This window comes from Hordeum vulgare, chromosome 1H, assembly GCF_904849725.1.
Source record: "Hordeum vulgare subsp. vulgare chromosome 1H, MorexV3_pseudomolecules_assembly, whole genome shotgun sequence".
NCBI classification, from domain to species: Eukaryota; Viridiplantae; Streptophyta; class Magnoliopsida; order Poales; family Poaceae; genus Hordeum; species Hordeum vulgare.
The window spans coordinates 420,050,940-420,123,028 of record NC_058518.1 but is presented as its reverse complement, the minus strand read 5'-3'; the positions used below and the strand labels follow the sequence as shown (position 1 = coordinate 420,123,028).

General features: G+C 44.8%; 2 protein-coding genes across 2 annotated transcripts; both read right to left on the bottom strand.

Moving 5' to 3' along the window:
* Window positions 1-39,010: 39,010 nt before the first annotated feature.
* On the bottom strand, window positions 39,011-56,413 carry LOC123441916 (ARM REPEAT PROTEIN INTERACTING WITH ABF2). The gene is made up of 19 exons (XM_045118088.1): window positions 55,966-56,413; window positions 55,700-55,866; window positions 55,162-55,334; window positions 54,956-55,076; window positions 54,746-54,820; window positions 48,478-48,572; window positions 47,951-48,026; window positions 47,398-47,505; window positions 45,154-45,282; window positions 44,940-45,008; window positions 44,799-44,858; window positions 44,590-44,713; window positions 44,373-44,512; window positions 40,551-40,614; window positions 40,372-40,451; window positions 40,199-40,263; window positions 39,951-40,068; window positions 39,742-39,866; window positions 39,011-39,643 (listed from the first exon to the last, which is right to left on the bottom strand). The coding sequence occupies exons 1-19, from the start codon at window positions 56,312-56,314 to the stop codon at window positions 39,553-39,555; spliced, it is 2,229 nt and encodes a 742-aa protein (XP_044974023.1). The 5' UTR covers window positions 56,315-56,413; the 3' UTR covers window positions 39,011-39,552.
* A 1,189-nt stretch (window positions 56,414-57,602) lies between these two features.
* Window positions 57,603-58,169, bottom strand: LOC123399969. Its single transcript, XM_045094362.1, has 2 exons — window positions 58,098-58,169; window positions 57,603-57,992 (listed from the first exon to the last, which is right to left on the bottom strand). The coding sequence occupies exons 1-2, from the start codon at window positions 58,167-58,169 to the stop codon at window positions 57,603-57,605; spliced, it is 462 nt and encodes a 153-aa protein (XP_044950297.1).
* Window positions 58,170-72,089: the final 13,920 nt, after the last annotated feature.

The following is a 72,089-nucleotide window of genomic DNA, read 5'->3' as shown; positions in this document are numbered from 1 at the left end:
TGTAAATTTTTGTTTTTCAGAAGTGGGGGAGAGGAAAATGAGAGGCAAAAAAGTAAATGCAAGAGATGAGTTTGTGACACTTACTTGGATGAGTTCTTGACTTCATCCTCCCCGGCAACGGCGCCAGAAATTCTTCTGCTACGGCAACAGACAACACCGCGAGAGATTGGCACGTTGACGGAGATTGGACTTGCGTTGGTTTTTCCCTTGAAGAGGAAAGGGTGATGCAACACAGGAGCAGTAAGTATTTCCCTCAGTTTGAGAACCAAGGTATCAATTCAGTAGGAGAATCTCGTCAAGTCCAGAGTACCTGCGCAAACACAAAAGAGCTTGCACCCAACGCTATAAAGGGGTTTTCAATCCCTTCAAGATTCATTGCAAAATGAGATCTGAAGGCGGAAAGTGCAACCAAGTAAAACAGTAAGGCTGAAAATATGGTGTGAAGTAGACCCGGGGGCCATAGTGTTCACTAGAGGCTTCTCTCAAAATAGCAAATATTACAGTGGGTGAACAAATTACTGTCGAGCAATTGATAGAACCCTGCAAAGTCATGACGATATCTAAGGCAATGATCATACATATAGGCATCACATTCGAGACAAGTAGACCGATACTTTCTGCATCTACTACTATTACGCCACACATTGACCGCTATCCAACATGCATCTAGTGTATTGAGTTCATGAGAGACAGAGTAACGCCTTAAGCACGATGACATGATGTAGAGGGATGATCTCAAACCAATGATGAAAACCCCATATTTTTACCCTTGATGGAACAACACGATGTGTGCCTCGCTACCCCTTTTGTCACTGGGTGAGGTCACCGCACGGTATGAACCCAAAACCAAGCACTTCTCCCATTGCAAGAGTCATAGATCAAGTTGGCCAAACAAAACCCAGAACTCGAAGAGAATTACAAGGATATGAAATCATGCATATAAGAGATCAGAAGAAACTCAAATAAGATTCATTGATAATCTGATCATAAATCCAAAATTCATTGGATCTCGACAAACACACCGCAAAAGAAGATTACATTGGATAGATCTCCATGAAGATCATGGAGAACTTTGTATTGAAGATCCAAGAGAGAGAATAAGCCATCTAGCTACTAGCTATGGACCCGTAGGTCTATGGTGAACTACTCACGCATCATCGGAGAGGTCATGGTGTTGATGAAGAAGCCCTCCGTATCCGAATCCACCCTCCGACAGGGCACCAGAACATGCCCCAGATGGGATCTTGCGGAGACAGAAGCTTGCGGAGGCGGAAAAAGTACTTTTGATGATCTCTTGATTTTTTCTGGAATTTTTGGGAATTTTTGATGATCTCTTGATCTCTTGATTTTTTCTGGAAAAAGCTTCTGGAATTATGACATGCTGTCCAAAAACAGATTATGTCTGCTTGATGGAAAAAATCACCAAAATTCACCAGATCATCTTTTTGATCTTACTTTTTTTGACAGCATGCTCTATATAATTGTCTTTCTGGAATATGTTCTGTTTTTTTATTTGAGTTGCACAAGTGCTCCGAATAAATTATTTACTACCTGTTGTTCTGTTTTTCACAGATTCTACCATGTTTTGTGTTTTCATTGTTTTCCGAATCCTAAGCTTGCTTTTTATTTGCAAACATATTTTGGCATTCATGAGAAGCAGCAGCCTTTAATGAGAATATTTATTTCCAGCAAGTATTGAATTATTTTATTAAGGGAACTAACTACTCTATTCAGCTTATGATGAGTTTTGTATGAAGGGACTTTTCAAGTATTGCGATGGGAGAGATGATGAAAGTGTTGGAAATATGCCCTAGAGGCAATAATAAATTAGTTATTATTATATTTCCTTGTTCATAATAATTGTTTATTATCCATGCTAGAATTGTATTGATTGGAAACTCAAATACATGTGTGGATACATAGACAACACACTGTCCCTAGTGAGCCCCTAGTTGACTAGTTCGTTGATCAAAGATGGTCAAGGTTTCCTGGCCATAGGCAATTGTTGTCACTTGATAATGGGATCACATCATTAGGAGAATCATGTGATGGACAAGACCCAAATTATATACGTAGCATATTGATCGTGTCATTTTATTGCTATTGTTTTCTGCGTGTCAAGTATTTATTCCTATGACCATGAGATCATATAACTCACTAGCACCAGAGGAATACCTTGTGTGTATCAAACGTCACAACGTAACTGGGTGACTATAAAGGTACTCTACAGGTATCTCCGAAGGTGTCCATTGAGTTAGTATGGATCAAGACTGGGATTTGTCACTCCGTGTGACAGAGAGGTATCTTCGGGCCCACTCGATAATACAACATCACACACAAGCCTTGCAAGCAATGTGACTAACTGTAAGTCACGGGATCTTGTATTACGGAACGAATAAAGAGACTTGCCGGTAACGAGATTGAAATAGGTATGCGGATACCGACGATCGAATCTCGGGCAAGTAACATACCGAAGGACAAAGGGAATGACATACGGGATTATATGAATCCTTGGCACTGAGGTTCAACCGATAAGATCTTCGGAGAATATGTAGGATCCAATATAGGCATCCATGTCCCGCTATTGGATATTGACCGAGGAGTACCTCGGGGCATGTCTACATAGTTCTCGAACCCGCAGGGTCTGCACACTTAAGGTTCGATGATGTTTTAGTATAGTTGAGTTAAATGTGTGGTTACCGAATGTTGTTCGGAGTCCCGGATGAGATCACAGACGTCACGAGGGTTTCCAGAATGGTCCGGAAACAAAGATTGATATATAGGATGGTTTCATTTGGTTACCGGAAGGTTTTCGGGCATTACCGGCATTGTACCGGGAGTGAAGAATGGGTTCCGAAAGTTCACTCGGAGGGGGGCAACCCACCCAGATGGATACCAATGGCTTTAGGGTGGCGCACCAGCCTTTAGTGGGCTGCTGGGACAGCCCAAGAAGGCCTTGGCGCGAAAAGAAGAAAAACCAAAGAGAAAAAAAAGGGGAGCTCGGAAGGAAGAGAAGGACTCCACTTTCCAATCCTAATTGGAGTAGGTTTCCTCCTCTCCTCCTAGCCGGCGCACCCTTGAGGGCTTGGCCCTCAAGGCAAGCCACCTCCCCCTCCCTCCTATATATAGTGATGATTTAGGGCTGATTTGAGACAACTTTTGCCACGTGCAACTCAACCCTAGACCACATAGTTCTACCTCTAGATCGGATTTCTGCGGAGCTCGGGCGGAGCCCTGCAGGAGTAGATCATCACCACCACTGGAGCGTCGTCACGCTGCCGGAGAACTCATCTACTTCTCCGTCTTGCTTGCTGGATCAAGAAGGCCAAGATCATCGTCGAGTTGTACGTGTGCTGAACGCGGAGGTGTCATCCATTCGGCACTAGATCGGAATGGATCGCGGGACGGTTCATGGGGCAGATCGAGGGATGTGAGGACGTTCCACTACATCTACCGCGTTTCTTAACGCTTCTTGTTGTGCGATCTACAAGGGTATGTAGATCCAAATCTCCTCTCATAGATGGGCATCACCATGATAGGTCTTCATGTGCGTAGGAATTTTTTTTGTTTCCCATGCAACGTTACCCAACAGAAAGAAGATAAAGGAGTGTCAAACGCTCAAGCTTGGGGATGCCCCCATGCATTCCAAGAAATATTCAAGGAGACGAAAGCATCTAAGCTTGGGGATGCCCCCATGCATCCCCTTCTCTATCAACAATCATCAGGTCGTCCATCTCCATGCTATATTTTTATCACTTCATATCATATGTGCTATGCTTGAAGCGTACCGCTATTTGCTTTTAAGTTTTTTTTAGTTTTGTTTGCTGGTCATAACAAGTCGGAACCTAGCCTACCTTATTTGGGAGAGAGACACGCTCCATTCCACTCTAGAACACAACATAGGTTTTCATGCTTATTCTTTTTGTGTGTTCTTCATCTTTTCGTAGCTACTTTCATGCTTAGCTCTTAGTTTTCATGCTTATATTTTTAAGAGATTTTATTTAGGTTGATTTTGGAACTCTCTTGAGTTATCTTGCTTATATTTTTTAGAGAGTTGGCTTCTTGCACTGAGTTGTGTGTCTTGCATAAGTAGGTAACTGAGGTTGCTATTTTAGTATAGTAGTAACTTGCAATAGTTTTGAGGTATTGATTTGAGTAATGTTTGGACTATTGGTGCCAAAAGCTTGAGCCTCTTAGTGATAGGTGTCATATTTTGGGAAATCTGTGTGTTTTTCAAAAATTAAAAAATTAGTTGAGAATTCTAGCTACTAAATTGATCGCTAACCTCCACAGGGGTTGGAATATATAGAGTACCCTCACGTTACCATGAGTCAAGGATGCGCAAGGATAACCAAACCCCCAAACATTCCTCCTAGGGTACTTGTCTCTTTGTGAATTTCCTAACTAGATAGAGAGTTACCAATAATAAGTGTATGAGTTCTTCGGACTAATGTGAGTATTTGATTATTGGCACTTCCATCATCCATATTTTGCTAGCCTCTACGGTACCGTGCATTACCCTTTCTCACATTGAGAGTTGATGCACACTCTGCCGGTGCATCCAAACCCATGACATGATACGCTCTGTCATACATAAGCCTCATTATATCTTTCCTCAAAATAGCCACCATACCTACCTATTAAGGCATTTCCATAGCCTTTCTGAGATACTTTTCCATGTAACATCCATCATCTCATGACTTGATCTTCATGTCATACATGCTTTTGCTTGATCATAGAGCCACATGCTAGTTGGGCCTTGCCCTCATTACTGCTACATGACGCGCTAGTATCATTGCATATCCCTCTACACTGGTAGAGGCATACATTTGCATACATCATGATAGTTTTCACTTGTCTTTATGTTGAGTACTTCTTATAAAGTGTGATGATTTTCTTTCTATTCATGTAAAATATAGAGTGTTGCCCTTAAGTGAGGAAAAGATCCCAAAGAGGACAAACAAAAGATCCCAAAGAGGACAAATGAGAGATAAAAAGAAAGAGCCAAAGAGGCCACAAAAAATAAAAAAAATAAAAATAAAAAATAAATAAAAAGAGAGAAGGGGGCAACACTACTATTCATTTTGAAAGATCCACACTCAGACTCCATTGCTATATTGGTACTACATAGAGATTATCATTCATGCATAACTATGTGGGACCCTTACACTATAGAATTTGGTTTGCATATTCCAATGATGAGCCTCCTCAAATGAGCTCTAGGTCTTCATGACCAAACAAGTTGGATGCACCCCCACTAGTTCCATTGGAGAGCTTACCTTAGCTCACATGTGCATCCGTTACATGGCAATCCCTACTCCTCACATCATATTATCATTTGGCTTTCTCTCGCCTATGGTTGTCCTCATTGATGTGAGCTTTCACACCTTTTTGTCTTCCTTACCCATCATTACTCTATTCGCCATCCTAAGTGCCAACATATCTTGCTTACGCTCATCCATTGCATGAGTGCTCAAAGTCGAAAGGGAGAGGACCATTTTGACCACGGTGCTTGTGACCACAGTGCCTGACAAGTGGTCTAGGATGAGTCAAAATAAGATTCCAAAGGAGACTAAGTGTGAGGTTTAGTAGATTGAGTTCTCAATTAAAAAATATTTTATCTCTGAACCCATCTCCCACTTCTTGCATGCAAACAGCATTTGGAGACGTTCGAGTCACGGACAGCGAGAGCTCTTGCACCTTTATGTTCTTACTTTGCTAAATTCAATACTAGATATAGACTCTTGCTTGTTATTGTCTTGACTTGAATTGCATATCTCACTTGCTTTACTTCGAAGTTCTTATATGTGTGTTAGCATGTCACCACATAAATTATTGTGTTATCATTTATCTACTCGAGGACGAGTAGAAATTAAGCTTGGGGATATTGATACATTCCAAACGTATCTATAATTTCTGCTTGTTCCATGATCTTTTGGGTGACATTCTTATATGTTTTGCTACACTTTTATATCATTTTACATATATTTGGACTAACTCAGTCCATCGAGTGACAGTTTCTGTCTGCTGATGTCTTTTTTGCACGGGCTTTTACCCAATTTTCCGAAGCCCGAAAAAATCCAGAGAAATATATAAAAAAATCAGTGAAACAGAAGCTTCGGGATCACCGAAGGAGGGCCAGAGGGGGGACAGGTGCCTCCCATGCGGCCTGCTAGCGCGGCTAGGGACCAGGCCGCGCCAGGAGGTCGCCTGGGTGGGCCCCACCTCCTCCGGTGCCCTCCTTTGGCCTATATTTAGTGTTCCGTGAGGAAACCCTCACAGACTTTCTGGAATCGCGAATTTCTCCATCATTCCGCTGCCGCAGCGCTTCCGAGATAGGGAGCGTCAGGAGACCTCTTCCCGTCACCCTGTTGGAGGGAGGATTGACCTTCGGGAGCTTCTCCACCACCATGGACGCCTCCCGGATGTGTCGTGAGTAGTTTGCCTTGGACCATGAGTCCATGACCAGTAGCTATGTGATGTCTTCTCTCCAACTTGTGCTTCAACGGTTAGTCCTTGTGAGCTGCCCTACATGATCAAGGCATCTATGTAATTCTCTTGCTATTGCTATGCTCGGTTTGTTGGGATCCGATGGATTATGAGATTATGTTCAGATTGTTATAACTTATATATTTGATTATCCTTTTATATTATGTTCCTTAGTGATTCTTGCATGTTCTCCGTTGCTTTTTATTGCTTTGGCCAAGTAGTAGATCGTAACTCCAAGAGGGAGCGTTATGCATGATTGTGGGTTCGGGCCCCTCGATGTCTAACTTGAGTGACAAAAACATGAGACTAGGGGATGTGCTTGTTGCCACCAGGGAGAAAACAACGGTGCTTGTGACCACGGTTGCAAGGATTGTTTACCTTATGCATAGTTCGTTCATGCAGTTGTCCATTGCTTTGAGTTTACACTTTGGGTGGGGCTCGCAACTTAATACCGGAGAGATGTTCTGGATAGATATCTCACGGTGGATGATTAGTAAGTAGATGTTGATGAATAAACGGTCTACTTGTCTTGGCGTACTGCCCATTACTATTGAACCTCTAAGTATCATGGAGCATAATTAGCATTGCGGTGCGATCATAATTCTGTCAATTACCCAACTGTGATTTGTTTACCCAAGCATAGTTGTTCATCGTCTTTTGGGAGAGAGACATCACTAGTGAACATCATGTGACTCTTGTCCATATCACCATCATTGCTTACACCTCCACCATTTACCGCTTTATTTACTTTTCTGTTGAAATCACTATTACCTTCCTGCTTGTGTTTTGATCCTTTGCAAACTACAAGGCCAGAGAGATTGACAACCTCTCTGTACTCGTTGGGAGCAAAGTTATTTGTTGTGTGTGCAGGTCCACGTATTCTGCTAGCGCCAGGGTGGAAGACACCTACTAGTTGGGCCTAGGAGTCCTCCTGGTTCGATAAACCTTACAGTCTCCGTGTAAGGGAAATTTGTTGCTGACTACATCTCCACCTTCCACTTGGGGTATCCAACGAGGGGCGAGAAGTATATACATCAACTCGTCATCAGTACTCAACGGTATCCTCGCGCTCGTTCTCAACGCCCGTGGCTACCCAAAATAAATATACATCCAATAAACACCAGCAAGTAACAATGCTACAAACAATATGATGCATGTGTGTGGCATGAAAGAAACATGGCATTGCTGTGCTAGTCATCTTTTCATGCACTTATTAAGTTATTAGCATTCTGGACATAACCTCAAGTTAACTTATTTAGACATGCATGAACATGGCAGAAATGGATGCATCACAAGAAAACGGTGCAAAACATATAAAGAACGGCATAAGCACAGTGGCAACTCACAAAAAAGTGGGGGTTAGTGCGCCCAGGGGCGGATCGAACCCGGGGCTGCTGGGTGGTGATGTGGCTCGATTGCCACTGGGCTATGCTGCGGCTTCTGACCATAGGGGGGTTGCTAACCAGCTATCATAACAAAGGCACACTTTGCTCTGCTACGAGTAGAGGCGCTCGCTGGCGATGACGACGCCATGGCGAGGGGCAACGCGGGCTTGCTACTATTAGCGCACTGCGGCTGCTACTTCGATGCTGCGATGCTGCTCGTGTTGTGCTCCCACTACTTCTACTTCTATGCACCTGCTACTACAGCTACTACGCTACCGCTGCTACCGCTACTACTACTCCGGTGAAATGACAGCGACGCCGTGGCTACACCGCAACAGAGGCGACAAAAGGGGGTGGTGACTGTGGATGCTCACAAACGGGATGAGCGTCGAGGATCATGCAACGACGATGGTGACGATGGCCTACTGCTTCTTGCTAGAGATGGAGACGATGGGGATGACATGGATGACACGGACGACTCGGCCTTGGCGTCTCCACTCCGTGAAAATGGATCCGCCCGGGGATGGCGAAGCCGCTAGAACTGACGGGGGCGACACACGAGGGCCCTAGGCCGCTGGCGACGACGACCGCAGACCGACCATGGTGGTGTCATCGGCGATGTGCTGCTGTTGCCTAACCTATTGAAGAAGACGAGGGGGAAAGAGGAGAGGTGGCGGCGGCGATGAGGGAGAAGGGGAACCCTAGCTGATGTTTGCTTTATATAAGGGCGAGAGGGATCGGGAGCGTGGCCACCGTGACATGCCCTTGTACTTTTTTATTGCGACTGCGGGAAAGAAGAGGAAGAAAGCGATGCGGCGAGAGGTTGTATGTGGGGCCAACACCGGCGTCCACGCTCGAGTCACCGCGCGAGGGGGGAAGCTGGGTTGCATGGCGCTAGTGGGTTGCGTCTGCTGGCTGCTAGCGCGGATAGCTGGGCCGCCAGGAGAGGAAGCTGGCCCAAACTCGCTCTCTCCCTCTCAGAAAATAACAGCAGGTTTCTATTTTAAAACATTTCAAACAAGAGAAAAAATACCCAGGGAAAATATAGTAGGGTTTGGACAAAATAAAAATACCCCCTTGGTTCACAGAATTTGCCCTATTTAATAAAATAATTTGGCTTTTTAAGCAAGAAAATAAAACCCATTTAATATTTAAACCAATCTGTTTTGCAAGATAAAGGCAAAAGAAAAACCCAAACATGGCAAGGACTAGGTTAAACATACATTACACAATATTTCACAGAGCTGCAACATTTTTATTTGCACAAAAGAACAACTTTTATCGCAGCCACAAAATAAGAGGAGAAAAGAGGGGGTTTTCCTTTTTGAAAGAGCAAGGGTTTTGCAATGTTGAAAACCACACAAGATCACTTGCACACACTCACATCACCATCACCACAAGATAAAAATTGATGCGCACAATGGATGATGCCATGATGCAACAAAGATTAACATGAAGCAAACTTATATTATTCAAACACATGAGAAGGTTGGAGGTGTCCACAAATGGCAAGGTTACATCATAGCAAAGGGGGGCACTTGGGCTGTTACAACTCTCCCACATTACAAGAGTATCTCGACCCAAGATCTAGGGCTGAAAGAACTCTGGAAATTCGTAACGAAGAAGGTCCTCGCATTCCCAAGTGGCTTCTTTGTCGGAATAATGTGACCATTGAATTTTGAGGAACTTGATAGACTCGTTGCGGGTCTTGCACTCTGTCTCTTCAAGAATTGCAACTAGATGCTCATGGTAGGAGAGGTATGGCTGGAGATCAATATCTTTGAGGTCAAATGTGCGCTCGGGGGTCTTGAAACACCTTGGAGCTGAGAGACGTGAAACACATCATGCACATTGGAGAAATTGGATGGAAGCTCTAACTGATAAGCAAGGTCACCTCTCTTGCCATCAATCTTGAAATGACCAACAAAGCAAGGAGTAATCTCTCCTTTGATGACAAAGCGTCGAGTGCCCTTCATAGGAGACACTCTGAGATGCACAAAATCATCGATCTAAAAAGTCGTGTCATGATGCTTGCTATCGTAGTAGCTCTTCTGCCGGGACTGAGCTGCTTTGAGATTATCCCGAATAACACGGCACATATCTTTTGCTTCAACGATCATGTCATTCCCAAGAATCTGACGCTCACCAGTCTCAAACCAATTGTGCGGGGTACGACACTTCTTGCCATATAGAATCTCAAACGGGGCATTGCCTGAGCTTGCTTGAAAGTTGTTGTTGTATGAGAACTCGGCAAACGGGAGGCATTCTTCCCACTTCATGCCAAAAGAAATCACACAAGCTCTGAGCATATATTCAAGAATTTGATTGACTCACTCCACCTGACCACTAGTCTGAGGATGGAAGGCAGTACTGAAACGGACCTTAGTGCCCATCGCAGTCAGAAAGCAATTCCAGAACTTGGAAGTAAAGATGCTTCCACGATGTGAAGAAATGAGCATAGGAACACCGTGCAAATAAAGTTTCCTTGAAGTGTACAACTCTGCTAGCTGATCTGTCGAGATAGATTCTTTGACCAAAAGGAAATGAGCAACTTTAGTCAACTTGTCAATGAACACAAAGATGGCATCGTTGCCTCTCTTAGACTTAGGAAATCCAGTGACAAAATCCATATCCACATGATCGAATTTCCACTCGGTTATAGGCAAAGGATGAAGGAGGCCCGCTGGACGTTGATGTTCCGCCTTCACTCTGCGACACACGTCATACTCATTCACAAACTGAGCAATCTCACATTTCATGTGAGTCCACCAGAAGGTTTGCTTCAGATCTTGATACATCTTAGAGCTTCCTGGATGTATCGATAGGAGGGAATTATGGGCTTTATCCATGATAACTTTCATGAGCTCTCCTTTTGGAACGACAAGGCGATCCTCGAAGAACAAGGTATCTCTGTCATCAACGTGGAAGCACTTATACTTTGGAATGCTCTTTGCCAAGCCTATATTTACTTTCTTCACCATAGCATCAAGAAGTTGAGCTTTGCTGACTTGGTCTTCCAAGGTAGGAGAAATCTTGAGATTAGCAAGAAATCCCTGAGGCACTACCTAAAGGTTGAGCTTCCTGAAAGATTCACAAAGATCAGGCTGGATTGGCTTGAGAATAAGACTGTTGCAGTAAGCCTTTCTGCTCAAAGCATATGCATTAACATTTGCTTTGCCTGGAGTATAGTCAATGCTTGGATTATAATGTTGGATCATCTCCACCCAACGAGTTTGACGAAGATTGAGATTCGGTTGAGTGAAGATGTATTTGAGACTCTTGTGATCGGTGTAGACTTCAACATGTCTTCCCAACAAGAGGTGTCTCCAAGCCATCAAAGCATGGACCATTGCCGCCAACTCAAGATCATGAGTGGGGTAGTTTTTCTCGCTGGGCTTCAGCTGCCTAGAGGTATAAGCTACCACTTTCTTCTCTTGCATCAGAACTGCACCAAGAACACTTGGAAAGGCTTGGAATCATCGGGAGGAGTCAGAACTGGAGTTGAGGTGAGCTTCTCCTTGAGTGTATTGAATGCCAATTCACACTGTGGAGATCAGACATATTTCACACTCTTCTGAAGAAGTTTGGACAAAAGCTTAGCAATCTTGGAGAAATTCTCAACGAACCTTCTGCAATAGCTTGCAAGCCCGAGAAAGCTTCGAAGCTACTTCACATCCTGAGGAGGCTCCCACTGAACAATGGCCTGAACCTTTACAGGATCCGCCTTGATGCCCTCGGCAGAGATGATGTGCCCAAGGTAAAACACTTCCTTGAGCCATAATTCACATTTTGAAAACTTAGCGTAGAACTTATGCTCTCTTAGCTTATCAACCACCATCCGGAGATGTTCTTCATGCTCTTCCTCAGTTTCAGAAAAGACCAGAATGTCATCAAGATACACCAGGACAAACTCATTCTTGAAGGGGGAGAAGATATAATTCATCATCTGAGAGAAAGTCGGAGGAGCATTGGCAAGACCAAAAGACATCACTGTGTACTCATAAGAGCCAAAGCTTGTCCTGAAAGCAGTCTTGGGAATATCTTCTTCGCAAATGCGAATCTGATGATAGCCCATCCGAAGATCAAGCTTAGAGAAAATCTTGGCCCCTTTCAATTGCTTGAACATTCATTGATGTTGGGAAGTGGATACTTGTTCCTAATTGTCTTCTTATTCAATGGACGGTAATCGACACAAAGTCGGTCTCTGCCATCCTTCTTTTTGACAAACAGAACACCAGAACCCCAAGGAGAAGAACTTGGTCCGATCAGACCCACGCGTTCTTGATCATCAAGCTACTTCTTCAACTCTTTCAGCTCTTCAGGACCAATCTTATAAGGACGCTTGCAAACCGGTTCAGTTCCAGGCTCGAGTTCAATCACAAACTCAACTAGCCGATGAGGAGGCATTCCTGGCTATTCTTCTGGAAAGACATGTTCATACTCACAGACAACGGGAACTTGACAAATGGCTGAGATTTCACCCTTCTCATTGAGAGAAAAGAGGTGAATCGTGTCATCACGACCAGTGAAAATGATCACGTCCTCTGAAGGATGAGTCCACTTGACTTCTTTGGCTTCACAATCAACAAAAGCCTTGTTCATCGCCAGAAAATCCATGCCAAGGATAAGATCAATATCGGAATTGCCAAGAACAATTGGAGAATCTAGAAAAGAATAATTTTCCATCTTGACAGAAGCATTTTGAACAAACACATTTGAAGTCATTTGCATGCCTGGAGAAATGATTTTTAAAGGCTTAGGAGTGTCCTCTGTCACTATATCATGCTTAGCAACAAAAGTCCTTGAAATGAATGAATGTGGTGCACCAGTGTCAAATAAAACTCTTGCAGGAATAGAATTAACCAAGAGATTACTCATGATCACATATGATGACTCCTCTGCTTTAGCTGCATTCACCATGTTAACTCTTGCTGCCTTTGGATTATGCTTCACCATCGCATTGCCTGGAGCCCTGATTGGAGGAGGAGGCGGAAGATGCTGCTGGCTGGTACACTTGTTTGAGTAATGACCCTTCTGACCACACCCGTGACAAGTAACCTCTGATAGCGAACGGAATTGAGCTCGAGGAGCTCCTGACTTTGGCTGCTAAAACTTTTGCTGAAAAGCTGGGTTGGGTGGGTGGGAAGAACCACGACCACCAGTCAGCTTGAACTACTGAGGCTAACGAGGAGGAGGATGAACCAAGTATCTCTACTCCTTCGGAACAATCTGAGAAAAGGATGAGGAAGAACTAGAGTCCCTGAAACGCTTCCTTGAGTTTTCCACCTTGAGCAAAGCTGACTCAGCTTTGAGAGCCAAGTTGTAGAACTGGTCGAACTCAGTAGGATCGTGCAAGGCAAGGGACATCTGCAAATCTTCTTTGAGACCACCACGAAACTGATAAATCTTGCTCTTCTGATCTGGAACATCTTGCTTGGCATATCGTGCAAGGTTCTGGAACTGAACATTGTAATCATACACTGATGAATTCCCTTGCTTCAAGCGCCTGAACTTCTCATGCATGCCTTCCACAAACCTCGCTGGAATGCGATGAGCCCTGAAATCACGGTAGATATCATCCCAATTGATAACTCTATCACCTCTGGAATTCTTCAGTGGTTGCTACCATTCTACTGTCTCGCCCTTCAGCTGGAAAGTCGCAAACGTGACATAGTCCTCGGACCTGACATTATTGCACTCAAAGTGTTTTTTCATGTCACACAACCAGTCATCCGCATCAAACGGCTGCTCACAAGAAGTGAAGGACTTGGGATGATTTGCTAGATATTGATTCAGAGTTGCAAACTGCTCCCATTGTTGAAATTCCCCTACTGGCCTTGGTTCCTTTCTTGCATCATCTCAAGCAGCATTTGAGTGTTTGCATTGGTCGCAGCCATCAAAGCTTGCCATGCCTCTTGAGGAGGAGGCAGTGGCGGAGTGGGTGGTGGAGGGTTTGACTGCTCACCCTCATGACCCGGGTTCTGGCGAGTTGCTGGAGCCATCCTGGAGACAGACAACAACATTAGACCACAGATGAAAGTTTATTGATGAAGCTGAATCAAAGGATAGAAATATCTCAATGTGAATTCTTAGCAATTGCACTCGAACTAGGATTAGTAAGAATGCTTCCACAAAATTATTGTCGACAACATCTGATTCAAAAGCCACTTGCAATTGTCAAATATGAGCTATAACTGCTCGGAACAAATGTATAACCCAACATACATCTGATGAAAGAATTTTCTAGTAGACTAATGGAATTCCCACCTAAGAACTTCTGAAAACTTTCTTGATTGTGCAATCCAGTTGCAGGTCCGGGAACGTACTCAGTGTAATCAACTACACCTTTCCTGCAAATTTTCAAAACACAAGCGATAAGATCCGCAAATTCATCTATTTTGGACCCTCGAAAACACAACAATACTAAGAATGGCAGTACATCTGAACTCTCTCCACCAGTACTAGGGATGCCGGACTCCTCTCGCCACTACTAGTATTGAAGCAATTTCGAACATCCTCCGTTCTGAGATAATAAAAAATCTGAATGATAACGATGTGCACGAGAATCCCGTGGAGCTCAACTCCCCGAACGAAATCAAGTCAGACAGGAGGCACCAAGACAAAGCTCTGTCACATCAGTATCATATAGATTTCGAAATATCCTTGTGATCCTAAAAAAAATTGAGCGAGAAGAGGAGTAGAATTAAAATTCCTAAGTCGCGAACCTCGCGAGAGCAGGGAAGAGGAGTAAAAAAACCTACTCTCTGATATAACTAAGACTCAAAACAGTTTTACTAGACTCGACTCGGCCAAGTATGATAAACCAAAGGCTCCTATGGTTGTAAGGCTCTGATTACCGACTTGTAACGTCAAAGATATGACTCTTTCCTTATTTGGGGGTGAGGCCTCAAAAGGGGAAAGGGGCGCATCTAAGCGTTTCGCAAGAACGGTAAACATTGCATTACATACAACAAGAGATGAGTATATGAGTTTGCTTACACTCGCCACAAATTAAGTTACAAATCCACTCAACATTTATTCAAGCATTTCTAAGGCAGGGCCCGACTACGGACAAGATAAACAGCAAAATAGCAATGTTCCCGCCTCGCTCGGCCCAGGATACGACCATGGTCCTCTAGTCACCCGGATACCTCACGTACATATGACCATTGCTCTCGTCGAACTCCCATTCCAGCTGAGTAGCATCGAAAGCATCTGGATCTGTTGCACCTGTACCTATGGGGTGGTTGTAGTAATCTGTGAGCCACAAGGACTCAGCAATCTCGTGACCATGATGTGAGTCTAACTAAGTTATTAGGTGAGGATGGGGTATGTATTTGAGTTTGCAGCAGCACTAAGCATTTATGGTGGCTAACTTAGGAGAACATGAAGTAATTTGTGTGGTCTACGCTTGACGGTCGTGATCTAAGAATAATCACTAAATGATCCTGAACACCTACTTACATCAGTCATAACCCCACCATGTTCTCGATCAAAGAAGGAGCCCTGAAGGAAACAGTCACAGTTATGCACATAGTTGGCAGGTTTTAATTAAATTATTTCAAGTTATCTAGAATTGTATGTTAAACAAAGTTTCCATGTTTGCCACATAACCGCGGGCACGGCTTTCTCAAAGATTTAACCCTGCAGGTGTGCTCCAACTAATCCATCACAAATTACCACAAGCTGCATAGAAAGCCTCGATCACCAAACTTGTGATCTCCTCGGATTCCTTAGTGGAAAACTTCAACTCTGAGATAACCCAAAGTCTCACCGGAATCCCGACACACATGATATATCGCTAAGGTAAGAACAAGTCCAGCAAGACCACCCGACGTGTCGACGAACCCGATAAGAGCCGCGTATCTTGTTCTCACGACACGACAGATGGGTACTACGTATAGTGGCCGGATAGAAATCCCCCGAGTTTCCCCGGGTGGCCCCCGCAAGTGGCTCTAGTTTATACAAACACTCATGAGGAGCACTGGCCCGGGGGTTGATTAAATTTCCTCGGGGTAGCTATTCCCTATGCTTTTTAACTACTAAGTTGTTAGCAAATATAGTATCAAAGTTGGGTCTTGCCAGACAAGCCTTAGAATGAACGATTTATTAAGGGGTCCCCACAACAACCCCGAGCGTGTTAGGAGCGCTCAATTATGGAATAAAACACTAGTTGCCGAAGCTAAGGCGAAAAAGCGGAACAAACCACCTAGCAATAGGCCAGGCCTTCCGCCTTTTACCAAGTATATAGGTGCATTAATTAAATAGCATTAAATAAGATGATAATCAAATTTCCCATGTTATCACATGGTCAGCTTGCACCTACAAATAGCAATGCTATAAGATGGTTGAGCAAGCACTAACTTAGCCAAACAATATTTGCTAGGAGGTGAAGGGTTAGATGTTTTCATGGCAATGTATGGAGGCTTAATATTCAGGTGGTAGGCAGCAGTAAGTAACGATGGAAACGATTCATCTAGGCATAACAAAACTAGAAATGGTATCAAGGTCACAATCATCTTGCTTTGTTGGGTCTTTTGACTGGAACTGCTCTTGCTCTTCCTAAACGTACTCAACGGTATCCTCGCGCTCATTGCTACCCAAAATAAATATGCATCCAATAAACACCAGAAAGTAACAATGCTACAAACAATATGATGCATGTGTGTGGCATGAAAGAAACATGGCATTGCTACGCTAGTCATCTTTTCATGCACTTATTAAGTTATTAGCATTCTGGACAGAACTTCAAGTTAACTTATTTATACATGCATGAACATGGCAGAAATGGATGCATCACGAGAAAACGGTGCAAAAACATATAAAGAACGTCGCGAACCGAGTTACGGAACTCTCGGAATCCAGAAAACAAGATACGGAAGGCAACGGAGGCAAACCAGCAATATACGAGAGGCTATGGGCATACACTTTGCATTCCAACGATGCCACTGGATTGGGCATAAATTTCTAGGAGGAATATACCAAGAAATCATGTAATTCCACCAAGCATCATCACAAAATGCCACATCATCACAAAATAGCAGTTTTGCAAACTTGCACCAAAGTGAAATCTAACCCCATCAATGGATTCACTGGGTTTTTCTACCCCAAAATCATATATCACACCTGTATATTACTATGGAGAAAACTGCCACAAAATTGAGAAGGAAAATGACCTAGAATCCAACTCCACTTATATGTCAAATGAGTCCCCAATTGGAATCTGCCAAATATGGAAATGTCCATATATGGACATATTCCAAATATGGAATAACATCACACAGGAATTAAAATACACAAAAAAATAAAATAAGTAGGGGAGTGATACGTCTCCATCGTATCTACTTTTCCAAACTCTTTTGCCGTTGTTTTGGACTCTAATTTGCATGATTTGAATGGAACTAACCCGGACTAACGCTGTTTTCAGCAGAATTGCCATGGTGTTGTTTTTGTGCAGAAATGAAAGTTCTCGGAACGTCCTGAAAATTTACGGAGAATATTTCTGGAAAATATGAAAAATACCTGCGCAAAGATCCACCGGAGGGGATGGGCCAGTGGGCCACAAGCCCTGTAGCCCCCCCCCCCCCCCCCCCCGGTGGCGGCTACCAAGCTTGTGGGGCCCACGTGGCTCTGCCGCCCCCAAACTCAGCGTTATTTATTCCCTTTCGTCCCAGAAAAAATAGAGAGAGAAGATTTCATCGCGTTTGCGATACGGAGGCGCCGCCACATCCTGTTCTTCATCTGGAGGGCAGATCTGGAGTCCGTTTTGGGCTCCGGAGAGGGGAAATCGTCGCCATCGTCATCATCAACCTTCTTCCCTCTCCAATTCCATGAAGATCTTCATCGTTCGTGAGTAATCTATTCGTAGGCTCGCTGGGCGGTGATGAGTAGGATGAGTCTATCATGTAATTGTTGGGGAACGTCGCATGGGAAACAAAAATTTTCCTACGTGCACGAAGACCTATCATGGTGATGTCCATCTACGAGAGGGGATGAGTGATCTACGTACCCTTGTCGACCGTACAACAGAAGTGTTAGTGAACGCGGTTGATGTAGTGGAACATCCTCACGTCCCTCGATCCGCCCCGCGAACAATCCCGCGATCAATCCCACGATCTAGTACCGAACGGACGGCACCTCCGCGTTCAGCACACGTACAGCTCGACGATGATCTCGGCCTTCTTGATCCAGCAAGAGAGACGGAGAGGTAGAAGAGTTCTCCGGCAGCGTGACGGCGCTCCGGAGGTTGGTGATGACCTTGTCTCAGCAGGGCTCCGCCCGAGCTCCGCAGAAACGCGATCTAGAGGAAAAACCGTGGAGGTATGTGGTCGGGCTGCCGTGGAAAAGTCGTCTCAAATCAGCCCTAAAACCTCCGTATATATAGGTGGGAGGGAGGGGACCTTGCCTTGGGGCTCAAGGAGCCCCAAGGGGGTCGGCCGAGTCCAAGGGGGAAGGTCCCCCCCCCAAACCGAGTTGGACTTGGTTTGGTGGGAGGGAGTCCTTCCTTCCCTTCCCACCTCCCCTTTTTTTTCTTTTCTCCTTGATTTTCTTCTCTAGGCGCATAGGGCCCTCTTGGGCTGTCCCACCAGCCCACTAAGGGCTGGTGTGCCACCCTCAAGGCCTATGGGCTTCCCCAGGGTGGGTTGCCCCCCCTCCCCCCGGTGAACTCCCGGAACCCATTCGTCATTCCCGGTACATTCCCGGTAACTCCGAAAACCTTCCGGTAATCAAATGAGGTCATCCTATATATCAATCTTCGTTTCCGGACCATTCCGAAAACCCTCGTGACGTCCGTGATCTCATCCGGGACTCCGAACAACATTCCGTAACCAACCATATGACTCAAATACGCATAAAACAACGTCGAACCTTAAGTGTGCAGACCCTGCGGGTTCGAGAACTATGTAGACATGACCCGAGAGACTCCTCGGTCAATATCCAATAGCGGGACCTGGATGCCCATATTGGATCCTACATATTCTACGAAGATCTTATCGTTTGAACCTCAGCGCCAAGGATTCATATAATCCCGTATGTCATTCCCTTTGTCCTTCGGTATGTTACTTGCCCGAGATTCGATCGTCAGTATCCGCATACCTATTTCAATCCCGTTTACTGGCAAGTCTCTTTACTCGTTCTGTAATACAAGATCCCGCAACTTACACTAAGTCACATTGCTTGTAAGGCTTGTGTGTGATGTTGTATTACCGAGTGGGCCCCGAGATACCTCTCTGTCACACGGAGTGACAAATCCCAGTCTTGATCCATACTAACTCAACTAACACCTTCGGAGATACCTGTAGAGCATCTTTATAGTCACCCAGTTACGTTGCGACGTTTTATACACACAAAGCATTCCTCCGGTGTCAGTGAGTTATATGATCTCATGGTCATAGGAATAAATACTTGACACGCAGAAAACAGTAGCAACAAAATGACACGATCAACATGCTACGTCTATTAGTTTGGGTCTAGTCCATCACGTGATTCTCCTAATAACGTGATCCAGTTATCAAGCAACAACACTTTGTTCATAATCAGAAGACACTGACTATCTTTGATCAACTGGCTAGCCAACTAGAGGCTTGCTAGGGATGGTGTTTTGTCTATGTATCCACACATGTAAATGAGTCTTCATTCAATACAATTATAGCATGGATAATAAATGATTATCTTGATACAGGAATTATAATAATAACTATATTTATTAAATCCTCTAGGGCATAATTCCAACAGTAATCTAGTTAGTTTTGACGGGGATTGATCCCTAGTATCCACTATGTTCTGAGATTGATGTTGCTACTACTTTGCCATGCTTAATGCTTGTCACTAGGGCCCGAGTGCCATGATTTCAGATCTGAAATTATTATGTTGTCACCAATATATGTGCGTTTTAGAACCGATCTTGCAAGTTGTAGTTACCTACTATGTGTTATGATCTGGTAACCCCAGAGTGACAATAACCGGATCCACTCCCGGTGATGACCATAGTTTGAGGAGTTCATGTGTTCACCAAGTGCTAATGTGTTGTTCCGGTTCTTTATTAAAAGGAGAACCTTAATATCCCGTAGTATCCTTTTGGACCCCGCTGCCACGGGAGGGATGGACAATAGATGTCATGCAAGTTCTTTTCCCTAAGCACGTATGATGACACACGGAATGCATGCCTACATCACATTGACGAACGGGAGCTAGCCAAATATCTCTCCGTGTTCTAACTGTTGCATGATGAATATCATCTGACAAATCACCGACCCATTGCCTATGAGTTTGTCCCACTGCTGTTGTTACTTGTTTTGCTCTGCTGCTGTTACTACTGTTGTTGTTGCCGTTACTTGCTTTGTTGTGCTGCTACTTGCTACCGCTATTACTTGCTACTGTTGCTACTTGCTACTGTCGTCACTACTGCTGTTCCTTGCCACTTTTATTACTCGTTACACTCCTGCTACCTGCTACAATACGTTTTCTCGCGACGTTGCCGGGAAAAGACTTTTTCCCGTCCACGGGCAACTTCTGGCGCCATTGATACAACCGTTAGGAATAGTCTGCCGTCAGCAGATCGTTTCTAGCACTGTTGTTATCATACTACTTTGCTGCTGATACTTTGCTTGCAGATACTAATCTTTCAGGTGTGGTTGAATCTGACACATTCAGCTACTAATACTTGAGAATATTCTTTCACTTCCCGTCGAGCGAACCAACAAATTTGGGTTGAATACTCTACCCTCGAAAACTGCCGCGAACCCACGCATTGGTGGGCCATTGCAAGACAATTGCTAATTGTTGAGCAACTGGGAGGAGTTCTTTTCTGGCTCTGTTGCCGTGGAGGCATCAAGTCAGGAGTTGCACGTCAACAGCATTTGTCTAGTGCCGCTGCCGGGGACTGCTAGCAGCATTTTTTTGGCGCCGTTGTCAGGGAAGGGATTGCTATATTCTCTGAGTCACTTGGGATTTATATCTGCTGATCACTATGAAGAATCTGAAAGATCTTAGAACCAAAGTCTTGACCTCAACTACGAGGGGAGGTAAGGAACTGCCATCTAGCTCTGCACTTGATTCACCTTCAGTTATGAGTAAGTTTGCGACACCACCTCCTGCTAGAAATCTTGATATGTCGCCTGTGCTAGATGATGCTTATGATGCTATGCCTGATACTGCTAGAGATGCTATGCCTGATACTTCTAGAGATGCTATGCGTGATACTACTAGAGATGCTATGCCTGATGATGCTATGCTTGATACTGCTTTGCCTGATGATGCTAGAGATGCTATTTTTCCTGATGATGCTATGCTTGATACTGCTAGAAATACTACTTTGCATGATATGCCACTAGGGGTATTCCTTGATGCTCATATTGCTAGAGTTACTGCCAATGCTTGTGATGCTTCTGAAACTGCCGATACTATTGAGATAGAACCTGCTTTTGCTCCTGCTAGATCTAGCTCTCCTAGATATGAATTGCCTGATATACCTGAGGGTTATGTTATGGAGGGAGAGATAGCTGAGGATTTTCTTGCTTGTAAGGATGCCTATGACGCTGAGAAATTACTTCTCAAGTGGAAGGAAAAATCTCTGAAAGCTAGGATGAAACACGACCAGAAGTTTGCCACTTCACCTATCTTTATCACCGATAAGGATTATGAATTCTCTGTCGACCTTGAGATAATCTCTCTAGTCGAATCTGATCCTTTCCACGGTTATGAGTCTGAGACGGTCATAGCCCATCTTACCAAACTACACGATATAGCCACCCTTTTCACTAGTGAGGAGAAGATACGCTACTACTATATCCTTAAGTTGTTTCCTTTCTCTCTAAAGGATGACGCTAAAGCCTGGTTCACTTCTCTTGCTCCTGGATGTGTGAGTAGTCCCTAGGATATGGTCTATTACTTCTGTGAGAAATAGTTCCCTGCCCATAAGAAGCAAGCTGCCTTGCAGGAAATATACAACTTTGCTCAACTCAAAGAACAGAGTCTCCCACAAGCTTGGGGGAGGCTCATCCAGCTATAGAATGCTTTGCCTGATCACCCTCTTAAGAAGAACGAGATACTTGATATCTTCTATAACGGACTTACCGATGCTTCTAGAGACCACCTATATAGTTGTGCCGGTTGTGTTTTTAGGGAACGAACTATAGAACAAGCTGAGATTCTACTAAATAACATCTTGATCAACGATAATGCTTGGACTATTCCCGAACTACCTCCTAAGCCAACTCCTAAGAAAAGAGGTATTCTATTCCTCAGTCCCGAAGATATGCAAGAAGCCAAGAAATCTATGCAAGAGAAAGGCATTAGATCTGAAGATGTCAAAAATATACCACCTATCGAAGAGATCCATGGTCTCGATAACCCGATACAAGTAGTAGAAGTGAATTCTCTGCGTAGGTTTGATGAGAGTGATATTCCTTTTGACAAACCTGCTAGCCTATGCTTTGATGAATTTGACAACTTTCTTGCCAAACAACAGAGTTTCAATGATTATGTTAGCATACATTTGGAACAAAATACTCGTATGCTTAGTCATTTAAGTGCTTGTGTAGACAGAAATGTCAATGATCTGAAGCTTCTGAGTAAACATGCCTCTATGATTACTACTCAGGTAGAACAAGTACTTAAAGCTCAGAATGACTTGCTCAATGAATTAAATGACAACTATGTCAGAGTCATTACTAGAGGAGGCAAAATAACTCAGGAACCTTTGTATCCTGAAGGCCATCCTAAGATAATTGATCAAGATTCTCAAGGAATTAATGTTGATACACCCAGTCATCCTAAGAAGAAGGATGATAGAAACCTACATGTCAGTTCACCAAATACTGTCACACCTGAAGAACCAAATGATATTTCTGCGTCTGATGCAGAAACACAATCTGGTGATGAACATGAACCTGGTGACAATATGGACAGCGATGTTCATAATGAGGCTCAACCTAGCAATGATAAGGATGTGGAGATTGAACCTACGGTTAATCCTGATAACCCACAACCTAAGAGATACGATAAGAATGACTTCGCTGCTAGGAAGCATGGTAAAGAAAGGGAGCCATGGGTTCAGAGACCATGCCCTTTCCTCCTAAGCCATCCAAGAAAAAGGATGATGAGGATTTTGAGCGCTTCGTTGAGATGATAAGACCCGTCTTTCTGCAGATGCGGTTAATTGATATGCTCAAAATGTCTCCATATGCCAAGTACATGAAAGATATCGTGACTAATAAATGGAATATATCAGATCTTGGTGATCCCGGAGTGCCCACTATACCTTGCTCCATTAAAGGAAACTACGTAAGAACTGCCTTATGTGACCTTGGAGCCGGTGTTAGTGTTATGTCGCTTTCTCTTTATCGTAGACTTGAACTGTTTAAGTTGACACCCACTGAAATTTCTCTGCCAATGGCTGACAAATCAACTCCTTTCCCTATCGGCATTTGCGAGGATGTGTCTATTGTGGTTGCTAACACCACTATCTTAACAGACTTTGTTATCTTGGATATTCCCGAGAACGATGCCATGGCTGTCATCCTCAGAGGACCCTTTTTAAACAATGTAGGGGCTGTTATAGATTGCAACAAAGGCAATGTCACTTTCCATGTCAACGGTAATGAGCATACAGTGCACTTTCCGAAGAAACGATATCAAGTACATTGCATCAATGCTATCGAAAAAACTTCATCGATTCTTATTGGGAGCATTGAATGCCCTATTCCTCGTGTCAAGATGAAGTATGATTTTCTTGTTGGGGAGATACATATCCCCACTGAGGTGACTTAGTGGCTATTCGACAATTCTTTGTTTCCTCTTGCGATTCGAAAAGGTTTTGTCATGAGGATTTGATCAACCCCATTGACGGATTTCTTTCGATGACCATGAAATGGATGAATCAAAGAGTCACATACCACTGTTTTAAGCTTTCACTTTCTGTTGCTTAGAAGAAAAATGATAGATTTAGTTTAGTTTTTCCTGCTTTCTATTTCAGCGCCCCGGAGAAAAATACCCCGAAAACAAAAGTTCTCCGATGGTCCTGAAAATCTAGTATGATTTTTTCTGGAATATTTGAAAAATACTGGGATTGAGAGCTGGCTTGGGGCCACACCAGTGAGCCAAAGGCCATGTAGCCGCCGCCCCCTGGGGGCGGCTACCAAGCTTGTGGGGCCCACAGGGACCCCCTGTTGGGGAACGTCGCATGGGAAATAAAAAATTTCCTACGCGCACGAAGACCTATCATGGTGATGTCCATCTACGAGAGGGGATTTTCGATCTACGTACCCTTGTAGATCGCACAGCAGAAGCATTAGTGAACGCGGTTGATGTAGTGGAACGTCCTCACGTCCCTCGATCCGCCCCGCGAACCGTCCCACGAACCGTCCCGCGATCCGTCCCACGATCTAGTGCCGAACGGACGGCACCTCCGCGTTCAGCACACGTACAGCTCGACAATGATCTCGGCCTTCTTGATCCAGCAAGAGAGACGGAGAGGTAGATGAGTTCTCTGGCAGCGTGATGGCGCTCCGGAGGTTGGTGGTGATCTAATCTCGGCAGGGCTCCACCTGAGCTCCGCAGAAACGCGATCTAGAGGTAAAACCGTGGAGGTATGTGGTCGGGTTGCCTTGAAAAAGTTGTCTCAAATCAGCCCTAATTGCTCCATATATATAGGAGGAGGGAGGGGAGGCTTGCCTTGAGGCTCAAGGAGCCCCAAGGGCTGCGCCACCAAGGAGAGGAGGAGTCCTCCTCCAATCCTAGTCCAACTAGGATTGGAAGGTGGAGTCCTTCTCTCTTTTCCCACCTTTCCTTTTTTTCTCTTCTTTTGGTTTTTCTTTCTCTTGTGCAAGACAGCCTTGGGCTGACCCCACCTACTTGGTGCGCCACCCCAAGGTCCTTGGACCCCACCTACTTGGTGGCCCCCCCTCCCGGTGAAGATCTGGAACCCATTCGTCATTCCCGGTACATTACCGGTAATGCCCGAAAACCTTCCGGTAACCAAATGAAGTCATCCTATATATCAATCTTCGTTTCCATACCATTCCGGAAACCCTCGTGACATCCGTGATCTCATCCGGGACTCCGAACAACATTCGGTAACCAACCATATAACTCAAATACGCATAAAACAACGTCGAACCTTAAGTGTGCAGACCCTGCGGGTTCGAGAACTATGTAGACATGACCCGAGTGACTCCTCGGTCAATATCCAATAGCGGGACCTGGATGCCCATATTGGATCCTACATATTCTACGAAGATCTTATCGTTTGAACCTTAGTGCCAAGGATTCATATAATCCCGTATGTCATTCCCTTTGTCCTTCGGTATGTTACTTGCCCGAGATTCGATCGTCAGTATCCGCATACCTATTTCAATCTCGTTTACCGGCAAGTCTCTTTACTCGTTCCGTAATACAAGATCCCGCAACTTACACTAAGTCACATTGCTTGCAAGGCTTGTGTGTGATGTTGTATTACCGAGTGGGCCCCGAGATACCTCTCCGTCACACGGAGTGACAAATCCCAGTCTCGATCCATACTAACTCAACGAACACCTTCGGAGATACCTGTAGAGCATCTTTATAGTCACCCAGTTACGTTGCGACGTTTGATACACACAAAGCATTCCTCCGGTGTCAGTGAGTTATATGATCTCATGGTCATAGGAACAAATACTTGACACGCAGAAAACAGTAGCAACAAAATGACACGATCAACATGCTACGTCTATTAGTTTGGGTCTAGTCCATCACATGATTCTCCTAATGATGTGATCTCGTTATCAAGTGACAACACTTGCCTATGGTCAGGAAACCTTGACCATCTTTGATCAACGAGCTAGTCAACTAGAGGCTTACTAGGGACAGTGTTTTGTCTATGTATCCACACATGCACTGTGTTTCCAATCAATACAATTATAGCATGGATAATAAACGATTATCATGAACAAAGAAATATAATAATAACTAATTTATTATTGCCTCTAGGGCATATTTCCAACAGTCTCCCACTTGCACTAGAGTCAATAATCTAGTTCACATCACCATGTGATTCCAACGAATCCAACACCCATATAGTCATGGGGTCTGATCACGTCTTGCTTGTGAGAGCGGTTTTAGTCAACGGTTCTGAAACTTTCAGAACCGTGTGTTCTTTACAAATCTTTATGTCATCTTATAGATGCTGCTACTATGTGCTATTCGGAAATACTCCAAATATCTACTCTACTATACGAATCTATTTCACTACTCATAGTTATTCGGATTAGTGTCAAAGCTTGCATCGACGTAACCCTTTACAACGAACTCTTTAACCACCTCCATAATCGAGAAAAATTCCTTAGTCCATCAGTTACTAAGGATAAATTTTGACCGCTGCTAGTGATTCAATCATGGATCACTCTCTGTACCTCTCAACAGACTTTGAGTCAAGGCACACATCAGGTGCGGTACCCAGCATGGCATACTTTAGAGTCTATGGCTAAGGCACAGGGGACGACCTTCGTCCTTTCTCTTTCTTCAGCCATGGTCGGGCTTTTGAGTCTTACTCATATTCACACCTCACAACGCAACCAAGAACTCCTTCTTTGTCGATCTATTTTGAACTCCTTCAAAAACTTGTCAAGGCATGCATTTCATTTGAAAGTTCTATTAAGCGTATTGATCTATATCTATAGATCTTGACGCTCAATGTTCAAATAGCTCTATCCAGGTCTTCCTTTGAAAAACTCCTTTCAAGCAACCTTTATGCTTTACAGAAATTCTACATTACTTCCGATCAACAATATGTCAACCACATATACTTATCAGAAATTCTATAGTGCTCCCACTCACTTCTTTGGAAATACAAGTTTCTCATAAACCTTGCACAAACCCAAAATCTTTGATCATCTCATCAAAGCGTATATTCCAACTCCGAGATGCTTGCACCAGTCCATAAAAGGATCGCTCGAGCTTGCATACTTGTTAGCATCTTTAGGATCGACAAAACCTTCTCATTGTATCACATACAATCTTTCCTCAAGGAAACCGTCGAGGAAACAATGTTTTGACTTCCTATGTGCAATATTTCACAAATAATACAGTAACTACTAACATAATTCCAATAGACTTTTAGCATCGCTACGAGTGAGGAATTCACATCATAGTCAACTCTTTGATCTTGTCGAAAACATCTTTGCGACAAGTCGAGCTTTTCTTTAATAGTGACTTATCACCATCATCGTCTGTCTTCCTTTTAAAGATCCATCTTTACTTAATAGTCCTACGACCATCAAGTAGTTCTTCCAAAGTCTACACTTTGTTTTCATACATGGATCCTCTCTTGGATTTCATGGCCTCCACCATTTGTCGGAATCCGGGCCAACCATTGCTTCTCCATAACTCGTAGGTTCATTGTTGTTCAACAACATGACCTCCAAGACAGGGTTACCGTACCACTCTGTAGTAGTACGCGACCTTTGTCGACCTACGAGGTTTGTAGTAACTTGATCCGAAGCTCTAATGATCACCGTCATCAGCTTCCACTTCAATTGGTGTAGGCGCCACAGGAACATCTTCCTGCGCCCTGCTACACACTGGTTGAAGTGACGGTTCACTAACCTCATCAAGTTCCACCACCCTCCCACTCAATTCTTTCGAGAGAAGCCTTTCCTCGAGAAAGGACCCGTTTCTAAAAACAAACACTTTTCTTCCGGATCTGAGATAGGAGATGTATCCAACTGTTTTGGATTCCTATGAAGATGCATTCATCCGCTTTGGGTTCGAGGTTATCAGACTGAAACATTTTCACATAAGCATCGCAGCCCCAAACTTTCAAGAAACGACAACTTAGGCTTCTCCAAACCATAGTCTATACTTTGTCATCTCAACGGAAATACGCAGTGCCCTATTTAAAGTGAATGCGGTTGTCTCTAATGTATAACCCATAAACGATAGTGGTAATTCGATAAGAGACATCATAGTATGCACCATATCAAATAGGGCGTGGCTATAACATTCAGACTCATCATCACACTATGGTGTTCCAGGTGGCATGAACTGCGAAACAATTTTCACTTTGTCTTAGCTGCGTACCAAAAACTCGTAACTCGGATATTCATCTCTATGATCATATCGTAGACAGTTTATCCTCTTGTCACGGCGATCTTCACTCTGAAATTGCTTTGAACTTTTCAATATTTCAGACTTGTGATTCATCAAGTAAATACTCATGTATCTACTCAAATCGTCAGTGAAGTAAGAACATAATGATACCCACTGCGTGCCTTAGCACTCATTGGACTGCACACATCAAAAATGTGTTACTCCCAACAAGTTACTCTCTTGTTTCATGTGGCATGTTTTGCATGTCTCAAGTGATTCAAAATCAAGTGAGTCCAAACGATCCGTCTCTATGGAGTTTCTTCATGCATTTTATACCAACAGGTATGGTTTGCATGTCCCAAACGTTTCAAAAATGAGTGAGTACAAAGATCCATCAGCATGGACCTTCTTCATGCATTTTATACCAACATGACTCACGTGGCAGTGCCACAACTAAGTGGTACTATCATTATTACTTTGTATCTTTTGGCACCAATATTATGAACATGTGTAACACTACGATCGAGATTCAGTAAACCATTGAGGGTAATTATTCAAGCAAATAGAATAACTATTATTCTCTTTAAATGAATAATCGTATTGCAATAAACACGATCCAATCATGTTCATGCTCAACGCAAACACCAAATAACAATTATTTAGGTTTTACCACCAATCCCGATGATAGAGGGAGCGTGCGATGTTTGATCACATCAACCTTGGAAACACTTCCAACACGTATCGTCACCTCGCCTTTAGCTAGTCTCCGTTTATACCGTAGCTTTCATTTCGAGTTACTAATCACTTAGCAACCGAACCGGTATCCAATACCCTCATGCTACTAGGAGTACCGGTAAAGCACACATCAATATCATGTATATCAAATATACTTCTGTCGACTTTGCCAGCCTTCTTATCTACCAAGTATCTAGGGTAGCTCCGCCTCAGTGACCGTTCCCCTCATAATAGAAGCACTCAGTCTCGGGTTTGGGTTCAATCTTGGGTTCCTTCATTAGAGAAGCAACTGGTTTTTCGTTTCATGAAGTATCCCTTCTAGCCCTTGCCTTTCTTGAAACTAGTGGTTTTACTAACCATCAACAATTGATGCTCCTTCTTGATTTCTACTTTCGCAGTGTCAAACATTGCGAATCGCTCAAGGATCATCATATCTTTCCTTGATATGTTTATAGTTCATCACGAAGCTCCGGCAGCTTAGTGGCAGTGACTTTGGAGAACCATCACTATCTCATCTGGAAGATTAATTCCCACTTGATTCAAGCGATTGTTGTACTCAGACAATCTGAGAACATGCTCAACGGTTTGAGTTTTTCTCCTTTACTTTGTAGGCGAAGAATCTTGTCGGATGTCTTTATACCTCTCAACAAGGGCACGAGCATGAAATCTCAATTTCATCTCTTTGAACATCTCCTATGTTCTGCGACATTTTCAAAATGTCTTCGACGCCTTGCTTCTAAGCCATTAAGTATTGCACACTGAACTATCATGTAGTCATCAAAGATGTGTATGTCACATGTTCGCAACATCCACAGACGACGCCCGAGGTGCAGCACACCGAGTGGTGCATTAAGGACATAAGCCTTCTGCGCAGCAATGAGGACAATCCTCAGTTTTACGGACTCAGTCCGCAAAGTTGCTACTATCTTCTTTCAACTAAATTTTATCTAGGAACATATAAAAACAGTAGAGCTATAGCGCAAGCTACATCGTAATTCGTAAAGACCATTAGACTATGTTCATGATAATTAGTTCAATTAATCATATTACTTAAGAACTCCCACTCAAAAAGTACATCTCTCTAGTCATTTGAGTGGTACATGATCCAAATGCACTATCTCAAGTCCGATCATCACGTGAGTCGATAATAGTTTCAGTGGTAAGCATCTCTATGCTAATCATATCAACTATATGATTCATGCTCGACCTTTCAGTCTCTTGTGTTCCGAGGCCATGTCTGCACATGCTAGGCTCGTCAAGTTTAACCCGAGTGTTCCGCGTGTGCAACTGTTTTGCACTCGTTGTATGTGAACGTTGAGTCTATCACACTCGATCATCACGTGGTGTCTCGAAACGACGAACTGTAGCAACGGTGCACAGTCGGGGAGAACACAATTTCGTCTTGAAATTTTAGTGAGAGATCACCTCATAATGCTATCGTCGTTCTAAGAAAAATAAGGTGCATAAAAGGATTAACATCACATACAATTCATAAGTGACATGATATGGCCATCATCATGTGCTTATTGATCTCCATAACCAAAGCACCGACACGATCTTCTTGTCACCGGCGCCACACTATGATCTCCATCATCATGATCTCCATCAACGTGTCGCCATCGGGGTTGTCGTGCTACTTATGCTATTACTACTAAAGCTACGTCCTAGCAATATAGTAAATGCATCTGCAAGCACAAACGTTAGTTTAAAGACAACCCTATGGCTCCTGCCGGTTGTCGTACCATCGACGTGCAACTCGATATTAACTATTAAAACATGATCATCTCATACATCCAATATATCACATCACGTCATTGGCCATATCATATCACAAGCATACCCTGCAAAAACAAGTTAGACGTCCTCTAATTGTTGTTGCATGTTTTACGTGGCTGTTATGGGTATCTAGTAGATCGCATCTTACTTACGCAAAAACCACAACGGAGATGTGCAAATTGCTATTTAACCTCTCCAAGGACCACCTCGGTCAAAACCAATTCAACTAAAGTTGAAGAAACCGACACCCGCCAGTCATCTTTATGCAACGAGGTTGCATGTCAAGCGATGAAACCAGTCTTTCGTAAGCATACGAATAATGTCAGTCCGGGCCGCTTCAATCCAACAATACCGCCGAATTGAGAAAAGACTAAGGAGGGCAGCAAATCGAACATCATCGTCCAGAAAACCATTTGTGTTCTACTCGAGATAACATCTACGCATGAACCTAGCTCTGATACCACTGTTGGGGAATGTCGCATGGGAAAAAAATCCTACGCGCACGAAGACCTATCATGGTGATGTCCATCTACGAGAGGAGATTTGGATCTACATACCCTTTTAGATCGCACAGCAGGAAGCGTTAAGAAACGCAGTTGATGTAGTGGAACGTCCTCACGTCCCTCGATCCGCCCCGTGAACCGTCCCACGAACCGTCCCACGATCCGCTCCGATCTAGTGCCGAACGGACGGCACCTCCGCGTTCAGCACACGTACAGCTCGACGATGATCTCGGCCTTTTTGATCCAGCAAGCAAGACGGAGAAGTAGATGAGTTATCCGGCAGCTTGACGGCGCTCTGGTGGTGGTGAAGCATCTACTCCTGCAGGGCTCCGCCCGAGCTCCGCAGAAATACGATCTAGAAGAAAAACCGTGGTGTTTGTGGTCGGGCTGCCGTGGCAAAAGTTGTCTCAAATCAGCCCTAGAACTCCACTATATATAGGAGGAGGGGAGGGGAGGCTTGCCTTGGGGTCCAAGACCCCAAGGGTCCACCGGCCAAGGAGGTGGAGGAGTCCACCTCCAATCCTAGTCCAACTAGGATTGGAAGGTGGAGTCCTTCCCTTCCTTCCCACCTTTTTTTTTCTTTTTCTCTTTGATTTTCTATCTCCTGCGCATAGGGCCCTTTTGGGCTGTCCCGCCAGCCCACCAAGGGCTGGTGCGGCACCCCTAACGCCTATGGGCTTCCCCGGGTGGGCTGGTCCCTCCCGGTGAACATTCGGAACCCATCCGTCACTCCTAGTACATTCCCGGTAATGCCCGAAACTTTCCGGTAACCAAATGAGGTCATCCTATATATCAATCTTCGTCTTCGGACCATTCCGGAAACCCTCGTGACGTCCGTGATCTCATACGGGACTCCGAACAACATTCGGTAACCACACATATAACTCAACTATACTAAAACATCACCGAACCTTAAGTGTGCAGACCCTGCGGGTTCGAGAACTATGCAGACATGCCCCGAGGTACTCCTCGGTCAATATCCAATAGTGGGACCTCGATGCCCATATTGGATCCTACATATTCTCCGAATAACTTATCGGTTGAGCCTCAGTGTCAAGGATTCACGCAATCCCGTATGCCATTCCCTTTGTCCTTCGGTATGTTACTTGCCCGAGATTCGATCGTCGGTATCCGCATACCTATTTCAATCTCGTTACCGGCAAGTCTCTTTTCTCATTCCGTAATACAAGATCCCGTGACTTACACTTAGTCACATTGCTTTCAAGGCTTGTGTGTGATGTTGTATTACCGAGTGGGCCCCGAGATACCTCTCCGTCACACGGAGTGACAAATCCCAGTCTTGATCTATACTAACTCAACGGACACCTTCGGAGATACTTGTAGAACACCTTTATAGTCACCCAGTTACGTTGTGACGTTTGATGCACACAAGGTATTCCTCCGGTGCCAGTGAGTTATATGATCTCATGGTCATAGGAACAAATACTTGACACGCAGAAAACAATAGCAATAAAAGGACACGATCAATATGCTACGTCCATAGTTTGGGTCTTGTCCATCACATGATTCTCCTAATGATGTGATCCTGTTATCAAGTGACAACACTTGTCTATGGTCAGGAAACCTTCACCATCTTTGATCAACGAGCTAGTCAACTAGAGGCTTACTAGGGACAGTGTTTTGTCTATGTATCCACACATGTATTTGAGTTTCCAATCAATACAATTATAGCATGGATAATAAACGATTATCACGAACAAAGAAATATAATAATAACTAATTTATTATTGCCTCTAGGGCATATTTCCAACAACGAGGCCGAGCACGCGATGCATCTTGGCCAGGAGTTCCGGGCGACGGTGCGCGGCGATCTGAGCATCAATGACTACTGTCGTCGTCTTCAGGGCATCGCCGCCGCCCTCGCCGACGTCCACGAGCCGGTGAGCGACCGCACTCTCACGCTGCAGATGCTGGATGGCTTGGGCTCAAAATTTGCCATGCAGGCCGCTATCATCCAGTCCACCATACCACTTCCCACCTTCCAGCAGGCTCGGTCCCGCCTCGTCCTCGCCGAGCTCTCCATGGACCGGTGTGCCCGCAGTGAGGGTTCTTAGGTCCTGGCCGTCCAGTCCGACGAGGGCGGCCAGGATCGCTCCGGTGCCCGCAGCGGTGGGCGCGGTGGCGATCGCGGCGGAGACCACGGCGACCGCGGTGGCGACCGTGCTGCCAACGGTGGAGGCGACCGTGGTGGCCAGTTCGGTGCTAATCGCGCCCAGCGCGACAACCGTGGGCGTGGCCGCAGGCGTGGCCGCGGCGACGCTCCTCCGGGTCGCGGTGCCGGTGCGACGCCCTGGCTGGGCTACTTCGCGCCCGTCGGGGCGCCCTTCCCACCACCCCGTGCGCCGTGGATCTCGCCGAACTCGACGGGCGTCCTTGGCCCTCATCCCGGTGCCTCGACTCACGCCTACCCGCTCCTGTACTCCACCGCGCCTGCCGTGCCACCGCCAGCACCCTACACCCCGGCTCCTCCAAGCTGGGACAATTCGGCCATGTTCCACGCGGCTCCGAGCTACGGCACCGCCTTCCCACCGAATGTCGAGTGGATCATGGACACCGGTGCCGCATCCCAAGTCACCGGCGATGCAGGTACCTTGTCCTTGTTTCGTCCCCTTTTAGCACCTTATACTCGTCATATCATTGTTGGTGATGGCTCTCGGCTCCCTGTGCTTGCCATTGGAACTGCCCGTCTCCCTCCCAAACCTTTCTACCTATGCCATATTCTTCTATCTCCTAATATCGTCAAAAATCTCATTTACGTCCGTAAGTTTACTCGTGACAATTTATGTTCCATGGAATTTGACCCGCTTGGTTTTTCCGTGAAGGACCTAGGCACCAAGGAGGTGCTTCTGCGGGTCAACAGTGATGGCGATCTATACCCCTTCTCCAGCAATAACGGTGCCCACACCACGCAAGCCTTCACCATCTCCACGCATGATCTCTGGCACAGGCGGCTTGGGCACCCTAGTTCTTCCACCTTCTGCCGCTTTTCTTTGGATTTTCTTACCACATGTAATAATGATGTCCGCCCTTCCCATCTCTGTAGTGCGTGTCAAATGGGCAAACATACTCGACTACCCTTTCCCACCTACACCACTGCCCCCTTTCATTTAATTCTTTGTGATGTGTGGACATCCCCGGTCGTGAGCTACTCCGGGTACAAATATTATCTTGTCATTATTGATGATTACACTCATTTTTCCTGGACCTTTCCGCTGCGTGCGAAGTCTGACACATGTGATATTTTGTTTCGCTTCTTTAAATTTATTTTCACCCAGTTTGGCGTGCTCATTCGTTGTATGCAATGTGACAACGGTAGGGAGTTCCTCACCACCTCGCTTCGCGATTACTTCTCCTCCCACGGCGTTGCCTTCCGCCTCACTTGCCCCCACACTTCTCTCCAAAACGGTAAAGCCGAACGTCACATCCGTACCACCAACGATGTCGTATGAACCTTGTTACTGCAAACCGCCATGCCTCCTCCCTTTTGGTTGAAGCGCTCCACATGGCCACCACCCTTCTTAACATCCGCCCATCGCGTGCCATTCACCACTTCACCCCCCACTTCTTGCTCTATGGCGAGCATCCCACATACGATCATCTCCGGACATTCGGGTGCCTTTGTTTCCCCAACACCTCCGCCACTGCTCCCCACAAGCTCTCTCCTCGCTCGACGTGTTGCGTCTTCCTCGGCTATCCACGCGAACAGAAGGGCTATCGTTGCTTCGATCTCGCTACCCGCAAGGTCATCGTTTCTCGCCATGTCACGTTTGATGAGCTCCAATTTCCCTTCTCAGCCAGCACCGCCACAGAGGATCCCTCCCTCGGGCGCAGCCATGCAGCCAACCACCGCGCGCCCTCGGCTCTTCCTTTGCCATGCAGCCAACCACCGCGCAGCCATGCAGCCTCCCACCCCATGCAGCCATGCAGCACGTACGGTTCCCGCTCCCCCGCTCGTGTCGCGGGCCCCGCCCCGCCATGCAACATGCCGTCGCCTGACGCCACCTCCCGCTCTCTCGCTCCCGCTGCGGACCATGCCTCGCCCTGCACGCCGCAGTCGTGCCTCGCCGCTTCCCGCTCTCCCGCTCCTGCTGCGGGCCCCGCCTCCCCATGCAACCAATCCGCGTCCGCCTCGCCATGCACATCGTGCCTCGGCTCGGGCTCTCCTCCCGGCTTCCCCTCGGCCTCGCCCGCCTCCCACGGCACACCGCTCCTTCCCACACCTCCCCCCCATGTTATCCCGTATCACCTCCGGTTCCACCATTACCCTTGCGCGCCGTGCCCGTGTCTCCGCCTGCCAACCCGCATCGCATGCAGACGTGCGGCAAGACGTACTATGCCATGCCCAAACAGATCCTTGACCTCCACGTTGCCGACGCCCCCTCTCCTATTCCTTCTTCGTACCGCGCGGCACTCAAGGACCCCCATTGGCATGCCGCAATGCTTGATGAGTTTAATGCGCTAATTCGGAATGATACTTGGTCTTTGGTTCCTTGTCCTGCAGGTGTTAACGTGGTGACCGACAAGTGGATCTTTCGCCACAAACTTCATCCCGATGGCACGCTGGCGCGCTACAAAGCTCGATGGGTGGTACGTGGCTTCACGCAACCGCCGGGTATTGACTACGGGGAGACATTCAGCCATGTGGTCAAACCGGCCACCATCCGCGTCGTCCTCACAATCGCGACTGCTCAGTCTTGGCCCATCCGTCAGATGGATGTCAAGAATGCGTTCCTCCATGGTGATCTTGCTGAGACGGTCTATTGTCAGCAACCCTCCGGTTTCGCTGATGCCACCGCTCCCACACACGTCTACCGCCTCAACAAGTCCCTCTACGGGCTTAAGAAGGCACCGCGCACGTGGTTCCTTCGGTTCACCCACTTCATCCACTCTCTTGGCTTTGTGTCCTCGAAGTGCGACACCTCGCTCTTCATCCTACACCGTGGCGAGTTTGTTTCCTATCTCTTGCTCTATGTGGATGATATCATCCTCACTGCCAGCACCACCTCCCTGCTTCAGTCACTCGTCGCCTCCCTTGCCGCCGAGTTTTCCATGAGTGATCTCGGTGACATCCACCACTTCCTTGGGGTGAACATCCACCGCTCCGCTACTGGTCTATTTCTCTCCGAGGAGCAGTATGCTCTTGAGATCCTCGATCGCGCCTCCATGCTCAACTGCAAGCCCATCTCCACCCCAGTCGACACCAGTAGTAAGATCTCCGCCACCGCCGGAGTACCCTCCTCCGATCCCACCCGCTACCGCCGCCTTGCTGGAGCTCTCCAATACCTCACCCTCGCGTGGCCTCATCTCTCGTATGTTGTCCAGCAACTTTGTCTCGTCATGCATGCTCCCATGGAGGGTCACTATCAGCTACTTAAGCGGGCCCTCCGCTATCTTCGTGGCACAACACACTACGGGCTTCAGCTCTATCGCTCGTCCTCGCACGATCTTCTTGCCTACAGTGATGCTGACTGGGCTGGCTGCCCTGACACCCGCCGCTCTACGTCCAGCTTCTGTGTGTTCCTCGGCGCCAACTTGGTCTCTTGGTCCTCCAAGCAGCAACACACGGTGTCCCGCTCCAGTGCTGAAGCCAAATACCGTGTCGTTGCTAACTGTGTCGCTCAGTCGTGTTGACTTCACCAACTTCTCACTGAGCTCCATCGTCCACCTTCTCGGGCTACCCTTGTGTATTGTTATAATGTCAGTGTTATGTATCTTTCATCTAACCCCATTCAGCACCAGCGCACGAAGCATGTGGAGATCGACTTGCATTTTGTTCGCGACCGTGTGGCCCCCGGCGAGGTCAAGGTGTTGCACATCCTGACGGCCTCCCAGTTTGTAGATGTCTTCACCAAGGGACTGCCCTCTTCGGTTTTTCGTGACTTCCGTTCCAGTCTACACGTCTTGCCTGGCACCGTTTCGACTGCGGGGGGTGTTGAACTGTCACGTTGTAACATGATTCGGTAACTGCATGTAATCTCTATCCACTCGCTAGTTGTAATAGCCACGACCTTTTCCTTCGGCTGATCCTAGTGGATCTCGGTCACAGGACGTGCCCTGCATGTAGGGAGTCCTTTGCTCTATATCTGTAACTGCTCGTTGTAACAGCATCAAGGAAATACATACGTTCAGTTGGAGGGCGAGAGGGATCGGGAGCGTGGCCACCGTGCCATGCCCCAGTCCTTTTTTACCGCGAGCGCGGGCGAGAGGAGGAAGAAAGCGATGCGGCAAGAGGCTCCAGGTGGGGCCAGCACCGGCGTCCACGCTCGAGTCACCGCGCGAGGGGGGAAGCTGGGCTGCGCGGCGCTAGTGGGTTGCGTCTGCTGGCTGCTGGCGCGGCTAGCTGGGCCGCCAGGAGAGGAAGCTGGCCCAAGCTGGCTCTCTCCCTCTCTGAAACAAAATAACAGCAGGTTTCTGTTTTAGAACATTTCAAACAAGAGAAAAAATACCCAAGGAAAAATATAGTAGGGGTCTAGACAAAATAAAAATACCCCTTTGGTTCATAGAATTTGCCCTATTTAATAAAATGATTTGGCTTTTTTTAAGCAACAAAATAAAAACCCTTTATATTTAAACCAAACTGTTTTGGAAGATAAAGGCAAAAGAAAAACCCAAACATGGCAAGGACTAGGTTAAACATGCATGGCGGAATATTTGAGAGAGCTGCAACATTTTTATTTGCACAAAAGAATAACTTTTATCACAACCACAAAATAAGAGGAGAACAAGAGGGGTTTTTCCTATTTGAAGAGTAGGGGTTTTGCAATGTTGAAAACCACACAAGATCACTTGCACACAGTCACATCACCATCACCACAAGAGGAAACATTGGTGCACACAATGAATGATGCCATGATGCCATGATGCAACAAAGATTGACATGAAGCAAACTTATATTATTCAAACACATGACAAGGTTGGAGGTGTCCACAAATGGCAAGGTTACATCATACCAAGGGGGCACTTGGGCTGTTACACCCCCCCCCAAAGTTTACAAAGGTAAGCGTGAATGATTTAGGTTCGCTACGATAGTAGTTACTTAGTGGGTCAACAAGTCAAGGTATAGTTGTTTACAAGGTTGCAGGGTTGGATCGACTGACTTGAGAAAGAGAGTGCGGCTGATCGCCATGAGCGGATACGGATCTGGTTTGGATATCCCAACCATCTGGGTTGCCAACTACCGATTATAGGGTTAATTCGATTCGTGGGTGGAGATGGAAGGCAATCTGGTTACGAAAATGGAGATATCTATATGACCACGAAAACTACGATAATACCCCCCCCCCCCCCCCCCCATTCGATATAATGCACTTCCAATGAGTCAACCCCCCCCCCCCCCCCCTCTCCTTTAGCTGATATAACGCACTTTCAATGAGTCATCAATGATCGAGCCGACGAGGTGATTGTCTAGGCGGCGGCAGAATGATGCATGCAACACAAGAGGCGCAGGTTCCTATGGGGCACCAATGGAATGGAACTTAGGGGTCGAGGTAGAGTTCACGACATCGGCGGCAGGCACAGCCAAATGCATCACTATGGAAAGGCCGGGGCACAGCTAAATGCATCACTATGGAAAGGCCGGGGCAACAACGACGCAAGCGCAAAGATGGAAGGGGCAACAACGACGCAAGCGCAAAGATGGAAGGAGCGACGCCAGGTCATTTTTGTGATGGAGTGCACTCCAAAATATCTGCTCCAAATATAAATGTAGGAGTGACAAAAGTCCAGGTCCATGGTTCATTTTGCAGCCCATTCACCATAAAAGTAGTTATCATGGAATTCCACGCGATATGACGACTTAGGGTTGCAAAAAAAGAGTTATTTTTCCATAAGAAACATATTCGCAAGGCTGCTTATAGCCAACCGATAGAAGTCAAACATTTTTACCATAATCTACCATAATGCCAAACACAACATACTTTCCACGTGGAACAGACAATTTGTGGTCTAAACGTGTGCTTGCCCGAGGCCTCCATGCCTTTCTTTCTTTTTCTGATTGGAAGATAGATAGCTCCATGTGAGGTTATAAAGAAGACGCGGAAACGAACAACCTGAGCAAGGCTATAATATAACCTCACATGGGAATTTCATGTGAAACAGCCCACGAGTTCTGAACATCAGCACGGTTGTTAACATGGAGAATACAGATTGATGTTACAGCATTACACCGCTCGAGCTTAACATCTCCAAACAACATACACAGAACATAACCGGGACTGCGAACTGGAAGTGACCCTAAGTAACTCAGTAACTACGGCGAGACCCGGCAAATCCGGTCAAGGCCAACCAACTAAAACCTATCACAGACTAGGCCGGTCTGACTGAATCTAGGCAAACCACGTCTCTCTATAACCATACACTTCCCTTAGCATGATCGCCATTGTTCAATGGAACAAAGGATGCTACATTCTTGCTGGGTGTCGATTGAGGACCTGGCCATCATGCAAACTGTAATAGATTGAATAGTTAACCTTACCACTGAGCTGAGTACCCAATGCCCAGAACCAGAAACTTCAGCTGTACAAGATTTCCAGCAGCATCTGTCACATGGTGGCGGTGTTATCAACGAATGTGGGCAGGGCTCATGGTTGCGCACTCCGGTGGCTTGGCGTTAGCGCCTTAGCAAAGAAGTTGCGGAGCTCAGGGATGACACGCTGGATCAGCTGAGAAAAACTGCACAGCAAGATGGCCAGTTAGATGGATTTCTGTCACTTGATGAAGTGTGTTACATTATGTACCAAATGTGGCGACCCTAAGTTAAAGATACCAACCCGGGTCTGGTGCAGATCTTATCAAACTGCTCCAAAATAAACAAGACACATGTATGTCTCAGTGACATGGCATGAAAGGCTTCGGATAAGTCATACATATCAGAGACGTTTTCTAAATTAACATCCTGCAAGATATTGAATACAATAAATTAGACCCAGTCAGCAGCAGTTCGAACATAGAACTTAGGAGCCATGTTCCCTGAAATCACCTGCGCAATTGTATATTCACATAGGCGTTTGAGGCCTTCTAACAGATACTGATCTGCAGCTCTGAGGAGATCTTGAGCAAGCTCGTTGGTTACTTCGACTGACCCTGTATAGATAAATCTGCACAAAACAAAGAAGATGTTTCCAAACTTCAATTGCAGGTCTTGTCCCGTAAGAGAAAAAGGAACTAACATGCGGATTTACCCGTTGACCATGGCCAAGGAACAAGAATGGTCAATGATTTACTAACCTCATCATGAGTTCAAACACGTCCCACCTGATATTTGGAATTTCTATGTCTCTTGCATCCTTTTCCTGGTTGAGAAAATAGTGAGTTTCTTGTAAACAGAAATTGTTCAACTAGCAAACAAGATCCACATCTTCCAACCAAAAAAAGGAATAGCATGTTATGTCCAGACTAACCCTGTATCCACCATCAAACATTGCACGGAATGCATCTGAAGAAGCAAGCAAAGCAATTCTGTGTGCATAAAAAAGTTTTCCTGCAAATCACAAGGGAGGTGATTATTATGGTCCTAATGAAAAATCAGCAACTATCTAAAGTAGTTTCTGTGAAGGCAGGGTGCAGAAATGCCACGAACCTTCCACCAAGAAGGTGACATCTGAAAGTGTCGAACTGTTCACGTATTGCTCTCCAAGATAAACCTGCAATCAGAAGTATATTTAGTAATAGCAATAGCCAGAATCATGGATGGACCAATCCATCGGTAATAGGAGTTAATTTATGGGGAAACCTCATTAAGAATACCCAGGATAGGGCAAGGTAAAGCCTGACAACTACTAAGAACAGGACTGCCAAGCAGTATCTATCTATTCTATACCTACTAATAAAAGAAATAGGTATTCTTAGTCCGTCATACGTGTTTTACAAAAAAAATCCTTGATATTTTGAAGAATATACCCACAGTCAAACGCATGTTTTCTTTTTATGTGTCGCCAGTGTGGGCCTTAACACGCCGCACGTGATGGTAGCCAGCCCATATGTGGCAAAAAATCATGCTGCGCAGGAGGCAAAAATTTATTTGCTTGGGTGAGGGATCGAACTCAAGCCCACCCATATAGGCTGGAAGCCAATGACCAACTTAGCTAAAACAATTTTGTGTATAAAAGGTAGAGTCGTTTGCTTATTAAATAGTCCCACATCGCTCCTCCTTTTTCATCAATTTTTATACATACCGGTCCAGAATCAGAAAGCCGCCCAAACAATTAACGAATTAATAATCTTTACCTAATTAATAATAGAAGGGCTACTGCTTCTGCACGTTCACCGTCGGGCTAATCTTTTCGTCCGTACATTGTAATAGGATTCTGATTGTACATCCGCGCTAAACGTTTCCCTGAAATTCCTTTCGTGACTCGCGTGGGCCTCAACCCATCAATCGACCATGCTGTGGCAAACGGCCCGGCTGAAGCCGCAGCCCACCCGGCTGAAACGACTGCCCAAACAACCGATACCGTCCGGCAGGGGGCGCAAAAATAATGTGCGTGCATGAGGGATCAAACTCCCGACGTGAGGTCAACTGCAAATGTGAGCGGACAACTGAGCTAGCCCCCCATTACGTATTTTTGAGAGATGGTTACATCAAAGATAGCACCACCTCGGTACTTCACATCTAGACACACCAATTTAAATACAGTTATGACTTGAAATCTGCAAGGCACCTGAAAGATCAATAGGCAGAGGGAACAAACGCACTGTTGTATGCGTTGTATGGGTATATATAATATATGAGCAAGAAATTAATTGTAAATCCCAGGATTGTGAGGCTGCCACAAAGGAAAATAAATCACGGGGCCATGCATGCAAACATCACGTGGAGGAGGGACTGTAGCGTGAAGGAGACTGGTATCACGGGAAGGTTGTAGGGTGATTAAAGGAGCATCATCGATTGGCCCATTATGGCAGCCCACGCATGCAAGGGCGTACGTGTTTAAAAAATATTAAAGGATGTTGTTCAATTGACTGGGTACATTTAACTCAAAATTGCAACACGCGGGAATTAAAGGGAGGAATGTTTCTTCCGTATGATTTTTCGAATGTTCGTTCGTTCGTCTCGTGTGTTTTTGTTTTGCGTAGGACCTTAAGACCGCCAAATATGTTTCTTCGTTTTCTCGCTGTATGGTCTATCGCTCCGTTGGACCTAACATGAACCTGTTCTTCAGCAGCCCAGTTTGCTTCACCAATGTCCATCTGCTAAACAATTTGGCTCAAAATAAATCTGCTAAACAATTGATGTGTGGGTTGGAGTCGACCCAACAATCACAACATCAATCTAACCTCGGCAACCAACTAGCGACCTAGCTATTTGCATACATGCTCTATTTATGTTGTCCGTTAAGTGAATTATACAAGCGCAATTTGCATCTAACATTGGTTTGGATACTACAAGGGTTGTGCGCGCTTTGCTGCGCCGTTGAATTTGTGAGGATTCTTAAATTTCTTTAGCCACTCTATTTCAAAATATATGGTGTATTACTTTTTTTATAAGTCAAACCTTTTTAAGTTTGATCAAATTTTATAGAGAAATATATCAAAATTCATAATATCAAATCGGTGTTATTAGATTCATCATGAAATGAATTTTCATATTTTTTGTTTAATATTGTGGATGTTGATATTTTTTGGCTCTGAACTTGGTCAAAAATTAAAGAAATTTGACTTTCCAAAAAACTAATAACCCTTATATTTTGAAACTGATGGAGTATTTAGTTTGGCCGGTGTGGGAGACGATGGAGTGTGTTTTACGTTTATTTATAATGCAGTTATTTGGTGGGTCTTTCACGGTGTGATTTTGTGTTATCCGCTAATCAATACATGTTCATGTGGAAATATTTTTTCATCATTGGTTGCATATACTATATTCATGCTATAGTATCACATGATGACGCTTTTGTATGGGTGATAGGAGTCTGTGAGGGGTTGATATGTTTCTATAGGCCAGTTGTCGTTGATTTGGAAAATCATGGGCCCGATCAAAATCGTAAACCAAATTCAAAATTGAATACCTCAGTCGAATGAAAAGCTTTAAAATTACAGAGCATAGAGAACTAAAATAATTAAATAGGAGAGCTCTTTGAGAAATTGTTGACCCAGTCAAAATCGGGTGACCAAAGTCTAAATTGAAGCCTCAATTAATTGTGAAGATTTAAAAATTAGGAAGCATATTGTACCGTATAAAAAATTAAATAAAAGGGTTTGAGAAATTGTTGACCCAATCAAAATCGGATGATCAAATTCCAATTGGAGACCTCAATTGATTGTGAGGCCTCCAATCCTAGGGAGATTGGTCATATAGTATATGTGGTCCTTGTGATTCTACTGATGCAGCCATGGTGCGGCCTCCACATGTCCTCTATTACTCTCCGCACCACAACGAACACCATCATTGTCCAACAACAACAACCAAGCCTTTCAGTCCCAAACAAGTTGGGGTAGGCTAGAGTTAAAACCCATAAGATCTCGAAACCAAGTCATGGCTCTGGAACATGGATAGCTAACTTCCACGCACCCCTGTCCATGGCTAAGTCTTTGTCGATATTCCAAACCTTCAGGTCTCTCTTAACGGACTCCTCCCATGTCAAGTTTGGTCTACCATGACCCCTCTTAACATTCTCAGCACGCTTTATCCGTCCGCTATGCACCGGCGCTTCCGATGGCCTCCGTTGAATATGTCCAAACCATCTGAGACGATGCTGGACCAGCTTCTCTTCAATCGGACAATAAGTTAGTATAGCGAGGTGCTCACGGGGATGACATTCTATTGTGCAATGACCAAACTCATCACTATGGAATTGACCACATTCATTTTGAATTGGTGGACAATGTGACAAAGGAGGGGCTTGCAAAATGGTGTGTTAAAGTATGATGACCAAGCTCACTTTGGGATTGATCATGGTCGTCGTTAGTTGGTGGATGACTGACAACCACCAGCGATGTTGATGAAGTGGAGAAGTGACAACATGGATGGGCTGCTACGCGCATGCAAAGATTTGTTTTCCCCGTTGCAACGCACGGGCATATTTGCTAGTAAAGATATATGACAGAATATCTGTGTCCAACAGGTTGCACATGCCACGATTTGTAGGAAATAACATTTTAAGGAAGTTTGTGCACACATGCTCTTGATTTAATTCAGATCTTGCTAATAGCTTCAGATTTGCATATATCCCTAGAACTCTAATTTTTTAGGACAATTTTGTTAGACAAATCTCTTTTCTAAGCACTGTGAAGACCTTGTTCACTTCAATAGCATAACTACTCCCTCCGTTCCTAAATATAAGTCTTTGTAGAAATTTCAATATGGACTATATACGGATGCATATAGACATATTTTAAAGTGCAGATTCACTCATTTTGCTCCGTATGTAGTCCAAAAATCGCCCTGTTTTTATTTTCTACTAACCTGTGGCGTTGGAGATGGAGGTGCAGCATCCATCGGAGAGAGTGCTGCAGCTTTGTTGGCTAATTTGTATAGTGCAACCGAACCATCCTGTTGATGTTTCGAGCTGACCGAAACCAGAAGATCAAGAAGCAAGTCGAGACCTGAATTAAGCCAGAATTTAATCCATGGAGAACAAAACACAGGATAAGGAACACTTAAGCTGTCAAATTGTTCATACCATTATTATCAATAAAAATTGTTCGTTGATCTTCAGGGGCACAGAGGTGTGCGAGAGCCAGAGCAACACGCCTCTGCACAGACTTTTCTCCTACTCTCATGAGATAAACCAAGTGTTTTAATACCTGTTAAAGATCATGTGTAAGTCAGCTGGAGTAGATACCACAGCTTGGCAAATAAAAGAAAAAAGAAACAGTGAGCAGAACTTACTCGTCCATTTATCTTCTCCTCTAGCCTCTTCAGTGTCTTAGCTACACAGTCCTTTGTAGCCTGAAAAAAGGTGCTTAACCAAACTCAGGTATAAACTTATTAAGAAAGTAGTACCAATCTATGCTATGATGGTTGACATACCTGGACAATAAATTCACCATCCTGCAACTTTTGGACACCTCCTACTTTAACGAAGTCAGAGACATAATCCTATAAAAAAAAGTTATTATGGATACATGAAAGTGAGAAGCTTACATAAAACAGAAATGGAACATGACTACATGAGTTCATTCGCTTTTAAGAAAAAATATGAAATAATAAGTAGAAACCGAACTTTTGAATAATCATGAACTACCTCATTGTCCGCAACTCCGTAAAGAGCAAACGCGGCATTATGTTGCAGAGAACCATTTTTTGAGTCAAGAAGCTTTAGTAAAGGCAACAAGCCACCATTGTATGCAATACCTGCTTGGTTATGTGTGTCCTGTGAAACAAAAGATTTTCTCTCAAATTAGCCATACAGGTTAATTAAGGTAAAGAAGTAAATAAAACATGCCCACTCCAAACAAAGAGGTAACACACTAAAACTAATCGAATACTGTTTTATTTTCCTATCCCATGATTGACATGTTTGCAGCTTAGGAAGACAATGAGAAGGGAATAACTTGGCATGTGTCTGACACTGAAATATCTAAACTCTTGCTCGCTAACGAATACTGAATGTGGCACTGTACTGCGTGGAGTCCAGATAACACCTGGTAGGCAAAAAAAAAATCCAACATGATATGTCGTATGACAATGACCATTGGGACCTATGTAGATCAAAGATGTTACTCCCTACAATCCATATTAATTGAAACTAGCGTCAATTAACATGGATCAGAGAGAGTAGTTTAATTTTTAAAACTGTATTCTGATTTATGTACAAAAGTCTGTAAAACTGTATATCAATCTGCATGTGTGCAATGCTGCAGTTTAATTTGATCTGGTTGTATTTGAATGGGGATTATCTCTCACGTAAAAGTAAAACTAATCAAATAATCTGGCGGAGAAGTTGTCTCTTGTGCAATTTCGTCGATTCTAATAGTGATTGCATGAGTGACTTCATCATGCATGTCAAACAGGTTTCCCACTCCCAAGAAACTGTTAGGAAGAAAATGGAGTCTTTTCCTTCAGTGTATACAAAAATGCGAATATTGAAGAGATTTGCTAAACTATGCTGGGCTACAATTACTTGTCGCAGGACAATGGATACAGTCAAGAAGCATATACAAACAACAACAACAACAACAACAACCAAGCCTTTCAGTCCCAAACAAGTTGGGGTAGGCTAGAGTTGAAACCCATAAGATCTCGAAGCCAAGTCATGGCTCTGGAACGTGGATAGCTAACTTCCACGCACCCCTGTCCATGGCTAAGTCTTTGTCGATATTCCAAACCTTCAGGTCTCTCTTAACGGACTCCTCCCATGTCAAGTTTGGTCTACCACGACCCCTCTTAACATTCTCAGCACGCTTTATCCGTCCGCTATGCACCGGCGCTTCCGGTGGCCTCCGTTGAATATGTCCAAACCATCTGAGACGATGCTGGACCAGCTTCTCTTCAATCGGTGCTACCCCAAGTCTCTCTCGTATATCGTCATTCCGTACCCGATCCTTCCTTGTGTGGCCACATATCCATCTCAACATGCGCATCTCTGCTACACCTAACTGTTGGATATGTCGTCTCTTGGTTGGCCAACACTCCGCGCCATACAACATCGCAGGTCGGATAGCTGTCCTATAAAACCTGCCTTTTAGCTTTTGTGGCACTCTCTTGTCACAGAGTACGCCAGAAGCTTGGCGCCACTTCATCCACCCAGCCTTGATTCGGTGGCCCACGTCTTCATCGATATTGCCATCCTTCTGCAACATGGACCCCAAATATCGAAACGTGTCTCTCTCCGGTACCACCTGCCCACCAAGGCTAACCTCTCCATCCTCGTGCCTAGTAGCACTAAAACTGCACCTCATGTATTCAGTTTTAGTTCTACTAAGCCTAAAACCTTTCGATTCTAGAGTCCGCCTCCATAACTCTAACTTTCTATTAACCCCCGTTCGGCTATCATCGACTAGCACCACATCATCCGCAAAGAGCATACACCATGGGATATCTCCTTGTATATCCCTTGTGACCTCATCCATCACCAAATCAAAAAGACAAGGGCTCCTCAAAAGTCCGTCTGGATATTTAACACTAACACATATAAAGAGAACGAGCTGCACGGCTTCAATTGTTGATGATACATTAAACATAACTTGTGGTCAATCTTATGTCAATCCTTTTAAGAGGGGACACTAATTATGATTTTTCGCTCCAAAACTTATCTTTGCATCCTAATGTAAAATCAACATAGAGAAGAAGGGAAGCAGCAAAGTTGAGAAAGTGCTTTGTCACTATGTCAGGTGATTTTATGAATGGGAGTAAGGATTGCCACTGTTGTTTCTCTTTCACTGCTACAATACCTACCTAAAATACATGCAGTAAAACCCGCAGACAAACATAAGCAATCAGATTGGTTTTGTTGAGTGCAAGGGGAGCATAGAATGAGAAATATAACCTGTGCAAGCCTCCCAAGGGCAAAGGCTGACATCTCCCTGAGTTGAAAGTCGGCTGACTGGAGCATGTCAATTAGTGGTCGGACTGCACCCCGTTGCACAATATGGACCTGTCAAACCCCATATATGCATATTTAGAAAGGATAGCTCAACGCACCATCCTGTATTCTTATGATTCACCATGGCTAACTCTTTATCATATGAAACAACATATTTAGTACTCCCTCCGTTCCAAAATATAAGACCTTTTAGAGATTTCACTAGAAGACTACATACGGAGAAAAATGAGTGAATGTACACTCTAAAATATGTCTATATACATCCGTATGTAGTTTATAGTGCAATCTCTAAAAGGTCTTATATTTAGGAACGGAGGGAGTAGTAAGTAGGTAGACATAACAATGTCTTATGTTTGTAACACATAATCAATGATGAATGATATGTAGCACAAGAATATTACATAGGAAAAAGTACTTCATTTTATTGTTTACTCTTCCACTTCATCTCATCATAAAAAAATGTGTAGTTAACAACAAATGAAGCATCCTTAAGCACCTTGCACTCAGAGTCGGCCGAAGCAAACTGCCCTAGCAACAAAGCGGCTTCTCTTTGGCTTTCTGTACAGCAGGAACTGCAAAAGAGAAGATGAAGCACAGATTCTTTGAATAAGATGGAGAGCAGACTCAGGGCAATATCATGCCTCCATATACTAAGATTGGGACTACAATAAAACAGCTTCTCGTGTTACAATATGGACAAGGATATGGAATCTGGGTTAGAAGATAATTTGCTACGTGCAAGCTTACACTTGAATCTCATAAGATTATATCATTATAATCAACATGTTGTTCTGACCCTAAAGCAACAAAATTAATCAGCATCCAGGAACACATGCACAATGGTGTCATCAGTAATCGAGTGTGCATGCTCATGTACAGCTAAGAGTGAAGTATATAGAATTTGAATTTCCAGCAGTACTTTAGCAGAACTCAACAAATAAATACAGTAAGTTATATGCATTCAATTATTAACAGATACAATGTAAAACTATCATCATAAGCTGCATATGACGATCATCATACCTTAATAACCCAATTACAGGTTGCAAGGCCCCCGCATTAAGAACCTCTTTCTTGATATTTGGGGATGAATGAACCAAATTTCCAATGACACCAACCTACCACACCAACAGAGAGTATTTAGTACTTATACCGGCATGCACTGCAAACACAATATCATACGTATGGCTAGCTCCACGGCTACAGTGATTGCATGCACCATTGTCATGATAACAGGCAGCCTTTGCATTTGTCAAAAGTATAAATCTATATAGAATTGATAGGAGTAAAGTGAAATATAGAGGCAAATAGTCAGACCATTTTCTTTACAAAAATTCCACCGGATCAATAACTCCAATGGTAAGTTAAAGGTGTTCATGTTCCAAATTTGCAATTGGCTGCTGCGGAATAGCTTTTCTTTTGTAACGCTTCAAAAAGTAAGTTGCGTGTATCAAACATATATGCTGCAGGACAGGTGCTCAAACTTTGCCTAGTTGGGTTGTGACATTAAGGTTCTTAACTTCGATTTTAGCCTGGCAGACTTCATCAAGGTCTCAGCTTGCTTAACTTTACTACTTAGGCCCATCTTCAATACTGTGACAGAAAAATGAGTTCCTCAAACATGCCCACTTCTGACATTAAGGTCCTTAACTTCAATTTCAGAATTGCAGGCTCCCTCAAGGCCTCAGCTTGCTCAATTGCACTAATTAGGCCTATCATTAGTAATGTGACAGAAAAATGGTGTGGCAGAGTACAGTATTGAATATAAGGATGCTTTGCCTCTACTAATTATGAATCTCAAGCTTCGCATACCAATTCAGCACCTTCCATGTCAAATTAATTTTCCATCATTTAGCTAATGGATGGACCTAACTAGCTCAATTAAGCAAGTTCCTGATATGCTAATGTTTAGTTCAAACTCCAAACACCTAAATACACACCAGGAAACCTGACAACCTCTAATGCAAATAAAAAAATCTGATAATTAGCATAGTTAGGCAAATAGATTTTATGTAGTTTATTTCTTATTCTATGTTGTCTCAGCATAGCCGGTCCCAAGCCCGGGTAAAGGAGGAGGGTTGTGATAGGCGTGGCGAGCCAACGTGAAAAACCCAGCCACTCTTATGGAGATGAAACCCAAAGGAAACTCGTTGGGGCGTAACCCTCTTAGTAACGCGCCACATCGGAACCCGGGTGTGGTGTCAAATGGGCAAGGGCCGGGCCGTCACCCCCTTGGTGGCGCGCCGTATCTTGATCTGGATACGGTGATAAGTGAGCAAGGGTCGGGTCGCCGCATCCTTAGTGGCGCGCTGCACCGACGCCCCGGTGTAGTGAAAAATGAGCAAGGGTCTTCGCATTTGACTCGACGAGTGCGGAGGGTAAGGAAGTTAGCCGAGCCTAGGAGGATACGCTTAGGTAGCTGGAACGTAGGGTCCCTGACGGGTAAGTTACGGGAGCTAGTTGATACGGCGGTGAGGAGGCGTGTTGATGTCCTATGTGTCCAAGAGACCAAATGGAAGGGACAAAAGGCGAAGGAGGTGGAGGATACCGGCTTCAAGTTGTGGTACACGGGGACAACTTCAAACAAGAATGGAGTAGGCATCTTGGTCAACAAGAGCCTTAGGGATGGAGTTGTGGACGTTAAGAGGCAAGGGGACCGGATGATCCTTGTCAAGCTGGTAGTTGGGGACTTAGTCCTCAATGTTATCAGCGCGTATGCCCCGCAAGTAGGCCACAATGAGAGCACCAAGAAGGAGTTCTGGGAAGGCCTGGAGGACTTGGTTAGGAGGGTACCTATTGGTGAGAAGCTCTTCATAGGAGGAGACCTCAATGGCCATGTGGGTACATCTAACACAGGTTTTGAAAGGGTGCATGGGGGCTTTGGCTATGGCATCAGGAACCAAGAAGGAGAAGATGTCCTGAGCTTCGCTCTAGCCTACGACATGGTTGTAGCTAACACCCTCTTTAGGAAGAGAGAATCCCATCTAGTGACGTTCAGTAGTGGTCTACACTCTAGCCAGATTGATTTTGTCCTCTCTAGAAGAGAAGACAGGCGCGCTTGCATTGATTGTAAAGCGATACCTGGAGAGAGTGTTGTCCCTCAACATAAGCTTGTGGTTGCTGACTTCCGCTTTAGGATTCGTGTCCAACGGGATAAGCGCGCAAAAGTCGCTAGAACGAAGTGGTGGAAGCTCAAGGGGGAGGCATCCCAGGCTTTCAGGGAGAGGGTCATTAAGGAGGGCCCTTGGGAAGAAGGAGGCGATGCAAACTTGATGTGGACGAGTATGGCGACCTTCCTGCGGAAGGTCACTGTAGAGGAGTTTGGGGTGACCAAGGGAAGTAAAAGGGAAGCTAAGGACACCTGGTGATGGAACGATGAGGTCCAGAAGGTTATTAGGGAGAAGAAGGACTGTTTCAGATGCCTGTATCTAGACAGGAGTGCAGCTAACATGGAGAAGTATAAAGTGGCGAAGAAGGTTGCAAAGCGGGCGGTGAGTGACGCGAGAGGTCGGGCATATGAGGACCTCTACCAACGTTCAAACACTAAGGAAGGCGAAAGGGACATCTATAAGATGGCCAAGATTAGGGAGAGGAAGACGAGGGATGTCGGCGAAGTCAAATGCATCAAGGACGGAGATGATCAGCTTCTTGTGAAGGACGAGGCGATCAAGCGTAGATGGCGGGAGTACTTTGACAACCTTTACAATGAAGAGGGTGACAGCTCTACCATTGAGCTAGACGACTCCTTTGATGATACCAGCATGTGCTTTGTGCGACGTATCCAGGAGTGTGAGGTTAAGGAGGCGTTAAAAAGGATAAAAGTAGGCAAGGCGATGGGTCCTGATGGTATCCCCATCGAGGTGTGGAGAGGCCTTGGAGACATAGCAATAGTATGGCTAACTAAGCTTTTCAACCTCATTTTTCGGTCAAACAAGATGCCCGAAGAATGGAGGCGGAGTATTTTAGTACCAATCTTTAAGAACAAGGGGGATGTTCAAAGTTATACTAATTACCGCGGAATCAAGCTGATGAGCCATACTATGAAGCTATGGGAGAGAGTCATTGAACACCGCTTAAGAAGGTTGACAAGCATGACCAAAAACCAATTTGGTTTCATGCCTCGGAGGTCTACCATGGAAGCCATCTTCTTGGTACGACAGCTGATGGAGAGATACAGGGAGCAAAAGAAGGACCTTCATATGGTGTTCATTGATTTGGAGAAGGCCTATGATAAGATACCTCGGAATGTCATGTGGTGGGCCTTGGAGAAACACAAAGTCCCAATAAAGTACATTACCCTCATCAAGGATATGTATGATAATGTTGTGACAAGTGTTCGAACAAGTGATGGCGACACCGATGACTTTCCGATTAGAATAGGGCTACACCAAGGGTCAGCTTTGAGCCCTTATCTTTTTGATTTGGTGATGGATGAGGTCACAAGGGATATACAAGGAGATATCCCATGGTGTATGCTCTTTGCGGATGATGTGGTGCTAGTCGATGATAGCCGAACGGGGGTTAATAGAAAGTTAGAGTTATGGAGGCGGACTCTAGAATCGAAAGGTTTTAGGCTTAGTAGAACTAAAACTGAATACATGAGGTGCAGTTTTAGTGCTACTAGGCACGAGGATGGAGAGGTTAGCCTTGGTGGGCAGGTGATACCGGAGAGAGACACGTTTCGATATTTGGGGTCCATGTTGCAGAAGGATGGCGATATCGATGAAGACGTGGGCCACCGAATCAAGGCTAGGTGGATGAAGTGGCGCCAAGCTTCTGGCGTACTCTGTGACAAGAGTGCCACAAAAGCTAAAAGGCAGGTTTTATAGGACAGCTATCCAACCTGCGATGTTGTATGGCGCGGAGTGTTGGCCAACCAAGAGACGACATATCCAACAGTTAGGTGTAGCAGAGATGCGCATGTTGAGATGGATATGTGGCCACACAAGGAAGGATCGGGTACGGAATGACGATATACGAGAGACTTGGGGTAGCACCGATTGAAGAGAAGCTGGTCCAGCATCGTCTCAGATGGTTTTGACATATTCAACGGAGGCCACCGGAAGCGCCGGTGCATAGCGGACGGATAAAGCGTGCTGAGAATGTTAAGAGGGGTCGTGGTAGACCAAACTTGACATGGGAGGAGTCCGTTAAGAGAGACCTGAAGGTTTGGAATATCGACAAAGACTTAGCCATGGACAGGGGTGCGTGGAAGTTAGCTATCCACGTTCCAGAGCCATGACTTGGCTTCGAGATCTTATGGGTTTCAACTCTAGCCTACCCCAACTTGTTTGGGACTGAAAGGCTTGGTTGTTGTTGTTGTTGTATTTCTTATTCTGCACTTGCTGCAATATGAGTCACTATCACTTAGAACGAGTTCATCGGACGATTTTCTAGCAATTCCACTGCAGCATGCTCCTATACTTGCTGCCATCATGCATTAGGTTCATTTGTGCAATCAAGTATAGCTCTCACCAAGTTCTATTGCCCGGCTTTTGCTTTGTTTTTATATGATTTTCTTAGAAGTGGTGAACTCGTTTTTCTACCAACTGAGCTATCCTGCACTTTTTGTGAGTGAAATGACACCAGTCTTCTAGTAATGACATGATGATCCCACTCTCATTCTTTAATTAAACTGGTTGCCAAATACTACGACCTCGAGGCACACTAACTCGAGGTACTCTTGGTACATCACATTGGCCCAGCTAACTTATCGATTGAACCCGAATCATCACCAATAAACAATGTTTTTAGATCCTGCTTCTTATTGTTTTGGAGGGTAAGATTTCTCATATCTGTGTCCTCTCAATTTCTCCTAAAGTAATGTACGTTGATGAGATTTGATCTAATTAGCTCAGCCTTGTAATAACTCTATTCTCCCTGGGTCAGACTATTGCAAAGAAATCTCTCCTCTACCGCCAAGGGATCTCGCACCAACAGCTATCTACTCATATCCTCGAACAGAAGAAATAACTAGTTCGTTCACTTTCGCAGACAGCATTTTTTCTTCAGATAGCTGCAGTTCTGGAAGAAATGTTGTGTCAAAGCACTAACTCTTTTGTTGCCTATCATCAAAGGGTTTTTTAGGCGTTGGGCATTCAGCGAACATTGTGCCTCCGCTTAGTGCAATGACAGCTTAAGCGGCGCCTAGGCGCGCTTAAGCGTTCTGTACGGACGTCGTATGGACAGGAACAAGGGCACCCAAAAAAAATTCAAAGCATGTAAGTCATGTATTAAGCCTAAAATCGGAAGCGTGTCGGGGAAGGAGAGACGAGGAGCTCGAAGTCAGGGAAGGGGAAGAAAGCTGGCAGCGGCAAGGTTGGGGAAGAGAAGCCATCAGACTCCAGCCAAGACGAGGAGGAGCCCGAGATCCAGGAAGGGGGGGCTGGCGGAGAAGGCGGGAAGAGGAGCTCGAGGTCCAGCAGCGTTAAGTCAAGGAAGAAGATGAGTGGTGAGGTCGGGGAAGAAAGCCCCACATCTGGCGGCGCAAGGTCGCCTTGCTCTCCTCTTTTTCTCTCACCCCGCTCTCATTTGTCTAACCCTAGGCGTCCGAGCGCTGTTTCAGCGCTTAACCCAAAAGCGAAGCAGTAGGCCTCCGCTCAGCACTTAAGCGCGCCTAGGCGTACGCCCAATTTTTCACTGCTACCGTCTAGTGGTTCAGGACGTCCCTCTTTCAAGGATGCAGCAGGGATTCGACTCCCCTGGGGGTACGGAGTATTATGAAAGGAGGCTAATCATGACGGTCCAAGACCATAGATATTGATAGATAGAAATTCCATTTATTTGTTGAATTCAAGCTATTCTACTTGCTCACAATCAAAAGAAATTTCTCCCCCAACATATTTTCTTCCCCTCTATTTGTCCGCTACCTCGGCTGAACCTAAGCAAAAGAATAAAGAGGTCCAAGAGAAAGAAAGCCTAGTTTTCGTAATCGACCGATTGTTAACAAACCGTTGAACCACTTTTTATTAACATAATAACAACAAGCCCTTTTACAGCTCCAGAATCTCTAGAAAAAGGAATTACTCTATCCTCGAAATTTCCCAAGCAATATATAGTACTACGGTTCACCACTAAGCCAATCAAGACAATACATTTTGAAGTTTAAATTCCATGAGGCCTTAGGATAACTGTTATTCAAGATTATAGGAAACAAGAGAAATAGCAAGGTTCAAAACCAGAACTATGTTTTCCTGTAATAGATGCATGACAAGTGCCGCCCTAAAAATGAAGAGGCGTTCAACCAGAGAAGTACGTTTGATGAAAAATATATGAATATTCAGTATCTTACTGCTTCAAAGTGAATTGCAGCATCCTCTGACCGCAGCATTAAGATTAACGTTGGCAATGCATTGCAATCAACGATCTGCATTAAGGAGTTAAGGGGAAGATTTACCATCTAGAAGGAAATAATATACATGGGCGAATGTGGATGAAAGTCTAATGTTAAAATCTAACATTAATGTTGGTTTCATTAATTTAAACTTTCTTATAGTCTTACCAGGGTTTTGTTTTCATCATTTTTAAACGCCAAAGTCCTCAAGGCCCCTGCAGCTGCCCTCTGCACCTTAATATCCTGTGATTCTAGCAATTCAACAAGAGGTGGGATTCCGCCTTCAATTCTGCAGTAGAACAAAACCATCAGCAAGCACAGAGAACTTCCATGGAAAAGCAGCATTGACTAGTGAGCAGTGGATAGAACAAAACCTGATACAAGTTTTGATGTTGCTATTCTCATGAGCAAGGTTGGTAATTGCATCAGCAGCTCTTCTGATAAGGCTGTTAACTGCCCTCGAATTTGTAGCATTTTTATGGCTTCTTAGGAGATGCACCAGCAGGGGTAGGGCTCCAGCATCAACTATAAGTTGTTGATATTCAGGCTGGTAAACCAACACACAAAGTAATAAATGACTAAATTCTGAGAGCAACATAGCTAAAATCATAACAATGAAGTAGTCGTGTTGAAGAAAAGTTAATGATAACATTTATGGATTGCCTAAAGAGAACTAGGCAAGGTTGTAGCCTATTCTGCTTGAAGCCAAGTATACCTAGATTCTTATGAAGGCGTATGAAGTTACATTTACAGACACACAAGAGATTAGGGGAAATGGGGGAGAGCGGTATTTGTATTTTCCTCTTGCATTCTGGCCCAGAAATTTTGGCTTGTAAGAACAATTCAAGCAATTGCAATGGAATGTAAGCAAAATCTCAGCTAAAGTGCAAAGAGGAAACTAATCGAATTAACCTTTACGGCTAGGAGCCCGAGAGCGAAGGCAGCCCCCTTCTCGACCTCGTGCTCGAACGGCCGCGGCTGCTGCTCCTCCTCCACCGCCGCCTCCATAGGGGGCACCTTCAGATGGCACACCAACGCCGGCACGGCGCCGCCCTCTACGATTACGTTCACCATCTCCTCTGCGGCAAAAGTAGCAAGCAGATCCGCCTCAGTAACGGCGCTTAGACGGGTGGGAAAGAGTACGGATCGGTACAGTCTGCGTAGGGTTGGGGGATTACCGTTTTTGGCGAGCTCCGCGAGGACGCTGGTGGCGCGCTTGGCGGTGGCGCGGTCGGCGTGGCGCCACGAGAAGCAGTGATGGAGGGCGTCGACTTGCGTGCGGACCTCGCGGGCGACCGCCGCCTGGGACTGGCGGCAGCAGATCTCGGTGCCGACGGAGCCCTCGTCGTCCTCGTTGTCGTCGTCGGCATCGGCGCTGCCGAGCGGCGACGAGACGGCGGCAGCCGCGGCGGCGGCGGCGGCGGCGGCGGCTGCCGCTGCGGCGGCCGAGGCAGCGGCCTCGTCGTCAATCCTGCGCTTCTGCGCCTTGCGCCGCGGGCGCTGCGGCTTTTGCTGCTCCGCCTCCATTAGAACGGGTCGACGGCGATGAAGGGGCGGAACTTGTCGGAGGCGGAGGAGGGAAGGGCAGAAGCAAAGAGTATGCGCGCCCCAGCGCGATAGGGATTTATTCCGCGTTCGATTAAAATTTAGCACTTTTTATTTTATACTGTGAGAAATGGGAATGATACATCTTTCTTTCCTCACTGTTATGGAGTATATTTTGAGGGGCGTGCTACCATAAAACATGCTAGCGAGCCGTCAAATAAGCTACATCAAACAAGTCGGATACATCTTCGTCACTGTAGGTCTGCAACACAAGAGTGTTGTTCATAACTATTTCTGCAACATAAATCTTGTTGCGGAATTTTTTTGCAACAATTGTTTTGTTGCGAACTTTTTTTGCAACTCTAGTTTCATTGCATGTTTTCGTAACTGAGGTCTTGTTGCAAAAAAACATAATAAAGGTTTTATTGCAACGCGGTAGACTATTATACAATAACATATATGTTTCAGAAACATGGTCCGTGGTATAGAACCGCTATATGAGGCGTTACTTAGACACGTGTCATACAGAAAAGATAACGGACGCGGTCCCTTCGACTCTCCTGGTGATGGTTAGCTTTTCCCATATTTTAAGGGCAAAGTTTACTATCATCAAACGGATGGCAACGTTCGTGTTCGTCGCGTTCCGTGCATGACACGTATTTAATTGAGGGTCCGAATTTCAAATACTTTCCTTCGCGGAACGCATTCGTGTAATAGGAATTATATTTCTGAAACATATACATTGTTACTATGGTCTACGACGGGCACTATTTGGGATATCGCTTATCGTTATCGTCTCGGTCGGCTCGAGATTAGAGATTAATCGGAAAATTGGATGATAAATCAATTTACCGATGGACTATTAATCGGTCAATTTTTTTATAAGTCATAGGTTTGAGGCACTGATAAGATAAAAATAGAAAAATCTTCACTGGAACTGTTAAACAACATGCCTTTAAATTTTTTAAATAGGAGTATAAAACAATACTATAGATAAATAGACAATTACAAACCAAACAAAATTAGGACAGCACATGTACTGTTTTTACATCTCTCAAACAATGCATATAATAGATAAATAGAATAATAGATATTACATATCATAATCAGATAAGAGATAACACTTAATAGTTAATAGTAGAAAGCAAATAAGAAGGTCCAGGAAACAAGAATAACAAGGTTCTTGCTCTTTGATTCTCTCACAACTCACAACCAAAAGTTCAAAGTAGGATTCTTCTCTCACAACTCACAACACCCATCAGCATAGGATTCAAGGTTGCATATGGTCTTCCTCACCATTGTCATTGGTTTCTTCTATCCCAGCCCCGTCATCATCACACTCGAACTCTGTATCATCCTCATTGATAGGCACAGTGTCAATTTCATCATCGGAAACAAACTTTTCCACTTCATGTAGTTCTCTCACCCTTAGACTTCTACGAGGCTCCATCGCATTGTCATCTTCGGTTTCCTCCATCTCATCATCAACGTAAGCATCTTCACGTATCCAATCTTGGGATGTGGAAGCATCTTCACCAAGGAGGACATCAGAAGATGTTGAGTACTTCTTTCTCTTGTGTAGCATTCTTCCATTTAATTGAACATAAACTAGATCGTCCCTACGACTCACATCCAGTTTATTTCTTCTCTTTGCATCTACCTACAAATTGCAAAGTGAAGCTTAGATATTCACATATTGTCAAAAACAAAGTAAGGATCAGATTTGAGCAGTAGTGGATTTGAGTATTTGCAAGTTGAGAATTACTTGTTCAAAAACACTCCAATTTCTTTCACATCCGGATGAACTTGTGGTCAGGTTGAGTATCCTCATGGCCATGTGCATCAGTGTAGGAGTTTGTAGTCCATAAGTTGCCCACCATTCCCCTGCATTTATAGGAAATTGAAATTGCAATGAACCAGCCCAAAATTTCCAGGAATGCAATATGGCAGAATTACCATTGAGAACAAGCTTACCGCCATTGTAATTTTCATTGGTGATGGCTTTTGTGGCAGCCACCTTCCTAAACATGCCTTCCTTCTTCTTAAACTTGGGCAAGTCTGTGTTAAGCGCTTTATCTTGCTTTTCATCATCATCATCATGATAAAATTGTTCAATAACATCCATCAACCCAGACATGACTTCTACATCGGTGAAGATGCTTGAAGTAGCATAGTTATAATAAGGATTCAAGGCATATGCTGCCATGTGCAATGTGGTATCTAGCCTCCCATTCATCTTGCTCTCCATGGCTGTTGTGATCACCTTGTAATCCTTCTCCGAACTTTCAACCGCAAGCATTATCGCCTTCTTTGTTTCTACTATTTGTCCATACATAGAGGTCATGGACTGCCCATCACTATCAGCCAACCGAAGTAACTTGACCAAAGGCTCGAAAACCTTGAATTCAAACATAAAACATGGACAAGCACAACATTACTATTTAGATGCATGATGAAACACATGAAAGAAGACAAAATTTGTAGTTCATCTAACCATACCTTGATGCAAAGAGACACATTTTTCCAAAATGCCCTACTCATTATTGTGGAATGAGCCACCTTCCCCTTCTTTGTTCGTGTGTGCTTGCAATTTTCCCAAGTCTCACTACAACACATATCCGTTAGTTGCTTCCTCTTAGCAGCAAGACTTTGCAAGGTAAGAAATGCTGAAGCAAATCTAGTTATTCCCGGCCTAACAATTTCTCTTTTTCTGGTATGAAGTCTCATCAGTGCCAATGTCGTATGATGTGCATAAAGGAAACATGTCATATCTTTGGCTTTGGTAATTGCAGGAGCAAACTGCTTCAACTTCCCTATTGCTTCTACCATCAAATTGATTGTGTGAGTTGCACATGAGGTCCAAAATATCTTGGGCCTTTTACTTTTCAACATCACCTTTGCTCCCATGTTGTTTGATGCATTATCCGTGACTATTTGCACAACATTATCAGCCCCTATAAAACAGCATTGCAAAACACAATAATCAAATCATAACATTCAGCATACGCACATGATGAAAACTTGAAAAAACGAATGATAAATTAAAAAGTTCAGATTAGTACCAATTTTCTCAATGCACTCATCCACATAATTGAAGATGTATAAACTTGTGTGTGCATCAGAAATTTTCTTATCCCAAAATATTTTCTCAATGCACTCATCCACATAATTGAAGATGTATAAACTTGTGTGTGCATCAGAAAATTACCATCACCAAATGGATGGCAACGTTCGCGTTCGTCACGTTCCGTGCATGACACGTGTTTAATTGAGGGTCCGAATTCCAAATACTATCCTTCGTGTAATGCATTCGTGTAATAGGAATTATATTTCTGAAACATATACATTGTTACAATGGTCTACGACGGCGTCGGCGGGTCTATGTTTTGCAACAAAATATCTGTTACAGAAATTTTCTGCAACAAGACATCAGTTCTAAATAAGATTATAAGAAAACTTCAGTTACAAAAGAATTGCAAAACAAATTTTGTTTGAAAAAAATACAACAAGACATACGTTGCAAAAATAATTTTGCAACAAAACATGTGTTGCAGTGATGAAGACGCGCTCGGTTAGCCCGATGTGTCAAATCCGACGTCTCGCGACGGCTGATCTTTTAAAAAAATCAGCCATCGGACGCATAACACGCTCCATATTTTGATGATGACAAATTCACAACTATTATTGCGTACGTACGGTGAGAAAATGGTAATAAGAAAAATATATTTAGTATTTTCTTATCCCAAAATATTTAATTTCTAGCTTTTTTAAGACGAGGGGTGATCTATTTATAATTTGTCATGGCAGTAGAAAGAACACAAGAACTAAAAAAAATTACAAGCAGTTCGGTGGACCACCTAGCCGGTGGCTCATGCATTAGGACAAGCACACAAGATCAACAGTTGTCACCAATGAAGAGAAGCGTGCATCGAAAGCCTATAAACACATGAGCCTATAGGGTGGTCGCATCCAGATGGATCCACATGAGGCGAACGAAGACAAGATCGGTCGAATCCCACGATATCCATCAGAGACACATCTCTACATGCTCTTGGACGATGCTGAACGCACCATCATGGTTGAGGCCGGGCGAGAAAGGTGTTATTGCATCTTTAGGGATATATTGTTCTCTCGCCTACTTGACCAGGACACAAACATTAACCCTAACCCTAATCAAACTCAAAACGAAGCATGATCCCTCCCGCAAGGGTCGGGTCCATCGTGTTTTCAATGCAGGGTGAAGACGGTGTAGCATCTACTTCATGTCATCAAGTTTATTGAAATGATTTGTTTTTGTTTAATACTTTAAGATGTCACGAAGGTGAAAGCTCATATGATTTTTTTCCTCTTCCTTGTAGAGTTGTGTTTCACATCATCTTTGAGTCCTACTAGATGATCGTTGCGCCAATTGACGTGGAAACCAACTCCAACCTACAAGTTAAGGGAACTATATGAGACTTAAAATGAAAGTCAAGTGAACTATTTACAGAGACCAATAAGAGAACAACTAATACAACTGAAAATTTAGGTGAACTGTTTGATGGAAGTTTGTATCTCCATCACTCATACTGACCAGAAATTAATCAAACTATTTGAAAAATATTTTAGGGCTGGTTGTCTCTTACCAATGTTTGCCTGATGTTCATAGTAGTTCAACGAAGAAAAGAAGCTTCAAAAAGTTTGACCCGGAAGCAACAAAATCCCACCATGTGGGTAAGACGGCAAGAACAACTCGGACATGTCCAATTGTTTGACCTAAAGGGTAGTGTTTTATTTTCAATGTATCAATAATTTACGAAGTATTCTGAAAGCACAATTGCTCCCTAAGGTGGTTTTGATAATTGATCACACCATATGCATCATTGGACTAATGATTCTATCCAAGTATATTTCAGAAAAGTTCAAAAGATGCATTGGCTAAAAGCTTATGTGGAGATGCCCCTTGATGTGAGAAAGGAATAAGACTCGCTCAAGCATCAAGCAAGAAGACTCTTCATTTTATATTTATGAGAAATCACTTTTGAGTCCATAGGAAAGCCAATAATATTAATAGGGAGTGAGATATTAAAATGAACTGGTTGCTTAAGTGCTCACAGATAGCCACCAAAAGTACTCGGTCATTTTCCCAAGTAACATTTCTGTCCAAAGCCAAATATCAAAAATCGGTGCCACCAAGTTTTCAGATTCGGCCCTACCGATTTTCAACCGAGACAAAACCCTAGCCAAACCTACCATTTCGGTACAACCGACTCTGCATCGGTGCTACCGAGTTCAGGTGACCAACCTTCTGTTGCCTCGATACACAAAATCGGAATTTCCAAGTTTGGGTATCGGTGTCATCGAGTTGGGTCATCTGACCATTAGCCACCTTTTCGGTCCTACCGAGTTGTGTATATCGGTTCCACCGAGATTCAAAAGTTTTTGCCTTTTGTGCAAGTCGGTACCACCAAGTTTATGACTTTGGTGTCACCGAGTTGGTCACTTTAGGTGTAACGGTTGGATTTTGGGTGTTGCCTACAAATACCCCTCCACCTACCTCTTTGTAAGGCCATATTTCTAGTTTTCTGCTCCTATATTTTTGGTGATTGATGACGACACTTTTGTGGACTAATCGCGTGTAGTAATCCTTTCAGTTACTTCCTAGGTTTGCACAAAGTTGATTCTTGCCCCTCGGTGTTTTGATGCGAAGACAGTTTTCGCTCTTACGCTTCGTTGTCGGTGGAGTTGGCTCGTAGGAAAAGCCGTACTATTAAGAGGGGATCCGCTTTGGAAAAGTCTGGGTGGAATCATCACATACACTTCTCCCTCACCGCTTTTCCGCTTCGATGGAGCTTTTTCTACCCTCGCTAAATTTGCCTTGCATTGTTCAAGCAGAGTGGTACTACCGCTTATCACCGTAGTACCGCCCTGCGGGCGGTAGTTTTCCTCTCGTGCCGCTGGCCTGTACCGCTCTCAAAAGTGCGAACACTTTTTATGGCGCGTTTTGCGGTAGTACAGGGTGGTAGTACCGCCCGTAGCACGGTACTACAACTTATTACTACCGCCCCCAGCGGTACTAGCGTCTATGCCCCGGTTTTGGCCTGCCCTTTTGCGGTACTACCTCTTATCATCGGTAGTACCGCTCTGTCTCGTGCACACGGGGTGGGTAACGGGCAGATTTCCTCCCTCACTATATAAGGGGGTTCTTCTTCCATGAGAACTCCACCTTTGCCCCCCTAAGCTCCATTGTTGCTCCAAGCTCCATTTTAGCCCGATCTCTCTCACTAGCCAACAAAACTCGTTGATATTCTAGGGTTCGGTTGAGAGGGCCTTCATCTACACTTCCACCAAGAGAAATTTTATCCCCCCCCCACTAATCCCTTGCGGATCTTGTTACTCTTGGGTGTTTGAGCACCCTAGACGTTTGAGGTCACCTCGAAACCCTATTCCATTACGGTGAAGCTTTGTGGTCTCGTTGGGAGCCTCCAATTAATTTGTGGAGATTGCCCCAACCTTGTTTGTAAATGTTCGGTCGCCGCCTTCAAGGGCACCACTTAGTGGAATCATGGCACCTCGCATCGTGTGAGGGCGTGAGGACAATGCGGTGGCCTTAGTGGAATCTTGGGGAGCATTGTGCCTCCACACCGCTCCAACGGAGATGTACTTCCCTTCAAAGGGAAGGAACTTCGGAAACACATCCTCTTTTTCATCGGTTCCACTTGTGGTTATTTCTTACCTTTACTTGTATTTACTTATTGCATCTTATTGTTGTTGTTAGCGTCATATAGGTTAATCTCCTTGTTGCATATCTAGACAACCTATTTGTCACTAAACCTAATTTGTTTAAAGTTAAGTTTTAATTTTTGTTAGTTGCCTATCCGCACCCCCCTCTAGTCAACCACATCGATCCTTTTAATTGGTATCGGAACCTCGTCTCTTTATTAAGGGTTTCACCACCCAAAGAGTATGGTTGACGACGGGAAACGGGTTGATGAGGTGCCCGAGGGAGTTGTTGCAAACTCGGTCACCCGAGAGGAATTAAATGAGGTCATGTCCACATTTAAATTCTCAGTGTCCACCGAAGTCAAAAGCATGCTTAAGGATTTCCTTGATATTTACAAACCTCCTACCGACCCGTTGTTGGTGTCTAATCCCTCAACTTCGAACTCAGGAGGCAATTCCGAAAAGGAAATTGCTAGTAGTGAAAAGGATAAGACACCTCAAGGAACAAGTGGGGCAAATGCATTTGCCTGTGTTCCTCCTCCCATGGACTATGGAGGACCGGTCCACTCTCCGCATATTGTTAATATAGGTCCTCCACCAAAGCTTGTTAAGAATGATTTTGATAACTGGGTTTTTCGTATCAAGTCTCATTTGAACCACAGCTCAACACATCTTTGGAGAATCATTGAGCTGGGATACTACCCACATGTTCCAAGAAATCTCATGCCAAGAGAAGAGGCCAACAATCAGCTCAACCACTCTGCCTTGTTCATTCTTCAAGCAGTTGTACGTGTTGAAGACCTTCCTCACTTACGTCCCTTCACTCGTGCCAAAGATTGTTGGGAGCACATCATCTCCATGTACAAGGGAAGCTCTAGCATTCAACGATCCAACTATGAAGTGGTTCTTGATGAGGCCGACGAATTTGCTATGATCGAGGATGAGGACCCTCATGAACTATATCGAAGAGTTATGACTCTTGTTGTTGCTCTTCACGATCATGGAAGCAAAGATGTGGATGACACTTGGATTAAGCACAAGTTTCTCAAAGCCATCATGCCTTTCAACAAGTCCATGTCCTCTGTCATTCGTCAAAGGCCAAATTTTCATTCCTTATCCTCAAGTAATGCGATGGATGAGTTTATTGCCATGAACATTTTGAACAAGACCGCTGGCAATGCTCTAGCCTGAGTTCAACGGTCAAGAAAAGACTCCCCCAACCTTGCTTTGAAGGCCAAGGCTGTTGTGGAGGAAGATAAGGAAGACGAAGAAGAATCTTGCCCTAAAGACACCAAGTATGCTTACCAAGAGCACATGGCTCTTGCATCAAGGCAGCTTTGGGGCGACAAGAAAAACTCAAGCGGGTCTAAGGGAAAGCAATGCATGAGAACTTGCTACAATTGTGGCAATGTGTGTCACTTTGTGGCAGATTGTCCCTATGAGTAGAGGAAAGACAATGGTGGCAAGCTCATTCGCAAAGACAATGAGGATGATGACGATGATACAAGAGGTGAAGCAATGGGAATGGCCACGGTGGCCATTGCATCTTCTTATCCAAGCAAGGTGTCTCTCTTCAAGGCCCCCAACAAGAACCGTGTTTCCAAGTGCGTGATGGCCAAGGTGTGACAGCCCGAGACCGACGCTCCAGAAGATTCCCCTTTTATTTCTTGCTCGTCGTGCTATTAGATTGTCTGTCGCATTCATCATCGCATCATGCTCATCATCTGCATTGCATTGGCACTCCGTTGCCGCCAGTTTTCAAAACTTGCATCCGTTATTAGTTGTCGGTTCTCTCCGTTCTTGCCGTTGACCGTTTTGAGACCAACCACACACGCACGCGCCCGCAACATCGATAAGATATTGTTTTTAAAGGTGTCCGGGAAATATTCTCGAATTGGGATGAAAGTTGACGTGCGTCCTTATTTTAATGTAGGTAGGTCGCCTGCCAATTTTTGTCGCAATCGGAGTCCGTTTGATACCCAAACGGTCGACGGTAGCGGCACCTGTTGGGTAACGTAGCATAAATTCAAAATTTTCCTACGCATATTCAGATCTTCCTATGGAGAGACCAGCAACGAGAGAGGGGTAAGAGCATCTTCATACCTTTGAAGATCGCTAAGCGGAAGCGTTACTAGAACGCGGTTGATGGAGTCGTACTCGCAGCGATTCGGATCGCGGTGTGATTCCGATCTAGTGCCGAACTACGGCACCTCCGCGTTCAACACACGTGCAGCCCGGTGACGTCTCCCGCACCTTGATCCAGCAAGGAGGAGGGAGAGGTTGGGGAAGAACTCCAGCAGCACGACGACGTGGTGTCGATGGAGAGACGAGGTCTCCCGGCAGGGCTTCGCCAAGCACCGGCAAAGAGGAGGAGAAAGAAGGGCAGGGTGCGCCGAGGGAGAGGGAGAAGTCTGTCTCCCAAGGGCCAAAACCCCTCTCTATTTATAGGAGGAGGGGGAGGGGCTGTGCCACCCCTAGGGTTCCCTCCCTAGGTGGTGCGGCAGCCACCAGATGGGAAAGGAGGCGGCGGCTAGGGTGGGAGGGCGTGGCGCACCACCTCGTGGGCCTAAGGCCCATCTGTGCCTAGGGTTTGCCCCCCCTTCCCTCTCCCCTGCGCATTGGGCTGAGTGGGGAGGTGCACCAGCCCACCTAGGGGATGGTTCCCTCCCCCACTTGACCCATCTTACCTCCCGGGGTCGTTGCCCCCCCTTCGGTGGACCCCTGGGGCCACCTCCGGTGGTCCCGGTACGTTACCGGTGATGCCCGAAACACTTCCGGTGTCCGAAACCATCCGTCCTATATATCAATCTTTACCTCCGGACCATTCCGGAGCTCCTCGTGACGTCCGGGATCTCATCCGGGACTCCGAACAACTTTCGGTAACCTCGTATAACAATTCCCTATAACCCTAGCGTCACCGAACATTAAGTGTGTAGACCCTACGGGTTCGGGAGACAGGCAGACATGACCGAGACACCTCTCTGGCCAATAACCATCAGCGGGGTCTGGATACCTATGGTGGCTCCCACTTGCTCCACGATGCTCTCATCGGATGAACCACGATGTCAAGGATTCAATCAATCCCGTATACGATTCCCTTTGTTTGTCGGTATAGAACTTGCCCGAGATTCGATCGTCGGTATACCTATACCTTGTTCAATCTCGTTACCGGTAAGTCTCTTTACTCGTTCCGTAGCATGTCATCGTGTGACTAACTCCTTAGTCACATTGAGCTCATGATGATGTTCTATCGAGTGGGCCCAGAGATACCTCTCCGTCACACGGAGTGACAAATCCCGATCTCGATTCGTACCAACCCAACAGACACTTACGGAGGTACCCATAGTGCACCTTTATAGTCACCCAGTTACGTTGTGACATTTGATACACCCAAAGCACTCCTACGGTATCCAGGAGTTGCACAATCTCACGGTCGAAGGAAAAGATACTTGACATTAGAAAAGCTTTAGCATGCGAACAATACGATCTAGTGCTATGCTTAGGATTGGGTCTTGTCCATCACATCATTCTCCTAATGATGTGATCCCGTTATCAATGACATCTAATGCCCATGATCAGGAAACCATGATCATCTATTGACTAACGAGCTAGCCAACTAGAGGCTTGCTAGGGACACTTTGTGATCTATTTATTCACACATGTATTACTGTTTCCTATTAATAAAATTATAGCATGAACAATAGACAATTATTATGAACAAGGAAATATGATAATAAACATTTTATTATTGCCTCTAGGGCATATTTCCAACAGTCTCCCACTTGCAGTAGAGTCAATAATCTAGTTACATTGTGATGTATCGAACACCCATAGCATTATGGTGTTGATCATGTTTTGCTCGTGGAAGAGGTTTATTCAACGGGTCTGCAACATTCAGATCCGTGTGTACTTTACAAATATCTATCACTCCACTCTAGACATGGTCCTGGATGGAGTTGTAGCGGCGTTTGATGTGCTTCGTCTTTCGGTGAAACCTGGGCTCCTTGGCTATGGCAATGGCCCCAGTGTTATCACAGAAGAGTGTCATTGGACCCAACGCGCTTGGAACCACTCCAAGGTCGGTGATGATCTCCTTCATCCAAATTCCTTCATGAGCTGCTTCGGAAGCAACTATGTACTCCGCTTCACATGTAGATGCTGCCACGACTTCTTGCTTGCTGCTGCACCAGCTCACTGCCCCACCATTCAACACATATACGTATCCGGTCTGTGACTTAGAGTCATCCGGATCTGTGTCGAAGCTAGCGTTGACGTAACCCTTTACGACGAGCTCTTCGTCACCTCCATAAATGAGAAACATTTCCTTAGTCCTTTTCAGGTACTTAAGGATATTCTTGACCGCTATCTAGTGTTCCATACCGGGATCACTTTGGTACCTCCCTACCAAGCTTATGGCAAGGTTTATATCAGGTCTGGTACACAGCATGGCATACATTAGAGAGCCCATGGCTGATGCGTAGGGGACAAAACTCATCTTCTCTCTATCTGCTGCCGTGGTCGGCGACTGAGTCTTACTCAATCTCACACCTTGCAAAACTGGCAAGAACCCTTTCTTTGAGTTTTCCATATTGAACTTCTTCAATATCTTGTCAAGGTATGTACTTTGTGAAAGACCTATGAGGCGTCTTGATCTATCTCTATAGATCTTGATACCTAATATGTATGCAGCTTCTCCAAGGTCCTTCATTGAAAAACTTTTGTTCAAATAGGCCTCTATGCTCTCCAACATCTCTATATTATTCCCCATCAATAATATGTCATCCACATACAGTATGAGGAAAGCTACAGAGCTCCCACTCACTTTCTTGTACAAATAGGCTTCTCCGTAAACCTGTATGAACCCAAACGCTTTAATCACCTCATTAAAGCGAATGTTCGAACTCCGAGATGCTTGCACCAGCCCATAGATGGAGCGTTGGAGCTTGCACACTTTGTTAGCACCCTTAGGGTCGACAAAACCTTCTGGTTGCATCATATTCAACTCTTCCTTAAGGTTCCCGTTAAGGAACGCTATTTTGACGTCCATTTGCCAAATTTCATAATCATAAAAGGCGGCAATTGCTAACATGATTCAGACTGATTTCAGCTTCGCTATGGGAGAGAAAGTCTCTTCGTAGTCAACTCCTTGAATTTGTCGAAAACCCTTTGCGACAAGTCGAGTTTTGTAAACGGTTACATTGCCGTTTGCATCAGTCTTCTTCTTGAAGATCCATTTATTTTCTATGGCTCGCCGGTCATCGGGCAAGTCCACCAAAGTCCATACTTTGTTCTCATACATGGATCCTATCTCGGATTTCATAGCCTCAAGCCATTTGTTGGAATCCGGGCCCGCCATCGCTTCTTCATAGTTCGAAGGTTCACCGTTGTCTAACAACATGATTTCCATCACAGGGTTGCCGTACCATTCTGGTGCAGAGCGTGCCCTTGTGGACCTTCGCGGTTCAGTAGTAACTTGATCCGAAGCTTCATGATCATCATCATTAACTTCCTATTCAGTTGGTGTAGGCGCCACAGGAACAACTTCCCGCGCTGCGCTACTATCCTGTTCGAGAGGGGGTGTAATTACCTCATCAAGTTCTACCTTCCTCCCACTTTCTTCTTTCGAGAGAAACTCTTTCTCTAGAAAGGATCCGTTCTTGGCAACAAAGGTCTTACCTTCAGATCTAAGATAGAAGGTATACCCAATAGTTTCCTTAGGGTATCCTATGAATACGCATTTCTCCGCTTTGGGTTCGAGCTTTTCTGGTTGAAGTTTCTTCACATAAGCATCGCAGCCCCAAACTTTAAGAAACGACAACTTAGGTTTCTTGCCAAACCATAGTTCATACGGTGTCGTCTCAACGGATTTAGACGGTGCCCTATGTAAAGTGAATGCTGCAGTTTCTAATGCGTATCCCCAAAATGATAGCGGTAAGTCGATAAGAGACATCATAGATCGTACCATATCTAATAAAGTGCGATTACGACGTTCAGACACTCTGTTGCATTGCAGTGTGCCAGGCGGCGTCAGTTGTGAAAGGATTCCACACTTCCTTAGGTGTGTGCCAAACTCGTGACTCAAATATTCTCCTCCACGATCAGATCGCAGACATTTAATTTTTCTGTCACGTTGATTCTCAACCTCACTCTGAAATTCCTTGAACTTTTCAAACGTCTCACATTGGTGCTTCATTAAGTAGATATACCCATACCTACTCAAATCATCGGTGAGAGTGAGAACATAACGATAGCCACCGCGAGCTTCAACGTTCATTGGACCACACACATTAGTATGTATTATTTCCAATAAGTCGGTTGCTCTCTCCATTATTCCTGAGAATGGAGTCTTAGTCATCTTGCCCATGAGGCACGGTTCGCATGTGTCAAATGATTCAAAGTCAAGAGACTCTAATAGTCCATCAGTATGGAGCTTCTTCATGCGCTTAACACTCATATGACCAAGGCGGTAGTGCCACAAGTATGTGGGACTATCATTATCAACTTTACATCTTTTGGTACTCACACTATGAATATGCGTAACATCACGATCGAGATTCATCAAGAATAAACCATTCACCAGCGGAGCATGACCATAAAACATATCACTCATATAAATAGAACAACCATTATTCTCTGACTTAAATGAGTAGCCGTCTCGCATTAAGCAAGACCCTGATACAATATTCATGCTCAAAGCTGGTACTAAATAACAATTATTAAGGTTTAAAACTAATCCCGACGGTAGATGTAGAGGTAGCGTTCCGACGGCAATCACATCGACTTTGGAACCATTCCCCACGCGCATCGTCACCTCGTCCTTGGCCAGTCTCCGCTTATTCCGCAGTTCCTGCTTTGAGTTGCAAATGTGAGCAACAACACTGGTATCAAATACCCAGGAGCTACTACGAGCGCTGGTAAGGTACACATCAATAACATGTATATCACATATACCTTTAATGTTGTCGGCCTTCTTGTCCGCTAAGTATTTGGGGCAGTTCCGCTTCCAGTGACCTTTTCCCTTGCAATAGAAGCACTCAGTCTCAGGCTTGGGTCCATTCTTTTTCTTCTTCCCAGCATCTGGCTTACTGGGCGCGGCAACAGCTTTACCGTCTTTCTTGAAGTTCTTCTTACCCTTGCCTTTCTTGAAACTAGTGGTCTTGTTGACCATCAACACTTGATGGTCTTTCTTGATTTCTACTTCTGCAGACTTGAGCATCGAGTACAACTCGGGAATGGTCTTTTCCATCCCTTGCATGTTGTAGTTAAGCACAAAGCCTTTGTAGCTTGGTGGGAGACACTGGAGGATTTTGTCGATTATAGCATCATCCGGAAGTTCGACTCCAAGTGAAGTCAGACGACCGTGTAACCCAGACATTTTGAGTATGTGCTCACTGACAGAACTGTTCTCCTCCATCTCACAGCTAAAGAACTTGTCGGAGACTTCATATCTCTCGACACGGGCATGAGCTTGAAAAACTAGCTTCAGCTCCTGGAACATCTCATATGCTCCGTGTTGCTCAAAACGCCTTTGGAGCCCCGTTTCTAAATTGTATAACATTCCACACCTAACCAGAGAGTAGTCATCACTCCGCGTTTGCCAGACGCTCAGAATGTCCTGGGCTGCTGCGGGAGTGGGAGGTCCACCTAGCGGCGCATCAAGTACATAAGCCTTTTTAGCTGCTTCAAGGATGAGCTTCATGTTGCGAACCCAGTCCGCATAGTTGCTACCATCATCTTTCAGCTTGTTTTTCTCTAGGAATGCGTTGAAATTGAGGTTGACGTTGGCCATCTACAATATTTCTAAAGATAACTTTTAGACTAAGTTCATGACCATTAAGTTCATTTAATCAAATTAAGTATGAACTCCCACTTAAATCGACATCCCTATAGTCATCTAAGTGATACATGATCCATGTTGACTAACCCGTGTCCGATCATCACGTGAGACAGACTAGTCACCATGGTGAGCAACTTCATGCTGATTGTATTCAACCATACGACTCATGTTCGACCTTTCGGTCTCTTGTATTCGAGGTCATGTCTGTACATGCTAAGCTCATCGAGTCAACCTAGGTGTTTTGCGTGTGTAAATCTGGCTTACACCCGTTGTATGCGAACGTTAGAATCTATCACACCCGATCATCACGTGATGCTTCGAGACAACGATCCTTCGCAACGATGCACACCTAGGGGAATACGTTCTCGGAATTTTAAGAGGGATCATCTTATTATGCTACCGTCGTTCTAAGCAATAAGATGAAAAACATGATAAACATCACAATGCAATCATATAGTGACATGATATGGCCATTATCATCTTTGCTCTTTCGATCTCCATCTTCAGGCATCGCATAATCATCATCGTCACCGGCGTGACACCATGATCTCCATCATCGTGTCTCCGTGAAGTCGTCACACCAACTACTACTATCACTACTACTATAGCTAACCGTTAGCAATGAAGTAAAAGTAGTAAGCACATGGCGTTGCATCTCATACAATAAATTAAGACAACTCCTATGGCTCCCGCCGGTTGTCATACTCATTGACATGCAAGTTGTGAACCTATTACAATAGCATGATCATCTCATACATCATACATGCAACATCACAACTTTGGCCATATCACATTGTTGGGGAACGTCGCATGGGAAACAAAAATTTTCCTACGCGCACGAAGACCTATCATGGTGATGTCCATCTACGAGAGGGGATGAGTGATCTACGTACCCTTGTAGATCGAACAGCAGAAGCGTTAGAGAACGCGGTTGATGTAGTGGAACGTCCTCACGTCCCTCGATCCGCCCCGCGAACAATCCCGCGATCAGTCCCACGATCTAGTACCGAACGGACGGCACCTCCGCGTTCAGCACACGTACAGCTCGACGATGATCTCGGCCTTCTTGATCCAGCAAGAGAGACGGAGAGGTAGAAGAGTTCTCCGGCAGCATGACGGCGCTCCGGAGGTTGGTGATGATCTCGTCTCAGCAGGGCTCCGCCCGAGCTCCGCAGAAACACGATCTAGAGGAAAAACTATGGAGGTATGTGGTCGGGC

Excerpts from the sequence above, each read along its gene's own strand:
- LOC123441916 (XM_045118088.1), bottom strand. The coding sequence starts at position 56,314 with ATGGAGGCGGAGCAGCAAAAGCCGCAGCGCCCGCGGCGCAAGGCGCAG. Across the intron at positions 45,283-47,397 it reads CCCTTGGGAGGCTTGCACAG|GACACACATAACCAAGCAGG; the intron begins GTTATATTTCTC and ends TTTGTTTCACAG. Across the intron at positions 40,452-40,550 it reads TGTCACCTTCTTGGTGGAAG|GAAAACTTTTTTATGCACAC; the intron begins GTTCGTGGCATT and ends TGTGATTTGCAG.
- LOC123399969 (XM_045094362.1), bottom strand. The coding sequence starts at position 58,169 with ATGGCCATGAGGATACTCAACCTGACCACAAGTTCATCCGGATGTGAA. Across the intron at positions 57,993-58,097 it reads ATTGGAGTGTTTTTGAACAA|GTAGATGCAAAGAGAAGAAA; the intron begins GTAATTCTCAAC and ends TGCAATTTGTAG.